This window comes from Pholcus phalangioides, unplaced genomic scaffold, assembly GCF_987345545.1.
Source record: "Pholcus phalangioides strain wild (caught in Gottingen) unplaced genomic scaffold, Ppha-v1.0 ptg000015l_1, whole genome shotgun sequence".
Taxonomy (NCBI): domain Eukaryota; kingdom Metazoa; phylum Arthropoda; class Arachnida; order Araneae; family Pholcidae; genus Pholcus; species Pholcus phalangioides.
This window is the reverse complement of record NW_028301608.1, coordinates 111,930,750-111,993,409: the sequence shown is the minus strand read 5'-3', so window position 1 is coordinate 111,993,409 and position 62,660 is coordinate 111,930,750. Positions and strand designations below refer to the sequence as shown.

The 62,660-nt window shown below is 33.0% G+C and overlaps 1 protein-coding gene and 2 long non-coding RNA genes across 3 annotated transcripts; all 3 read right to left on the bottom strand.

Moving 5' to 3' along the window:
• Positions 1-2,723: 2,723 nt before the first annotated feature.
• Positions 2,724-25,696, bottom strand: LOC149077605 (uncharacterized). Its single transcript, XM_089242380.1, has 13 exons — positions 25,688-25,696; positions 24,988-25,050; positions 23,297-23,398; positions 16,632-16,748; positions 15,517-15,522; positions 13,404-13,505; positions 10,963-11,043; positions 9,253-9,327; positions 8,274-8,360; positions 8,103-8,177; positions 5,006-5,077; positions 4,065-4,172; positions 2,724-2,795 (listed from the first exon to the last, which is right to left on the bottom strand). Exons 1-13 carry the CDS (start codon positions 25,694-25,696, stop codon positions 2,724-2,726), a joined length of 969 nt encoding a protein of 322 aa, XP_089098506.1.
• Positions 25,697-26,246: 550 nt separating this feature from the next.
• LOC149077604 (uncharacterized) lies at positions 26,247-26,721 on the bottom strand. Its single transcript, XR_016194173.1, has 2 exons — positions 26,639-26,721; positions 26,247-26,358 (listed from the first exon to the last, which is right to left on the bottom strand). It is a non-coding gene; the product is annotated as an uncharacterized LOC149077604 (long non-coding RNA).
• Positions 26,722-48,510: 21,789 nt separating this feature from the next.
• LOC149077603 (uncharacterized) lies at positions 48,511-55,032 on the bottom strand. The gene is made up of 6 exons (XR_016194172.1): positions 54,945-55,032; positions 53,460-53,519; positions 52,006-52,080; positions 51,813-51,896; positions 48,703-48,798; positions 48,511-48,585 (listed from the first exon to the last, which is right to left on the bottom strand). It is a non-coding gene; the product is annotated as an uncharacterized LOC149077603 (long non-coding RNA).
• Between the last annotated feature and the right edge of the window lie 7,628 nt (positions 55,033-62,660).

Here is a 62,660-nt window from a genome sequence, read left to right as displayed (position 1 = left end):
CTGAAGGAGAAATAAAAACTTATTGAAATCTATCCTATTCAGCCTATAAAATCCTGTCATTCAATCATTTTATGGCATAATGAATTTTAAGATGATTATAATAACGGATGTCGTAAAATATCAACTCTAAACTATTCGAACACAAAGCTTGTAAATTATGTTCTCAAAAAGCAATGAGACATACAAATACTTACTTTTTTCAAGACAATTCTAACGAATCTGTGAAGAACATCATCTGGAACTTCGGTTATTTTGCGAGCTTTCAGTTCTTCCTGGATAATATAAATCGATTTAATGATTAATTTAATGTAACATTTTGTTATTTTCTGCTTTTCTATTAACAGTTGACGAGTAAAGCGTAATACTGTATTGTGTATTCGATTAAGCGGAAACTTCAACATTGTCTCTAAGGGAGAAACTTTGGTGCCGGAGGAATTTATCCATTTAAGCGGGATATTCGTTTATCCGTTACGCACTTCAGCAGGGCAGACTATATATTAATAACATAGAAATCATCAATTTGAAGAAATCTCAATATTAAATATAATCAATGAAATTAAAAGTTAATAAATACTTACTCTGATCTGTGAGATGAATAAAGAGATAATTTTGTTAGTTCTCATTCGAATTATATGCAGCATATGATATTTTTCTAATCGTTCCAGCATTCATTCAGAGGAATTGTATTGTATATCTATTCGCATAGTAATTTTAAAATATTAAAACAAATTCATATTCAATACTACATTTAAAATATTTGTAAAACCAATGAAGTGTATATTCGAATTGTTTTCTAATTATGAGATCTTTCTTACAAAAAAGAAATAAACTTTTTCTTTTTAAAAACGTTTAACGAAATTAAATTTAAAAAAATAATTCTGTCATTGTTTATTATGTTCCATATAATATTATCAAATTCAAAAAAAATATATATTGATATCTTTTATACAGATTGTAACGCTTACATTTTCTTTGATTTTATCGACAAAATCTTTGGCACCTGAAGTTACGGTTTCTGAATTCACTTTTCCACTATCATCGATGATTTCAACAGATTTTTTGACAACCTAAGAAATGTGTAGTAAACGATATTCAAATGTAAACGTAAAAAAAATGTCATTTAAATGTAAATTACACTGTTTTTTATATTTACAGGCGAAACGGATACTTACGAATATCTAAAAAAAATCCAAATTTTTGATCAAAAGTTTGTTCAATTGTGATGAAATAAAACAAAAAGATATTATTGAATAGTGTTTTTTGGCGCTAGTTATCTATTACTAGTCATTATGAAACAGCAAATTAACAAAACAGACAGCTCCGAGATTAGAAATATAAATCTGAGAAATTCTATCAAAACAGAACATACTCGCGCGTTTATCAAACTCACATATTTAAAACTCTCTGATATTAATATCGAGTTATGAAATAGAAATATACTCACGAATTTAACGATAGTTTTGATGATTTTTTCACCATCGTCATCAATCTCAAATGTCTTGATCACTTCCTATTAATAAATAAGAGAATAAACAATATTTAAATTTAATATGTTGTCTTTTCTCAATTACTGTATTACATTGCATTAAGGGGTCTTATACTTTCAACATAGTGAAAGGCTATGCTCTAACAGAAATATCACTGAAAATAGTACTTAACCATTGATTTATTTGAAATTTTTACACACGTTCTTGATTGTATGTACTATCCTATACCAGTATAAAATTTTACATGACTCTAAAACTTATTTTTTTGTGAATTCTCAAAAAATTCATTAAAACAGCTTGGGTCATAAAATGGCATTATATCAACGTAGTTGAATTAAAATTGATTCAAAGTATATATATCTGAATTAAACTGTTCAGTTCATGAAATGAAGCAAAAAAAGTTGAGATTTCTTTGATTCAATCTTATTCAAAATTGAATTAAATTTTTTTAAAATTTAAAATGTATTTTCAAATAAGATTGAGTCAGTTGTTTCTTTTATACACAGTTTGAATCAATTTTTATTCAACTACATCGATTTCATGGTATTGTATCGTGTGCTCAAGTTGCTTTTAATACATTTATTTGAAAATTTACAAAAAACTTAAATATCAGAGATATCTAAAACTTTATACTGGCTTATAGGATAGCACATACAATCAAGAACATGTGTAAAAAATTTCAAATAAACCAATCGTTAAATAGCACTTTTAATGATATTTCTATTAGAGCATAGTTTTTGACCATGTTCAAATATATGAGACCCTGTTAATCCCATCATTCAATTGTTGTTGAACAGTTTTGAATATGGTAATTTAATTGTTTCCCAAGTTTTAATCCTAATAATATTTTCTGGTTTTCATATCAAAGTACGGATATATGGTGTATTTTCACATTTAATTAGAAAAATAAAATATCACTTACTTTAATCTGGGAAAAATAATCAAATGATTTTTTTTTGTGAAAAAATAGAAAAAGAAATATTTTGATGGCAGAGAGGAAGTGGCGATATAAAGATTATATTATTAGGTGAAACTATAAAACTTCATACTGCACATTTTTTTACATAGTCGGATTCGCTTATAACGAATACGGATATTAAAAATTTTTACATATATATATAATTGTTTTTCTGCGTCCCGTGATTTCGTATTGTTCATCTATGCTATTTTCATTGTTTATAACAAGATTTCTTAACCTATGAGCCGCTACCCAAACTTTGTTGTTTTCGAGATGAGTCATACCAATCCACTTACAGACATGGATTCTTGAATAATGGACGCGACCCAAGCTTGATTCGCAGTGGCTTCCTAGATGAGTAATACAACTATACTAACAGCCAGGAAATCTTGAGCTGTGGGTCATGACCCTAACTTCATTCACAGGACCTTCCGAGATGAGTCATAATCCACGTAGAGATGATATGGGTGACGAACCCCCCCCCCTCCCGTCCCACTTCCGATTTGCATGGGTTTCCGAAATAGGTCGTGCAAATCTACTTACAGACAGGGATTCATGAGCTATGGTCACGCCCTTAGCTTAATTCGCAGCGGCTTTTTAGATGGAGCGTACAACTCTATCAACAGCCAGGAAACCTTTTGTTATATATTGTAAAAATCTTATTTTCCTTCCATTTTTTCAACCTTAATTCATTAAATCTCATTTTGTTTGCAGAAAAACTCATTAGGAAGAAAAGATTACGGTTTTTCATTTCCAAGAATCTAAGCTCCAAAATATGTTTTGTGCACATTCTGAAGCTAAATTCGGATGTTAGTTGTAGTGGTTCCATCGTTGAAAATGAATTTTCAGAACGCCCAAGTGCACGCTACTCATTGATGATTAAATCTGAATTTTTTCCCGATAATTCTGAAATTATTTTTTTCATTTAATTTTTCAATTTTCATTAATTATGAAATAATTTCTTTAAAATTTCTTAATTTTTTCAGGAATTATACTTTTAACAATTTTGAAATAAACTACTCTTGACAATTCCGAAATTAGTCTCAATAATTCTGACCTCTATTATTTCTTTCAGTATCTGCGAATATTTCTTTCAGTAATTCTGTATTTATTTTTTCCATTAATAATAAATTTCCATCAATTATGAAACTGTTTTTTTTTCAATAATTCAAAAATTATTTCTTTCATTAAGGTATTTTTTTTAACATTTCTGTGAATTATATAATTATGTATATCTTTTGAATGCCGAATTTCGCGTCTCGAAATACGTAGCCTATATGAAATCGTAGGCTTGAAAGATTGTTTTGGCTCAGTGTTCCCGAATTTCTATTATTTCTCAAATGCACAGCATTACTATTAAATCTGGAAAGTATCGACCAGTTCTAAACTACAGCAGTACAGATTTCTGTGGACCCCTTATTTGGCCCGCGAGCCGTGGTTTGAAGACCCCTGGCGTACAAAGAATACTTTCGCTGTTTCTCCGACTTCGTTATAAGCGGGCCCGATTTTTTAGATTCAATGAATAAATTAAAATTTCTTTGCGAAAGGGAAGATTGAAAAAAAAAAGTCACAAATATTTTTGGTACTTCTCAGACCATGGGAAAACGCTGCATACTTACAATTTTCTCTATTTCGTTAATAATTTCTTTCACAGTGTTTTTCACTACCTCTTTGTCGACATTGCCTTTGCTATCGACGACTTTCTTTTTATCAGATGATTTATCGACCTTCGGAAAGAAAAAGAAATGAGTTTGTGTACAAATTATTACACCATAACAGTACAGAATTTTTAGGCGCATTTCAACAATTTTTTGATAGAATAACTCTCTGAAAACGGGGGAAATTTATTGTGAGATAGGAAATCTCGTTTTAAAAACAATGAATATGTATGTTACGGTAAATGTGATAAATCTGGTTATTATACAATATTGCCGAGAATTTCGGTAAGTTTGATTAATTTCCCGAAATTTATCACTTTTACCAGAGATTATGCATAGTACCCAAGCGTCGTGATATGATATGCGATAACATGGCAATTCATATATGTATTGTATTATTGTATCGGGGTAAGACTATGTTCATTGCACATGCTAGACTCATTAGGATTTATTCATATTTAGAAAATTAAATACTGATATTATGCACAATACACCAGGTTATTATGCACAATCGTAGATGAAGACGATAAATTTCAAGTAATAATTAAATTTACTAACGACACCTGTTTATTACGCAAAATCGCCGGTGAAAGGGGTGATTTTTCACTATCTATCAAATTTACTAACGACACTTGGTTATTATGCGCATGTAAAAGTGATACAACTATAAAACTTACCAAGACGATTCGTAAGCATGCATAATTATCATACAGAATAACCTATTTATCACATTTACCGTAACACATGTAATTCTGGATTTCTTTTTTCAGAAACGTCTATTCAGCTTCGGACTTTTCTAAATCACTTTGAATAAGTGTTACTTATATTTATTTTCCTGATGATAAGGATTCATTGATAATTTGTGAATTAATTTCTTTACCACAATAATTTTCAATACTGACCTTCCTAAATATGATTCGAACCACCTTTGAAATAGTTTTGTCGTCTTTCACGTCGTAAGGCTTCAGTTCATCCTGAAAAATAATAATTGCGCAAGAAAAAAAGAAAAATCGCAGTTCATAAATAAAGTATTTAACACAATGACACATCCAATACTGCATTTTCACTTGAACAATAACTGAAAAACACTTTAAATTAAACTTCATTGGTATCGTAATATAGGTCGTTCCTGAAGTTGTGAACAACTTTTTGTAGGCCCGCAAAAAATTTATCTCTCGCCATGTGTTTTTTTTCTTATAAAAGTAAAAGATTTACTGAAAGATAGCGAAGTTTAAAGGAAAAGAGCGTTTTCCGTTAGTTTTAGCTGTTTGTTTCCAACTAACGTGGAGGTGTGTTTGGTTTTTATGTATGTTTCAAACTTTATCATTTGAAAAGTGACTTAGCATCGGTTCCTAAGTCTGAAGACTCTTCGTTATCTCATATAACATCTCCATCTGCGGTTTTTGTCAGTTTTTTCTTTTCTTTTTCTCTATCCCATTTCTCTATTTTTTAGCATTGTTGTTATTCTTTTCTACCTTTGTTAAGGAAAGAAGATGAGAGAGTGAATCTCTGCTTTCCTCTTGCATATGTTTGCTTCCGGTAACTATCACTTTCCATAAGAGACGTACTCTATGCCTTCGACGTATTTTTTTCTCTCAAACAGGGAATGGCCCTCTGGCATAAAGCCCTGTATAACTGAAGAAGAAGAAGGCATTTTTTTTTCTGTTCTTTCAGAACTTTTCTCTAATTTTTTAATTAAAATATCTCAGCGAATATCTCACTTTGAAACATGGAATTTCTTCTGTTGGCCTCGGGAAACACAGGAAAACAACTTCCTTATTGAGAGTTAGAGGACAAGGGAACACTACAAAAATTCAGATTTCTTATTTTGTGACACGCTCGCAAAACTGTTACAGGGTTATCCACATTCACACTTACAGTACACCCTGTATAACCATTAAGTAAAAATTTCGTGAAGTCAAGAATATGAGATCAACCTGTTTACGTAAACAGTTTGACGGTTTTCCAAGGTTCAAAGTCCAAGAACTTCAGTCTGAAAGACGATGAAAAGAAAATAATCGAGCTGATTGATAATATCATACAGCGAAAGTTGAAGAAAATTCGTTGTGTTGAATTCTCACATTTCTTTTGCCATCCAAAACCTCATCCATGATACAGGCTGGTTTCATCACACAGATAATACTGATCAGGAATCGAACCATCCAATTTTTGTTTACCTGTCTAGAAATTATTCATTCGGAAGATATCGGCGGATTTCGATACCATTTAGCATAGAGATATTGCCGTGTTGCTATCAATCAAGATCGGGGCTTCCTTATATTTTTCAAGTAATGGCATTGGGAATACGTTTAGCTCGTTTCGGCATTTATGTGTCTACTCTATGGTTCTTTTTTCTATCGCCAAACCCGGGAAATTACAAAAGAAAAACATTTTCAAGTATCCGATGAAGAATTAATAGTTGGAAAAAAATGAATTATACTCTCCGCGGAATGAAATTACTGAAACTTTTCCACTAAAAAACTTACAAAAACACCCTCATATATCTCAAAACGACCCGATAATTGCTTTTAGGAGACGATTTTCATGTATGCCAACAATGAGAGCGAAATTTATTGGGGTTTTTTTTTTTTTTTTTTTGGCTCATAGCGATATCATGAGTGTCATCTTTCTTCGTGATGGTCAATGTTCATAAAGTATAAAATAGAACGCACACAGAGGAAACATTTTAATACTTACTTTGACCTAGTGAAAGAGGAAAAAGTGTGATCGATATTATATTGGATGCACGATAGAAAAAAAAAATGATACATACAATGGAACTTCGGTTAATGAGCGTTTTTCCAGCAGAGCCCAGGTTTTTGACTGCCTGCCCATATTTGTTCAGGGAGAGCGGCGGGCCACGTTCTGGTTAGGAGAAAGAGGTTAACGAGCTTAATTCGTTCCATCAACGTGCGCGTTATCCGAATCCCTGGTGTATCGAATCAAACTTTGCCGATAGGAAATAATGGAAACACGGATAATTCGTTCCACAATTGCGCTTGCTTTCTTTTTAGCATCTCTCGGACATGGAACATTGCATTTTTATTGGACAAATTCATTGTTCAATTTACTACAGCAGTATTTGATTGGTTCTTTTCCACAAAATTTTGCAGATTCCCACGTTCTACACAACTCTCCAATCTCATTTAAAAAGTTTGGCACTTCTTCTTCACTTGTCTCTTCCTCAGACGAGATACCGTCCATAAACTCTTGCTGTTGTGTGCAAAGAAGATCCATCAGTTTATCTACGGTCAACTCCAATTCTGAAGTGTCATCCTCATGCACCTCCAGTCCCATAGTCTTCCTGAAGGAACGCAATCACTTCGACAAATGCCCTCTCCTGTTCGTAAGCGTGGCCCTCAGAGACACCTTCAATAATGCAATCAACCCACAGTTTTCTCCAAGCAGAATTAAATAAATTCAAGCGCACATACGCATGGTTATAATGCTACATCTAGTTTCGTATTGTGGGCAGTTACACTCGCACGTGTACTTGTTTTTCGAGTGAGGCACGCTGAGTGGAGACTAGGGGAGAAATTTATATACAATTCCACAGCACGTGAGTGGATGAAAGCGAAAAACCATAAGCTCAGTTTTTATGACGTGAAAATAAATCAACAAAGCGCAAAATTTTTCGAGTCATCGCTCGTCAGCCGAGTAAAATTCGCTTAAAATTTTTTGCTCGTTAACCGAAGTTCCACTGTATTACTGTTTCGAAGAAAATCTTGAAAGTCCACGAAATTTGAATAAAAAGTAATTCAAGTTCGCGTAGATAAGCAGTTGTTTTAGAAGCAATTTAATTAGCATATATCTCTACACTTCTTCGATAAAGTTAACCTTCCGTGATATTAAGGATTTTTTAAAGTAAAATCAGAACTCGTGAAATAAATTTTGGTGCAAATAAATTCTATGAGAATTTTATTTATGAATTTTCGAAAAAACTTCTTCTACTCTATCTTGCGCATAATAGTTAATGCATGGTAACAAAAAAAAACTTACAATTTTCTTTATCTCATCGATATTCTTCTCAGTTACTTGGTCTTCTTCAATTACATCAGTGAGATCAGATTCGTCCTGCAATAAACAGGAAAAAAATTCATACACAATTGTAAGCAAAATCCTTATTATCCGTAATCCCCCCCCCCCAAAAAAAAAAAAACTCATACTTACGTCCATCCAATTTCCCTTTACTGTATGTTTCGTAACTACTTTTTCTCCAGATGACGTATAAATAGTCGTCGTCACGGTTCTGGTACGCTGTTGAAAAAAGAAAATAAACAGCAATCATGACTACAAGCTGGATATATATTATGGTTAATATGATAAAACGGTTATTACCCATAAAACTTGTCTGTTAGTATGCATAATCACGAATCGTCTTGGTAAGTTTGATTCATTAATTAGGCCTAACGGTATTCGTTGAAACGGGATTCGACTGTATTCTAGATTCTCGTACGCAACTAGGAAAGGTATACAACACTTATTCGATAAAGTTGACGTAAATTTGCATGAAAATATTCATGTAATTATACATTTTAAGTCAGATCTAATTTTTTGAAACAAAGTAGAAATGTAATTTAACATTTTACCACGCATTCAATCTACTTCATGCAAATTTTTACCACCGATATGCTAAAGAAGGACCTCTTAGAAGATGAAAATGCAAATTGCAACCGTACCCTTAATTTGGGCTTTTCAACTTGAGCATTTCATGAACTGCGCTCGTAAATTTCTGGGGTGTTCCAATTTTTTTGAAGAGTGCATACAACCGGCAACAGTGATAAATTTAAGGAGATTCATCAAACTTACTAAAATGGTTGGCGATTATGCATAATAAACGAGTTTATCGCATTTACCGCGTGTAACAAATACAATATACATGAATACCGTACATACAAAATGATTCCAGGGGACGTTTAATACATGGTAAAAAGATGTAAATTATGATGAAAGATAAATTTAAATCAAGAATAGGAGAGATGTGATGTTTTCTCCCGTGAGCGTCAAGATTAGGAATGAACGATATGGTTCGTAATTATAGTTCACATCAGCTAGTTCCCATCAGCAGAACATTATGCTATATCTTAGCATCGTTTAATTGTGCTATGCAGTATGGTAAAAATATATTAAGAAAATAAAAAAAACTTACAGTGGTTCTTTTGTTTCCCGGTTGTTTCTTAGTGCCTTTTGGGTCTTCATCATCGGGTTGATCTGGTTTTTCGTTCTATTTGGAGGAAAAGAGAGATTATTTTCATAATTTCATGTTGCTGCAAAGATCTTTCAATAAATAATAATTGGTTGTTTCACCAAAACTATTTTTCGAGATTGAGAAAGAGCAAAAGCATCGCAATGACTCACTTTGAAGCAACGAAACGAAAGTACCTTAATTAAAAAAATTCTGAAATTTGATTTAAACCCTTCAACCCCCCCCCCCCTCCGCAACTCATAAATATAAATAAGACTATGGGAACCTCAAGCCTCTTCGGATATTCGAAGATATTACCTTTTTTCTCGCGAGCAAAGGAAAAATTTTGTTCTCTTCCGATTGTACTTTTGAAAGAAGTAGATGTTGCTCATATGAAATCAGAGGTTGTTGCGGCTTCGGCCTGCCAGCGAACCATTTTTTTTCTGCGCTTGCAAGATAACTAAAGACAAATTGGGGTGAGTACGTGTCATAGACACGGCCGCAAGTTTTGACGTGAATATGTTCTCAAGAGCGTTTGTGTGTAGGTACTGACATAATGGAACCTGTATCATTGAATTTGTCCCTGGAATAGCTAATAGACGATACCGATTACGTCTATGTATGTCAATACTTCTTGAGGTTATAGGTATATACATGAGTGTTTAAATTATTTCGTCATGTAACTTTTTGCGAATGCACCCAGTATCGCCAGATGATTTAACCCTCAGCGTTCTCCCATCATCCAGGGATGAACTAGATTTCCTCCCCCCCCCCCCAATTTTTTTTAACATAAGTTCTTAAAATGACGTATAGATGTCGTACGCATATATATTCTAGTAGTTTTTTTATTATTTCCTCTATTTTCTAACAGGTTAACTTGTACTATATAGAGCGATTGTACATTGTTGAGTAGTGGTAGAGTGCCAGCCTGCCCTCAATCACCATTTTGTTGGTGATTTTGGATTCGCGCGCGAACCCAGATTCTCTGTTTGTATCACACCTTTCTTTTCTTCTATTGTATTACACAATTAAACCTGTACGAAACGAAACGTCAAAAGACTGAAATGATATTCCCTTGTGGACAGCTTCCCATTTTATGGAGGTGCACAGATAAACACATACATACATAAAAGCATTAATCCAGGAAGGGACTATATTTTCGTTCCGTAGAAGACAGGTTTCCGTCTTTTAGGTAGGTTTAACTGCACAGTGATACTTCTGCCAACGAACGCCTCGGCTTACGAAGTTTTCAGCTACCGAAACGAATAATTCGTTAGATAATTATTGTTTTCGTTAGCCGAGGTATCACTGTATTTGAAACGAATGAGTTTGTGTTGTCATCTATCTTTCACATAAGACAACTGGAAAAAAAAAGGAAATTTTTTTACACATCCAGTTTTGACAGCAGTTTTTCTCTGACTATTCTCACAGAGTAAGGGTAAAAAGATGACAAGTCAAAAAAATGACAAGAACACATTTATACGCCATCTGTACGTCCTTTCAAAAGCGTCGATATTGAGTGCAATCGTCAAAAGTGTTATATTCGACATGTCAAAGCAGTAACTACGATGAATGAGAAATTTTGAACTTAGAATAAAAGGTTCATATATAACATCAACATATCTTTAACATTATACGAATTTTTTTTAAGTATACGTGTCTAAAATAACTCACGGGGTCATCACCATCTTTACCAGTGGTATCACCATCTTCATTTGTGACTGTTACTGTACGTATATTCTGCTTTTGACGATTCTGTAAGCGATATTTCAAAGATCGAATCAAAATGAAATGTATCTCAAATGAAAGAGATTAAATGTTACTAACAAGAAAAGGGTCGCAAAGTAGTGTCTACAAAAAGTTTGAAAAAATTACTTATTAATTCTATTCATTTGAATACACACAAAAATATAAAAAATCCAGCGGAATTTTTATAGGGCACTCAAAAGAAATATCAATAGCAATATTTTGAAAGCCAATAGAGGCCAAGAATGAATTTAAAAAAATCCCGCAACCCTAAAACGCTAGTGGTGTTATTCAAGCATTACATGATCAAGTACAGCACTAACAAAGAAAGAGAGAGAAAAAAAGAACTAGTTTCTCTTGACAGAGAAGCTGAAGGAAAAAAAGGAAAAGAAAGTAGAAAGAAGTTTTTATAGAAATTGCCACGAAGTGAGAGAGGCGATGAGTAGCCAAGCGTTTATATTTCTTAATAATTTTTTGCCGCTATTTTTTTTTTTTTTTTGGTTTTGTTCTTATGCGTTTAAATTCATAATATTTCTGCCGCTATTTTTTTTTTTTTTTTTGGTTTTGTTCTTATGCGTTTAAATTCATAATATTTCTGCCGCTATTTTTTTTTTTTTTTTTGGTTTTGTTCTTATGCGTTTCTGGATAAATGAATGTACTTGAAATTTTCATATTTTTTTTTATGACAACACTTTGAGACCCCTCTCATTGTAAGTATAAAGGTATAAAGCAACTAATTAGTAATTTATGATACTATTTGATGCTGAGAAGATTTTGCATGAATGTTATTCATGCAAAATGAAGAAATTATCGATGATATGGTCTTAAGATTATTAGTCTGAGACTGGCGAAATAGTATTTTCGATAATAATCAAGTTCATCAGTACGATTTGATTAACTTGATTTTGGTAATTGCGGTATACCATTTCACGTTGAAATTGTTCAAAAAATATTCTATTGCATTTTATTGTATTTTCACCACAGAGATAAGACAAATAGAGAGCGTGCTTGCTCTTTCATCAAACTAAATTCACTGAATGACGCCTCATAGAATTGTACAGAATATACAAAATAAATCGGAAACATGAGATTGCCTGTATAATTCGAGTGCCATTTTGAAGAGATTAATTTTAAAATATTATGTGCTTCAATTTTGGCTCAAATGAAATTAGTTTTTGCCGTTAAAAATATCAGCAATATTTTAGAAGCGTTGTATATGGTAATTATACAAATAATTCGATAAATTTTCCAATACTTACTTCCAACTGTAAAATGGCGTAAATTTCTATTTAATTGTTCTTAGTTGTAAAAAGAGCAAACACTTACACGCAATTACAACACTCAAGAATTTATAAACAAAATATTAATTACTATTACATGAAAACACTAATGTAATGCAAATATGTGATAAAATACAAATATCTGACCCCGAAAACGGAAACAATACTGCTATGATATTATAGTCCACGCCGCTTAATGTGATCGAATTGGGATTGGGGTTACTGATATCAATAACCGAATGATAAAAATATCAGAAATATCCCGTTTACAAGAACTGGTGCCCATACATCCCGTTTTGTTGAACGGGACGTATGATAAACGGGTATTTGTAAAAATGGACACTATCTTTCCTTCCCAAATAATTGGTTGCAAAATTTTCAAATCATTCCATTTTTATTCTATTCTAAAACGGTTTTTTTTTCTTTTCTTTGAGCAAAATATTTTTTATTCAGCCATTGTAAGGCTGACAGTTACAATGGAACTGTCTAATTTATATCACGAATTATGAGATTTTTTAATGCACACAATAAGTTTCATAGATCTCTTGGGAAAATAAGTCGGAAAAAGAATTCTTTCTTTTTGAATTAATCTTCGCATCAGCCAGATATTAAAAACCCTTCGTGCTTGGCATTTTGGCTACAAGATATAGAAGATAGGTGGCGGTTCCAGTGGAATACGAAACACGCATCCTTCTCACAACATAAATGCCTTAGGGACGCGCATATACACAGAACGCACTTTCCGGCATTTGCCAATTTGAAATTCTGCAGAGGAATGTGTACGGAGTGCATGTGTTAACAGCAGTAACTTCTGCCTCGGAAATACGGTACAAATTAAAAGTGTGCATAGCTTTATAGTGCACCGATAATATCAACACCATAACTACCCAACAAACCAAACTTGAAAAAGACATCGCCAGTGTGGTTTTAGTGTACAGTGCTACAGAAGGATATCAAAAGTATGAATATGTCTAGTAAATATTTATCTACGGTAATGTGATAAATGTTTTATTATGCATAGTTACTAATCGCTTTGGCAAGTGAGAAAGTGAAATTCTATCTAAATCAGGAGAAATTTTTTCTACTTACATAATCTGGATTTTTCTTGACAAAATCATCAGCATCTTTAGTAATTTTTGACGGTTTCGGTTTTCCTTTGTCATCGAACAATTCCTTTGGATCATCTGATGTCTAATTGAATTTAAAAAAAGAAATATCTTATCATAATGAATCGTTAAAAATGATCTCAGAATTCATGTGGGAAGTGAGAGACTAACGAAATGAATTTGAATTTCGAATACAATAATTTGCATAATGCATTGCTAACTCATGACAGTGTCTGCTCCTCTTTTTCGATTCGACAATACCTCAGATTGATGGTCTCTCAAATTATTTTTAGTAACATCTCTAGTTTAGAATTGATAATTTCAATTATGCGTTTTTAACGTTTGCATATTAGTCAGGAGACTTTATTACGAATACTGTAAGTACATATAGTCGAGTATATAAAATTTGTTTATTTGATTGTTACTTGATACTCACTATTATCTGGAAAAAATAATGCAATTAAAATCCAATTAGATAGGTAAACATAAAAATTTGCGTATTATACGTTTTAAAATGTAAAATATGTTCATTGGAGAGATAATCTATTATCACACAGAGAGACAATTGGAGAATATATTTTGTTTTTCACCAATATTGAGGATTTTGAATCAATACCGAAAACTTTGACCATTTTTCCATTCGTTAAAATTTATTTAATACTATTACAAATCATTAAACTCATACGTTGGAATTAGTAGAGTATATTATAATTGTATACGCACGTATTTTCACTAAAATCGGACATATAATTAGGATTTTTGCAAACTTTTTATGTCCAAATCATCTCGATCTGTGTTCTCTCAAATTTTTCTTTGTTAAAAGAAATTAACAACTTTACAAAAATTTGATTTTAACTTCAAATCGATACGACACCAAACGAGAAATGTAACATTATAAGTTTCGGTCGCACTTAAACGTAAAAAATAACTTTCAAACGATCATTATTATCATTATTTAGCACTTACGTATTTGATAATAGTTTCAATAGTCTCGTCGTCTTCGTCCAAGTGTTGTTTATTTAGAGCATCCTTAAAATTGGATCGATATAATTAGAAAAATTCATTCAAAACAAAAGAACTTTCCTTTTAAAATGCATTCTATTATTACTCGAAATAATTAGAGAATTAGCGAATACACTTCTAATCAAGACGTTTTACTGCATTGCAGTGATTCTAAGAGCGGAGTATGACACTTTTTTTAGAATTTCATAGATATTTCGGTAAAAATATATCGATAGAAGCCATATGACAGTGATGCCTTAATACATAGTCGTTGGACTTCCAAAAGCAACTATAATACTTCAAAATCGGATATTGCGTGCAACGAGATAGTAAACTTTTGAATGGTTGTTGAAATTTCCGTGGTCCACATTATAACCGCTACAATCGGCTAATCCAATAATCCAATCTCGGCTCCTGTTTCCAAGAATATTTTTTTCCGATGTTGCAAAGCTGATTAACACCTTCCCCAACAATGAGAATAATAGTTATATGAAACAGCAACGAAGAGAAAAATCCGATAAATCTCTCTATAACGATATTTTTTTGAAATATTATTTGGAATTGTCTATAGCCCAATGTAAAACTCCTCTCGATACAACGATATCCTTTATTACGATAAAAATGCATCCCTATAACGGTATTTTTCCACGAGTTATACTGTACGAATATTCTTATCCTATCCTGAAGGAAAGGATGAAATACCGTCTTTCTCTTTCTATCATCAAACTTTGAACGAACGCTGTCTCCGCCCACTGGCAGTTGATCTGACAGAGGGATGATTAGGGAGGGATGGAAAACATTAGGCAAAGACCGCCGTACGGAACTAGCTGAGCTCGGCATAGCCGAACGAGATAACTCGGAATTGCCGAAATATAAGGCATTTCAAGTGAGGGGAGATCGTCATTGACATTGTAATGGTTAAAATATTTTCATTCATAATACTCTCATACAAAGTTGTGGATACTTGTTATACAAAATGAATACCTTTAGAATGATTAACTGTTTGTTGTAAATGCACGTCATTGCCAATTTATGTCCGATTTATAAACCAATATGCAAAAATTATACATAGAAATTTTTGAATCGCAACTCACCTTAACCTATAAAAAATGTAAATAAAAGAACAAACGTAAAGAAAAAACCCAAATAATTTCAAATTTCAGACTTTATGCATACAACGAAATCATCACATGATTTTTTTCTTTTGAATTCAATACAAATATCGATCATCACCATTTTATTTATGTGTTGTTAGAATGCCAGAAAAATTTTGAAATAAATCATTAAAAATCTGTTTCAGTTATTGTGATAGACTCGCTAATCCGGCACATATCAGACCAGAGTATGCCGGATTACTAGAAATAAAATGAAAATGCCCATCCAAATACAGTGAAACCTTGCTACAACTCGATATAATGAGAAATCCTTCAGCAACAATAGTTTTTCAAATCTTGTTTGAAATTGCCTATAGGCCATTGTTAAACTCATCTCAAAATACAACTATATCCTTTACTACTCTCCTCCATAACAATATTTTTAGGCGATTTTTGAAAAATCACCACAACGATATTTTTTAATATTTTTCTCAAATTCGTTTTTGAATTTCATTTCAACTTCGTCACTTGTGTTCGTTCTTCTGAAGCCGTCTAATAGCATCGTTATTTTGCAATAAAAGGTCACCGAAAACACTCAGGAAAGTACTGCTATCACTTTTTTCTGTGCAAAACACAATGCGATTAACAACTTCAGGGGGTAATGCGTCTAACTGATTTTCTTTTGAGAAACCAATCAATTACAATTTTTCGCGGCGAATAAATGCATAAAAGCTCAATTTCTGGTGGTACCAACAACGCCGATTTAGAAAAAATGCCAACAGCCGCATGAATATGATGGCACGTGATGATAATGACGCTTCTCAATACAACGATAATCCAACCCTCTAAAACGATATTTTTCTTTGCTCGCAGATTATCGTTATATCGAAGTTTCACTGTAATATAAACTTCTGCGCTCAAACATACAGTGACATGTTTTTTTCTTCTATGCTTCGTCGAAGAATACACGCCTAAAAACACGCAATAACTGGATGGGAAGGATTACAGCACTGCCGGATTATCTCCAGAGATTCTACTGTGTTTTTATTAATCTTTAATGAATGGAGCAATTTAGGATCTTAGAAACGGAGAGAATGGCTTTTTTTGTTACTTACGGGCTTTTTGATATCGTCAACGACTGTGTCTGTAGCTTCTTGTGGTTGTTTGGGATTGACGATACCTTCTTTTTCATCGACTAATGGTTCAGATCCAGGAGTCTTTTTGTTTTTTTCCTGCAAAACATTTACAAAATAAATTCGGTATTTATCCAAGATGGTGAGAATGCTGCTCATTTAGGTGTATTGCATGCACAAAATATGTCTGTTACGGTAAATATGATAAATCTGTTTCATAAATTGACAATTGACAATTTTATTTGTTACCGTTGGCATCAATGATTGGCGATTTCCCATTATTTCTTCTAGGAAATATGGTCAGTCTATTTATAAACGCATATTTCTAGCATTTACGGCATATCTTAAGTTTTTTTTAGGACATAAATGCATCTTTTATGGAACATATTCTGTCGGCTTTTAAATAAAAATAAACATTCTAGCCCTATCCATCACATTTTTCTGTTATTATGCGTAATCGTCGTTTCATATTCATAAATATGATAAATTGGTCCAATTTCCGCAATCAGATTTATTATTTAGATCATAGTACCCCAAACTTTTTGTTCCATGTTCTTCATAATTTTTCCCCTCTCATCGCCTCGAACTCAAGTGAACTCATAGGATCCTGTTATACCCATAGCTTCTATCGCCCCCCCCCCACTCCCGGACTATTCCATCATCCACCAGGTAGTGATATTGCGCACTTTGGGAAACACTGATTTTGATGACTGCACTTGCTGGCCAGCCTAGTGTCAGCCAATGAACTCTGATTTGATGAATTTTTTTGAACATCCCAGAAATGACTGTGATTCGACTAATTCCGAAATCAGACATCGATATAATGAACTTCTATCAAATTTTAGGATTGTACCCTGATATTACGTATATCAAATTGTGATTACGTATAATTTAGTTAACATTTATCAAATTCTCCAACCACACTTGGGTATTCTGCATAATCCCCGGTAAAAATTATATTTTTTTAGTGGTTATCAAATTCAGCAACGACGCTTGGGTGTTATGCATAATCACCGGTAAAAGTAATATTTTTCTATTATTTATCAAATTTACCAACGACACTTGGGTATTATGAATAATCATCGGTAAAAGTGAGACATTTATCAAGCTTACCATTACGATTGGCGATTATACATAGTTACCGATTTATCACATTAACCGTAATATATCGATAGCGATGACCTCTTTCGTGCTTATTATCCAGAGAGTTTTTTTAAAATAAATTACGTCAGAACATAATGTTTAAGCAAAAATATTGAATCCATCAAAAATACCAGTGCGATAAAATCTCGGCAAGATTATAAATGCAATAGCCATTCTGAGCCGACTACAATGCGTAGTAAAATCGCTTTTGAAATGATCACATAATACTAAATATTTCTATTTAAATGATTCGTTTCTCGGAAATTTTATTGTTAAACTAGACTTTTTGAATAAAATTGCACAGGAATACCTTGAAATTCAAAATTTTTTTCAAAGCATTGATACGGCTGTTTTTCACAATTACGAAATAAATAAAACTACTTCTTAAGACATGTTTATGTTCACAAATACACCATAAAATGGTAGTACAGTTCACGCCACTTAATATGATCACGTCGGGACTGGTGTTTCTGATAATAATAACCAATTGATAACTATATTCGAAAAAGTCGATTTGGTATAATGATTATTTATGTGATTAGAATTTACATTTTCTTCCATTAAAAGTTTGTATCAGTTTTTAATTTTCTCATGATTATTACGCCAGTATCGGAAGCCATTTGCCTCTTTCGTAATGTTATTCTATTTTGTAACTGTTATTTAATAAAATAAATTGAAAATTCAAAATCCCTTTTGCAAGTATGATGGACATACATCATATTAGTGTGTTTGGTCGAACGGGACGTATGGTAAACGAGTATTGGTAAAACGGGAGCACACTGTTTTTCCTTTCCCACATGGAAAGGAATTGGTGGAAAAATGTTCAATCACTCCATTTTTTCCCATAAAACGGGACTTCTTTCTTTTCCTTTAAGATAAAATCATGCAATTTTGATATTCAGCCATTGTGAGGCATTAGAATGGAACAGTATAATTTATACAAGGTTTACAGAAGACTGGATGTTGTGAAGATATTTGTTATTTGAGATGTTAATTTTTTTTAAGGAAGGAAAAAACTCATCTCTGCCTCCGGGTTCGACTCCCGGTAGAGGCAGAGATGAGTTTTTTCCTTCCTTAAAAAAAAATTAACATCTCAAATAACAAATATCTTCACAACATCCAGTCTTCTGTAAACCTTGTATTAACAAGTGGAGAGCGACATTCATGTCACAAGTATAATTTATATCATGAAGTACGATATTTTTTTAATGTACACACAATACGTTTTATTGATTCCTTATGAAAGTATCCTGTGGAAAAGTAAAATTTGTATCTGGTCAACAGAAATAAACTGATCAAGAACTTAAAGAAAGGACTTTTTCTCCGTTATACATTTGCACGCAGAATAAAAGCACCTCCATGGGCGCGTAGATCACAACGAATAATACGGACCGATAATGGCATTTAAGTACAAAAATGTTTGTCGACCGGGGAAGGGGACGCGGGAGAACACTTTCTGGCCTCCCACAGTCTTGATGATAACACAGAGTAAGAATAATATCTTTATATCTTTAGTCAATGGATGATAACGACAATGTGAAGGAAAAGGTTTGTTAAACCTTAGCTCCAGAATATGCGCAAAAAAAAAACTTTCGACGGAAAAAAAGTTGATAACATAATCCGAAGTCCCGAAATCAAAAAACGAATTTTTCCCTCATGTTATAATATTGGTACGTTCTGTTCTTTACAAAGGTGATACCAATATCCGAATGATAACATTATCTGTGATTCTAATAAGTTGCGTCAATTGTATTTGGAGAAATTCTTTGATTTGAAAGTAACTCAATAATATCGTGGGGGGAAAATGTTTGATACTTACTATAACCTAAAAAACATTAGACAGATTCTTCATTTAATATATATTTAAACAACAATAATCAAATCAAATTAATCAATTTTATTTCGTTCATGAAGTTCATCGCCGTTCATTAACGAACGGCCCATTCAAACATTGAACATGGCTTATGATTTTGAAGAACCGTTAGTTAGAATAGTTTTGCTACTCACTTTTCTCAGAATAATTCGAATGATTTTGTGAAGAGCGTCATCCGAAACTTCAGTTATTTTGTGGATTTTCAACTCATCCTAAACAAAGTAATAATGATAATAATAATCAAAAACTATTATACGCTGACATTTGTTCATTTAGTAAAAAAAAAATATCTGGATTTCTCTGATAATTGATTTTTTGTTCAAAGAGTTGACGGGGAAAAAAAAAACTGTTAAACGGTGATTCAAGATTCTATTGATTTTTAAGGTTTTGATTTTAATTATGTTGTTATATTATTGTTACTTGATTAATTTAATTGGCATTTTTTGATTTAAGCCTTTATCTTCCGACGTTACGTTAAATTATCCGGTTAGGTAATATATGTCCTAAATGAATTTTTTTCTTTAATTAGAACTAAAATGACCTACCAAGTGATTTGCATAATAATTTTTTATGATAATCATTATATTTGTATTTGAAATTTTAATTTATCATTTTCTTCTTATTTTAGTTTTCATAATGTGGCGGTAAATGGGTTAAAAATGATCTGATACTTATTCAAAAGTACTAGATGTTTTACTTCTCTTCACGAAAAAAAGAACAATATTGAACTCATACAACATGCAATATACAGGATGGATCAGTGTTATCCGAAAATATAATTTTGAAGAGTAATTTCACCTCCTCTCCAGAATTATTCGGGGTTTTTCCGTAAAAAGAGGGGTATTTTGTATTTATCAGTGAAAACTCCTCAACAAAATTTGGGGGAAAAATTGAATTTCGATTTGTTTATTATGCATCTAGACGTGTATTGACAAACACTGGGATGGATAAGATCGACCGCTCAATACTTGCACACGTGATTCCTTGTAAAAATATGAAAGAATCTTTTCACTTTTGTTTGATTTGACCAATAATTATGTAGTTATGTAACGCATTAAAAATTGATGATGTCACTTTTGAATCCTGCCAAATTCACCGAATCTGCACCGAAAGTATAACTTGGAGTTTTCAAGCTGATAGCAATGCTAGAACCCTGAGAGCAATCAAGAAAGCTAAAGCCGTGCAAACAAGTTTCTTTTCCTCTTACCCCTTTTCCTCAAAAAACTTAATTTAACAGTGAGGGTGGGGGGAAACTCAATTTTTGCAAAAAAGTGTTGATTTTGGGAACAAAAATTTTTCCAATATATTTCGTTTGCCTAACGCTTCACAAATCTGGGGATAAATTTCCAATATAGTAGGGTGAAGGTAACACGTAATAACAAGGTTAACATCATTCTACACGAAGAGGGAAAAACGCCAAGCGTGAAAGAAAACAACTGAACTTGGCTTATAACGGGGCTGAATATTTAGTTCATTTCAGTTAACGGCAACCAGCTGTATGGGGATTTTTTTTCCGTTGGGTGTTTGATGCGCTACTGACCGTTAGCAAAATGACAAGTTACGAAATTTTCAAAACGTTATAACTCGCTTAATATTCGTCCGATCCTAGAATGGAAAACAATTTTCGATACTAGCTTTTCACAAGGAATCACGTGTGTAATTATTGGGCGGTCGATAGTATCCATCATATTATGCAATGAATAAAAAATAATAATTTGATTACTTACTCTCACCTGCATTATGAAATAGAGTAAAATAATTTATTTTACGCTCGTAATATTATTTATGTCATAATGATGATATCATTCAAAAATGAGCCATAAATATGACAATTTCTTATGTATGTTGCGGTAAATGTGATAAATCCGGTTGTTATGCCGAGCATTTTGGTAAGTTTGATATATTTACCAAATTTTAACACATTTACCGGCGATTATGGGTAGTACCCAAGTGTCGTTGGTAAATTTTTATCGATTTCCCTAAATTAATCACTTTTACCTGCTGTTATGCATAATACTCAAGCGTCCCGCCGTTGTTAAACATGATAAATCGTACTGGATGACAAACAATACGTGATAATTCACACATGTATTGTATAATTATGTCGGGGTACGATCGCGAAATCTGTTACCATTATATCTGGGTACGATCGTAAAATGTATCATTATTTCGGGATCCCGACTATATTCATCAAACACATACTAGACTCATTCGGAATGTTTTTCATATTCATCAAATTCACCAATTACACTTGGGTATTATGCATAATTACAAATAAAGGCGATGAATTTCAACTATTTATCAAATTTACCTATAACAGGCTGATATGCATAATTTCCGGTAAAAGTGATGTTTTGAGTATTTATAAAATTTGCCAGTGGCACTTGGTAATTATACATAATCGCCGATAAAAGTTTTAATGTTTTTAGCATTTATCAAATGTGTCAACGACGACTGTGTCCTATGCATATATTTGTTAAAAGTAATAATTTTATCAAACTTATCAAAACGATTGATAATTTTGCATAATAACCGATTTATCACATTTATCGTAGCATATGCATTTATATATATATTTTTGTGCATGCGTATTCGTATTAGTATTTTGTTCATGTATATTTGTGTTTATATTTTATGCGTGCATCTTTGCACTTTCTGTATGGTATTATTTTATTTATGTGAATAAAGCCCCGACCCCAACTATTACGCTATTTAGTGGTAAGACAATGTTAGGTTCGATTTTCAAAGTCGAAGGTCAAGAGGACTTGGCATCTCAGATGTCTACTGAGGTACAATTCATACAGCAAAGGGGTCTTTACTATAAATTAAGAGCATTACTAAGAATTAATATATTACTGCAAACTTTTTGACTCATCCTAATGATTGATTCGAAACATCTAATACACCACAGCCGCTGTGGTGGTCGAGTGGTTATAGTGCCGGACTCGTGATGCGAGGATCCGGGTTCGAACCCCACAGTGGTGGTCGGCTGAAGTTGGTTTTCTGTGGTTCCCAACTTCAAGGCGCAAATGCGAGCCGATCTCCCCGTTAAAAAGTCTCGCCACAGAGAGCAACAGTCCTACAACGGTAAATCATTCAACCATAACACTTCACTCATAGTTAGTAAAACTGGGGGCAGATGACAGCATTACACAGAAACAAACTTTACGTCAGGTTGCACTACACGTACACGCACATTCCCGCATGTACCGATTCGTTGGGGGGTTCCGCGGGGGGGGGGGGTGCATGTGTGGTGTAGCAGTAGTAGGTAGGGGCTCGGGGATCCATGATGTTCTTAAGTCAGCCACCTCGTTGGGCAATTTGCCTGTTGTGGCGTTGTATTTGTATTTGTATTTGTATTTTAATCCAACACTGTATTGTACAGCAAAAGGATGAATTCACATCTACAGACCAGGCCTTTAACCTAAACATGACTGTCTGCGCCTGCGCAGCCACGATACGATACAAAAGATATGAACACGGTCATTGGTTTTGTGTTAAAGAATATTTGACGTCGTGTCTGACACGACACGGTGAGTGTCTGTAGATGTGTGTGAATCCACCCTTAATCATTAAATAATCCCTGTGCCATAAAAGCCCAAAAACGTCAATACCACAAAATGATACTCACATCTTCCTGAATATCATCGACGAAATCATCGGTACCAGAAGTCACTGCTGATTTATCAACTTTTCCAGACTTATCGATTATATCGTTAGACTTTTTGACAACCTGAAAATTTTGTTTAAAGTATTATAAATGTGTAAATTAAACGATCATTATGATAGACCAAAATATAAATCAATTTTTTTACGAATACTCACATGGAAAATCGATACTTACCAATATCTGAATGGAAAACGACAAAAATTTACGGTAAAATTTTCGATGAAAAAAAAAATTATATCATTGATACAAGAATCATTGAAAACAATCTCCAACAAATAATTAATAATCTCATTGCAGCTTCAAAAAAATAATAAATCTGAAAGCTTGAAGAGCAATCTATTTTTACATGAAAATGGGATTTATTTTGCAAATATATAGAGTATTTGGTACTCAGTGTGTACATTAATAATTAAATTTTTAGACCTTCCATATATAAATATGTAGCAATCTACACTCATATCCATAAATTAAGGATGATTCAGAATCACACGGAAATCGAAATCTAAAGTAAAAATTTCACCTGTAGAATTATCACACACATCTGCAAGAATGATATGCAAATTACAGGAAGCCACCAGATGATGCCGATAGTACGTCACAATGACGAGAGTGTAAGACGGGGGTATATAAGGAATGGTGGCAAAGAAGTAAAATTGTTCACAAGAGTTCTGTAAGGCGCTCAGTGCCATAAGCGAATAGTTATGACACAGAGGACGCAGCATGTGGATGATTTTTTACGTGGTAGAATTATCGGCCGCCTGGAATGTGGGCGTACTCAGATGGAAGTATCCGAGGAACTTGGAATTGCCCAAAGTGTCATCTCTAGGCTTTGGCAACGATTCCAAGATAACGGAAATGTCAGTAGACGTTATAGTACAGGTCGCCCCCGAGTTACAACGGCGATTGAAGACCGGTATTTGGCAATAACTGCCAAAAGAAGCAGACGGAATTATACTGGGTTCCAGAACAGATCTGCATATTTAAACCGGAACCATGAAAACCCAAATTTATCGGGACATCATTCTGGAACAACGTGTACGTTTGTTTAGGGGTGCCATAGGCGCAGAATTTGTGTTTATGGATGACAACGCCCGTCCTCACCGAGCAAACATCGTAAACGAATGCCTTGAATCTGAGGATATAACCCGCATGGAATGGCCAGCATTCTCACCTCACTTGAATTCGATAGAGCATGTGTGGGACATGCTTGGCCGACGAGTTGCAGCCCGTTAACCTCCTACATGTGTACCGGAACTTCGGAGAGCATTGCTTGCTGAGTGGAGTGATCTTCCCCAAGATCAGATCGATAATTTGATACTCAGCATGCCTAGGCGTTGTACGGACTGTATTTCATCGCATGGGAGACATACAATGTATTAACCATCATACCAACCATGTAATAGTAAGTTTTTGTAAAGGAGATATTTTTTACAATTGCTCCAGGGAGCAGAAATCGTAGTTTTTATGAATGGTATCATACATACAGCATCGTTTTTGTTCTTTATCTTTTGTTTAATAAATGGGCTTTATGAATAAGTGACGTTTGTTTTGTTTCTGAACCTTTATTTGCCGGAGCTGGCATTATCCTTAATTTGTGGACATGAGTGTATATTTGAATGCCGAATACCTATTGAAATCTCGCAGATACTTACGAATTTGACGATAGTTTTAATGATGTCATCGTCGTCGTCAATGTTGAATGTCTTGATCACTTCCTATTGATAAATAAGATAGTTTTAAAGAGAAGTACAATTTTCTCTTATGCATAAGAAACGCGAAATTAGCAAAATTCATTCAGAATGTATAAAAATACTTGAAAACAAAATAAATTAAAATAATATCTGATTTTGGATATTTGCTTTTCGAAGTACGTAAATTTTGAGAGAAAAATGATTTGGTTTACGAAAAACAAATTGTTTTCAATATCATAAAAAAGGAGTTTCACTTTTATTTAGTGAATCGTTTTAACCCCCTTAGCGGCATTGACGAAATATCTCGCCTCATTTAAAGCTTTCTATTTCAGCATTGGTGAACGCAGATATTTTGTAAAGTTGATTTTTAAATGATAAACTTTTTCCTACACTTCTTCGTTTACACCATCTGAATATCGAAAGAAAGCCTACTTCATCGAAAAAGATATGACATTTTAAAGGGGCTTTAGTGATTTCTGCTGTGCCGCTTAAAGTATTAAATGTCGTGATTAGCTAAAATATTTGAGATAATCAATTAAAACTCATTGGATATTGTAATCCTTGATGTTTAGAAGCTTTAGTAGCCAATTTTAACACGAGCCGATCATTAGCCAATACATTATATACGCCAAAATTGACAGATTTTTATATTAGTAATAACTTTGTTCATGGTAACATAAATGCCAATCATGCCTTTAATGTTCAGAAACTTGAAATGATGCGCACATTCATTTTGTTGATCATAAAAGTAAAAAAAATATTGTTTGGTATCTTTCATGTGTATTTGTAAGTGGCTTTCGGCTGTATTATTAGACAATTAATGTAGTATTATTTAATAAATTTATTGCATAAATGAATTTATATTATTAAACAAATAAATAGAAAAAATATAAACAACGAGTATAATTTCACTTACTTTTACCTAGAAATAAAGATCATTTTTCCTGATAAGAAAATAAAACTCAAAATATAAAATAATAGTACATAAAACAATTTTTTGTAATAATAAATACAATATACATAGATAAAATATAATCTACACAGAACGCTATACATAAAAAGAGAGAGAGAGAGGCGTTATATATAGAGATGGCATTGCAATGAAATATACTTGATTATAAAATAAGTTTTTTACAGGAATTAATTTGGAAAAGTGAAGTGAAAATTCTTATTCATTATGTTTTAGATGAGTTTCATGCAATGAAAAATATTTCTTGTACTTACAAATTTCTCTATTTCTGTTACAACTTCCTTGATAACATTTTTCACGACATCTTTCTCGACATTACCTTTGTCATCGACCACGTTCTTTTTGTCGGATGAGTTTTTAACCTACAAAAAGCAATCAGGAAAGAATTATTACACGTACAATCAGTAACAAAAAAACTTCAAGAGTAAGAATGTTTTATTGTAAGCAATATATCTAATAACACAGTAGCAATGTTTGTTCTTGAAAAGCAATAAGAACTTGGAATAAATAATTTTCACGGTCTATGTTGAGTGCTTTACGTTAATATTCAAATTGTATTATGACGATGATATTGATTTTTTGATACAACAACTAATTAAGTAGCTTACACACGTAGTTTTGTTTATTATAAATAATACTTACTTTTCTGAAGATGATTCGAACAATTTTGGATATCGTTTTGTCATCTTTCACGTCGTATGGCTTGAGTTCATCCTTATTAATAAAAATATTGAAAGAGAATATAAATATGAGACTCATGAGTAGACTATTCAATAAAATTCATATTAACACGTTTAGTGAAATATGTTTTATTCCAAATATTAACCCACTTCAATAAAATTCATTGGATATTGTAATGCTCGAAGAGATTCGATGCTTAAATGGCCCATTTTAATGTGGACCGAACATAGAGCGAATGCAATTTCTGAGATGCAGTGAATGATTTTGTTTCGATGTAAGACTGGCAAATTCGATTCTGACTCATTATCCGATTTGGATATACAGTCAACACTCGATTTTACAAACCTCCAATTTACGAACTGCATATTTCTACAAACTAATTTTTTGGTCCCAAACACAAATATACTATTCCTTAAAACATCTTTCTCATTTACGGACTATTTTTCCCGTCCCTACGGGCTTGAAAAACTAGAGTTGACTCCAAGTTGTGATAAAGTATTATTACACTAATAAAAATATTATTATATAAGTTATATCATGATTGCGATTATATGCTTCTGAAGTTCCACAATTAAGAAACTCTCTTGTTCGATTTTGCATTTACAGCATTACGTAGAAGGTTAATCGAAACACGTAAAAAATTGTATTACTTACTTTGACCTATTGAAAGAAATGAATTTGGATCGATAATTACACATAATGCATAAAACAAAAGTTTTAATTCAGATAAATTGAACGTTTTTAAAATGTATCCCTTTTTTGAAGTGATTGCAGAGTCGGTATTAATTGGTGCAATTAATATAGCGATCGACCACGAGTCTATCGACGGTGGAGGAATTTATTAATGGAGCAATTAAAATTAAACATCAATAATACATAAATTATAAAATAAATTATTTCTTTTTCTTGGGCGTGGTCCAATTCTTTAGAAATTCTTCTAGGAAATATTTATGAAGTTCATGTGTGATTGAGTAACTGTCGTTGTTAGCTTTTGAAAAAAAAAAATACAGCTCTTGAAAATTTCTTAAAACAATCAAACTTAAAACTTGTCAAACAATATTATGGCCATTACTATTTTATTCAGTGGTGTTTTTTTCCTTGTTTTTTACATAGAAGTAAAACATAGAAGAGGCAAAACAAACGTGGTTAAACACTTGACATACACTGATGTTTCTTTAGAATTTCAAATTTTAGAAGAATTTTTAATTTTAGAATTTGAATTCCTCATCATTTGGCCTTCATCATTTCTGGAAAGACATTTTGCAGTTGGTAAAAGTTACAGTAGAGAATCGATTATCCAAAACAATTAGGGACTGGGAGTGTTCGGATAACCGATCATTCGCGGAAAAAAATGTGCCAGTGTCATAGGAGCAATATGAAACAAAGAAACAGTGATATTAAACACAAAACTGTATACATTTTGTATCACACATCATAACTGACTAGCCTAGTTTGATAAGTTAAAAATGGCCATTAAAGTAGTTCAGGAAAAGAAGTACAAAATTTTCTTTTGCGTCAGAGCTGACACTCGTTTTTTTTTTGCCACTAAATCTCGCAAACGTTTTAAAGACAGAAATTGGACAGCTCATATTCTTGTTGTTCTAACTACATCATATGGCCGTCTCAAAGCAGTGAAAAGTTTCTTCATTGGATGGTCCTTTTTCAGCACTTTTGTCGTCGCTAGGCTAGTTCTCGCCGTCACATGGGTCTTGGTCATCGATGACACTGGCAATGCTTAATAGCCCCCTAGGGCCATCGACATTACATTCGAGCGAGTCTTGAATGTTTTCCTGGTCGCATTCTTCAAATCCTGAAGTTTTGACACAAATTGGCTGTTTGGTGGCTCTTCAGATGCAGCGACAGATTTATCCGAGGAAAGAGTTTATATCAAGCTTTTGCTAGTGTAGTGCCCTTGACAGTAGCCCTAGCTTCTGCTGCCATGTACACAACATCCTTCAATTCATTTGCACAGTTGCTGAATTGTTGTTTTTCTTTCCATATTCTTCCCTGATCAGAAACATATGCAGCAATGACTTTCCGTAATAATGTTTGAAGCTTTTAATGGGCGGGGGGTGGGGCGCTATCTACCTTGAGCGGAACTTCTACATTGCACGCAAATTTGAATTTGTCGATTGGAACGCTTTCGGTTAACCGATGTTCCGATTGATCGTCATTCGGATAATCGATGCTCTATTGTACATTCATTTCTGCCTCTTAATACGGGATGTCCGTTTCAGTTTTTAAAAATGTGATTTGCGATATTTTGAAATCTACTACTTTTTACGTAGTGTCATTTTGTGGTATCAGATTTTTTTTTAAATTTAAAAGCTTTTATACACACAAATCTAATAATATTCAAACCAAATATGTGCGAATTTTAACATTTCAAGAGAAGAGAAAAATTTTTACTATAATTTTACTATACTAATTTTTTTACGATTGGAAAGGAATTTACAGAGTAATAAGAAAAAAAGTGTTCTGACATATTTTTAGCATTAAGTACTTCATTACTTGTCGAAAATTTGTTTTTCTCAAAGCATATGTTTTCACACAGTAACACTCGGATGCTACATATATACTGTATATAACAGCAGGAAAATATGAACATAGGAAACTTACAATATCCTTGATCTCATCGACATTTTTCTGAGTTATTTTGTTTTCTTTAATAACATCACTAAGATCGGATTCATCCTGCAATAAATAATAAAAATGTCTGATTGATGGTGTTGATATCGGTAAAATAACAAAAATTCTATTGGATGTTTCCTTGTAGAGTCGAATATTTATTCTGGAATCTTATACTTACCACTGGTTTGTCTCTCTTTCCTTTCGTTTTGGTGATTATTTTCTGTCCAGATGTTGTGTAAATTGTCGTCGTCACGGTTCTTGTTCGCTGTTGAAAAATATTTCAAAATAAATATCGTAACAACCGTAAAGAATCAGAAGCAAAAAAAAAAACCCGCTATTAAATATCATTGATAACGTGAAAAATTGAAAAATTAAAAAATTTAGAGAAAATGCAAATAAAAACCCCCGTTGATATTTGAACGCAGCTAGTTCTGCTGTGATCTTTTGCTATAGATACCTGCGAAGATGGATCGAAACAATTGAAATATTTGCACACGAACATCGTTAGTGGTGTGCATGGCATTTGACCAAAGCTAATCCCCAACAGAAAGTCAAACCACCACATGATGTAAGGCAGGGGTCTTCAACGCATGTCCCGTAGGCTACATTTGGCCCTCGGAGATTTTTTGTCGTGGCCCGCCGATCATTTTCAGGAAAAGGTTGCAAACATTGAAAACAATTAATTTCGAATTTAAAAAATAAATTGTTTCCAAACTAAAAAAATAATAATTTCGGAATTAATGGAAGAAATAATTCTAGAATAAATGGAAGTAATAATTCTAGAATAAATGGAAGAAGTAATTCTAGAATAAATGGAAGAAATAATTCTAGAATAAATGGAAGAAATAATTCTAGAAAAAATGGAAGAAATAATTCCAGAATATTCATGAGAATTCAGAGTTACTGAAAGAAATAGTTTTAGAACATTTGAAAGAAATAACTTCAGAATTAGTGCAAACCATAATTTATAGATCAATGAGTGAAATAATTCCGAAATTTCTGCTAGAAATTATTTCACAATCATTAAAAGAATAATTAGCATAATTATTAAAAGAAATGATTTTAAGATGTATTGAGTAGGAAAATTATTTCGGAATCACCAACGTATATAACTGCAGAATCATTTAAAATGATTTCAAATTGTCAATCAAAAACGTTTTAGAGAAAAATTAAAAAGTTATTTCAGAACTAATAACTCGGAATAAATAAAAGTCTTCAATTATTTTTATTCGAACATATTTATTTTTGCTGAACAACATTTGTCCCAAAAAAATCAGGGGAAAATGTTTCAATTGATGAGTAAATGAAAGAAATATAATCAATCAGCAATGGTGTCCCTCCATTCAGAAATATCACCAAACAGCTCTTCAATTTGGATGCAAATGCTTCTGCCTGATTTTCTTTTGGGAGAGAGTGGAATCGAAAATTTAGAAAATTAAAATCATGACAATTTGGAATAAATGCAAGAAATACCTTTGGAATAAATGCAAGAAATACCTTTGGAATAAATGCAAGAAATACCTTTGGAATAAATGCAAGAAATACCTTTGGAATAAATGCAAAAAATACCTTTGGAATAAATGCAAGAAATACCTTTGGAATAAATGCAAGAAATACCTTTGGAATAAATGCAAGAAATACCTTTGGAATAAATGCAAGAAATACCTTTGGAATTGACGAAAATCCAGAATAAGTGAAAGAAATAACTCCAAAAATTCATGAAAATGAAGAAAAAAAAAATTTATGAAAGGAATTACTATTACTGTAAGTGCGGGGCCTCTCAAAACCCTAGCCTAGTGCGACCACACCTACCGTACACCCCTAAGGATGGCTTTGCATCACACCAAACAAATTGTTCAACAGATTTATTTCACTTGGGTCGCCGTTAACCGGTGAGTGGTGGAGTTTTTTTTCGATTCCTATTTGAAAAAATGTATCAGGTTCTACGAGCAAATTCTCCTAAAGTGATCCTTCCACTTCTCCAGGACTTATAGTTCGTCCTGGATTGGTGTATGCTGCAAGGTTTTGGAGACCATACTTACAGGGAGCAATGGCTTGGTCGAGTTGGATGCAGAGAAGAGACACGCGTGCTCTTGATGGCACACGGGACTTAAGCTACGAAGAGACTTGATTTTTTGAAAATATTTCAAAAAAGTATTCAAATACAATAACACACACTCACAGTTTTTTTCCCAGGTTGCTTACTAGTGCCTGTATCGTCTTCAGGGTTCTCTTCTTTCTTCTATATTTGAGGAAAAAACAGAATATTTTGTCATATTGTATATGATATGGGAATTTAAATTTTGCTTGTATTAATTTCACCTTGGAAATTTAGTTGCGCGTTAACAAACTTTTAATGCTATAAAAACAAAATCTTTGGAAAAATATTTTTTTTTAGTTTCATTGATTGAAACATTATTGCAGTGAATATTCGTTTCTTTTCATTATACCATTAAATATGTTTACAAAATAGTTTTTAAGTGGATAAATTTGATTACCGTGTCGTTGTTAGGGTCTTCTTCATCTGTATCATCGCCTGTGATTGTTACTGTTCGCACATCGTCCTTACGATCCTTACGAAGCTACAAAAAAACACAAAATACACCGTTGACTAAAAAAATACCAAAATCTAACACTTTAACTTGATTTTATTGAATAAAATTCAATACGCAATTGGACGGTTTTTATATAAAAGGAACCAAGCGTCATTTTTAAAACATATACCGACATCTGAACTATTGAAAGAGAGATGGAGTTTTTTATTTAAATAGAACCAAGTGACATATAGGCCCTGATGTCGTCTTTCTTCTCTTTCTTTCAAACCGAGCGCAACTCAGGTCTATCGCCATGAGCAATTTACGACCTTGTGAGTTATGCCGGAAGTGTAAATGTGTGTACCTAAAAGTCTGAGTGTATATCTAGTGCTGTGCATGGTTTTTCAGTGCTGCCATCTATATATATTTCGGAAGTGGAGTGAAATTTAATGACTGAATATTTGTACTGTTTGTTGGCCTGTTGCGAAACTTTTTAAAGGGGAGATCAGCTCACATTTGCGTCTCGAAGTTGGGAACTTCAGTCGACCACCACTGTGGCGACAGTGGGGCTCCATGAGTCCGTGACTGTGACCACTTAACCACCACAGGCTGTGATGTCGTCTTTTCTTTTTTCAAACCGAGCACCACTCAGGTCTATCACCATCTACGGGCGATTTACTACTTAGTGAGTTGTGCCGGAAGTGTAACTGTGTGTATACCTAACAGTCTGAGTGCGTATGTAGTGTTGTGTTTGATTTTTCAGTGCTTCCATCTACATTTCGGAAGTGAAGTGAGTGATGAGTTATGATTGAATTACATTTGCACTGTTTGTAGGTCTGTTGATCTCTGTGGCGAGACTTTTTAAAGGGGAGGTCGGCTCGCATTCGCGCCTTGTAGTTGGGAACCACAGAAAACCAACTTCAGCCGACCACCACAGTGGCGACGGTGGGGGTTCGAACCCTAGACCTCGCGATGCGAGTCCGTCATTATGACCACTCGACCACCACAGCGGATGTGATGTCGTCTGTGTGTACTTGAACCAACTACCAGCTGAAGAGATAACTGAATCGAAGATAACTCTAAATAGCTTTTTTTCTCAGTTTTGATTTAATGGCGCTTGGCTCCTTTTGTATAAAAGCCGTCAAATTGCAGTGACATTAATTTCATTAGGTCATGTAACATCTCAACACTTATTTCCAGATAAATTTTCATTAAAGTTTCACCAAGATCCAGGAAGAATCGAATAGCTTCTGTTTACTTCTTCTTACTTACTTCTTCAATGCTCTGGATTGGATCTAGTATCATAATTTCTTCCGTATATAATCCACGACAGCATATAGAATATAACTCCGTAAATGAAATAATATTTACGATACGAATATCTTTTTTTGTGCTTCAGTACGAGTTTTTATTCATATCAATTTCTTTTATTTAACATAAATGTTCTAGCAACACCTATAACATGTTCTAATTAGAAATGCAATTGTATACTCTTACATCTGTTTCGAAGACATTCGTAACCTACATTTTTTGTGTGTGGAATGTTGGTCTTCTTTCAGGAATTTTAATTAGGTCTGTGCATGGTGGTTTTAGTGCGAAATGCCGAAATAGGGGAAGTGAATAGAAATAATAAATTGATATTTTTCTTTCAGATGGAGGCATCCAGTGTGATAAATAGACTTGTCTTGTGGGGTTTCTGGAACAATATATCAAAAACATTCTTGATTGGCTCAAGGTATGCAATGGTGAGGTTACTTTTCTTATTGTTCATTGCAAAAATTGTTATAATTTAGTGCATTTTTATGACTTTTCTTACATCACATTATAATTCGGGATTATTTTTTTTTACTGATCACTCATCATATATTTTCATTTTGATCGTATTCAATTGGAAATAAATTAAAAAAGGGTTTGTGAACGACACAATTTTAAAAATTCGTATTTTCAAAACTATTACACATAATATATAATCTGTGGTACATAAAAGTAAAGAAAAATATTCGAAGTTTTTCCGAACATCTCTTAATAGATGGCAGCACTTCGTAGAGTACAGTGTCTGAAATTAAACATAGTAATCCTGATAATGGTTGGAAATTATAAATTGGTAAATGCAATGAGAGGAAATGTTTTTGCGTATTATAACGAGTTTTGCTTACTAACTAATATACAAGAGTTGTTTCCGCTACTTATGTGCAGCGCGCATTTAGAAATCTGTAGCGGAAAAAAAAGAATGATTTAGTCAATTTTCACTCACTGCATTCTAATGAAGTTGAATGTTCTTCTTTATTTTTGTACATCACATTATATTATGCACAATAGTTTTGAAAATATAAATTTTTAAAATTCATTTGTGAACACCCTGTATTTCATTTGAAAAAAATTATTTTTTCTCAACTCACAGTATCTGGATTTTTCTCGATGAAATCCTGAGTATCCTTGGTTATTTTCGAAGTATCAGGATTGCCTTTGTCGTCGAACAATTCCTTCGGATCGTTGGATTTCTAGTTGGATTATTTTGAAAATACAGTTATTTCAAATTCATTTTCAGAAAACAAGATCATAGCAGAAATAATCAGATGTATGTTTGCTTTAACTTAATTAATATATAATTTTGAATAAAATACATAAAAAAAATATATGCGTAGTTGTGCTAATCTGAGTTGATATTATCATGAGGTGTCGAAGCTCAGAAAATGGCCCAACATCGTATTTAATATAGGATTCATTAAGTTTGATGTAACTTTGTATTAAAATACATTATGTAGACATTATTTTTCATTTGAGTATTCTAACGAGAACCAGAAGTGATAAGATGATTTTTTAAAATAATTTTCATACCGTTAAATCAGTACTTATGTTATAATAGAGCATTAAATTTGATACAAACGTTTAACCTAAGTATATAAGAAAATATAGAAAATTTTGATACTCACTATTATCTGTAAAAATGATATCATTAGAATTAGAGACGGATAGAGTAAATATCTCATTGTATGCAGCTGTTTCGAACATGATTCTTCCTCTCGAATAGTTGAATACGCAAATTTATTTTAAACAAACGTGAAAATACGATAAAACTTTTTTTTTCTTTTCATCATGAACATGATTAATTAGAAAAAAAATAATATCTGAGATCAATGTTAGATAGATTGAATTCACTACCACAAATTCTTGGTATATTTCATTAGAAATAAAATTTTCAAAAATTTTATAACGATTTCTGAAAAAAAAATCTTTTAAAAAATTCCTGAAAAAATTATTAAAACAATTTTTAAAAAAATTTGAACAATTCCAAAAAATTTTAAACAATAAAAAAACTATTTCTCAAAAAATTATTAAAAAACAATTTCCAAAATTTGAAATTACACGAATTAAAAAAACTCTGAAATAAAGTATTATTTCATAGACTTCCCGAGGAATTAAAACTATTTTATCACATTCAATTCACCTTAGTAGTGGTGTATTAGCCCGTTCTGGCTGCACCCTCACAAAAACGGTTCCGTTCTTTTATATATTTTTTCTCATTTCTTTTTTATAAAAAAAAATTTTCATCAATGCGAAAATCCACTGACCAGGAAAACCTTTTTAAGAGGATTGTCTTTGAGATTTCAAAGGCTATATTTGGAAGACAATTTCTCTGTGAGCGGACACATGTCCTGATCGCATTTGATTATAGGAATGCTTATGCTATATCGATATTTCTACATGGCCTCTCTGCAAATTTGTGAAAAAGTTTCTTTGCATCTTTCTGTAACTTTGTCTGTGCGGTCACGTGGGTATCGCGCTCGACTCTTCCTGCGAGGATCCATGTTCGAATTCCGTTTGTAGCACAATGTTAGTCGGTTGAAATTGGTTTATGCAGTTTTTCCCCTTCAAGGCACGAATACGGGCAGGTCTTCCCCCCATTTGTTAAATTCTCCCCGCAATTCAACACAATGCTTACGCTCCTTTCATACGCTACGGATTCGTCCTTACGGAGGATCGTAACGATGAAAGGAGCGTAATAGGAGGATATTCGATACGGAATATCCTCCGCACGGAGATAATTGCTTTTTGTTTCGTCACAGAGCAGTGTCGTCTTAACGCGTGGGCCCAACAAAAGTGAGATCTAGTTGAAGTTTTCTATAATTTTCCATGTAGGGCCTCAGAAAAATCGCTTGGCCCGGGTGCCCATGATGCTCTTAAAAGGTCCCTTTTTATAGAGTCGCTCCATACCGCCGAACGTCCGTAGTGTGTGAAGGCAGAAAGAATGAGGATTAACATGTACCAACAAGAGCTCCTTTTACGGGAATTGCAACGGTCATGAAAACTGTTATCAGATATATATCTTACGGTAAATGTGATAAATGCGGTTGTTATACATAATAACCGGTTATTGTGGATAATTACCGAGCATATTGGTAGGTTTGATAAATTTCCCTAAATTAATCACTTTTACCGATGATTATGCATAGTACCCAAATGTTGCGTCATTGGTAAGCATGATAAATCGTACTATATGATGCATTATACATGATAATTCATAAATGTATTGTATCATTATATCGGGGTACGTTCGAAAAATTTGCTATCATTATATTGGGGGTCCCGACTATATTCATCAAACGTACAAGACTCATTTAGAATTTCTTTCATATTTGTCAAATTTACACTGGGGTATTATGCATAATCACAGATAAGAGCGAATAATTTAAAGCATTTATCAAATTTACCGATGGAACTTGGCTATTATGCATAATTTTTAGTAAAATTAATAATGATTTATTGACTATCATATTTGCCAACGACGATGGTTATTATGCGGATTCAGCGGTAAAAGTAATACATTTATCAAACTTACCGAGTCGATTGGTAAGTATGCATAATAACCAGTTACTATGCATAATAATCGATATACCACATTTACTGCACTATATAGACATAATTAGTTTCACTTCATAAATGTCAATAGAAGATGTCCAATACTTACTTGTTTGACGATAATTTCAATGATGTCGTCGTCATCTTGCAAGTTGTATTTCTTCAGTATATCCTTAAAAGATTGAATCGATATTATTAGAGAAATGCTATAAGGAGATTTTTTTAACATGCAATAATTTCCAACCAAATGTACCGCATAATAACGAGAAACACTAATAACTTATTCGTTCTTTATTGTCAGTCTTTATAAAGCAACGTGGAGGGAAAAACCACGATGATTACCGAAACGGTGTCTCTGCACCAAAAGTATACTTTAATACATGAAATTATTATATTCTACCTACCTTTACCTAAAAACAGAAAAAAAAGGGAAAAAATCAAAATATTTCAGGTACATACACTATCAAGACAACAAATTCAAGTCTATAATTTATTCTCTACGTATCCATATAATAGGATATGATCACATTCCATCATCTTTATTTAATTAATATGTAATACAGAAGTGATTTCCTGAAAGATACTGTAATCATTCACTTTACCGAGAATTAATTTTTATTGATTTTGCCATTCATATCATAAAAAACTACGAGGCAGAAACAAATTTACGAGTTCATTCAACTGTTTTCGTCTCTATTTAGTGTATCATTAATCTGCTTGATGAGTAAAACGTTGAATTTCTGAAAAAGAAAAAAAACAGATATTCTCTTAATTTCTATGATAGAGTACTTACAGGTTTTTCAGTTTCTTTAACGAAGTCATCTGTAGCCTCTTTTGGTTGCTTAGGATTAACAGTACCGTCTTTTTCATCGATCAATGGCTCAGATCCAGGAGATTTTTTGTTCTTCTCCTACACAAAATTATAAGTGATAAAGTTAAGATTTTCCATGTAAGTTATCTCGGTAGCTCATTTTGTTATACAGTCAGGACTCGATTTTACGAACCGACATGCTTTTACGAACTAGTCTTTTCTGGACCTAAAGTTTATAATACTTCTTTAAGAAATTCACAAACCTTCGACTTTAAGAATCGATCAGTTTTTCGAGTTCGTAAAAACAAGCGTTGACTGTATTACATGAATACAAATATTGATAGTGATGACTTAGGCTATGATTTCTATGGCCATGCACGTATTTTTTTATGATTTTACATTTTTCGCTACTATTATGCGATAGAAATAAATCATTTTCCCATGATTTTCAGTAATTCTAAGGCATTTTTTTCATTATTTTCACTATTTCTCCATGATCCCCCCCCCACTGAGACAGTACTATAACAGGATTTAGCGACCCCCCCACTCCAAGAATTCATGAATATATCATGTAATCAATTCTATTATACAATGCACGTCCCACATGTGGACGATCCTGAATCTCTTACCCATGGGACGTTCAGCAACTATGCCATAAGAGGAATAACCGGACAGGAACGCATTGAATAGGAAGTCGTCACATAATTATTATTTTCAGAGTGCCTACCATACTAAATAAAGCTTTGGCAGCCTAATTACAACACAATTAGTCATAAGAAAAAAAGTGTTTAAAATTTTCAGATAATTTCTTTGATTGAAAAATAGAATGGAATTTCTCTCTTTAATGTTTTAAAAACGTTGCCATTCCTGATACCATGCCGCGGGTTGGCCACTCCTGAACTTGGGTTTTTAAGAAATTATGAAGGAAAGTATGCATTTCGTTTTATATTCAAATGAATCTCATCAATATTGAATGAAGAATACGCTATACTTACTATAACCTAAAAAATCATTAAATGGTTTCATTATTTCTCATTCATATTTAAAATATCTAACTATAGTAGACCAACTAATTACGCTCAGAAATCTATACTGACGAGCTCAAAGACTAACAAATTCAACTGCTACAAATTAGAACAATTAAATTTGTTTTTTTTTTCATTAACGTTCGATAATCACTCCGATACTCACTTTTTTCAAGATTACTCGCACAATTCTGTACAGAATGTCATCAGGAACATCGGTTATTTTGCGTTTTTTTAGCTCATCCTTGAAAAAAAAGAAAAAAAAAGAAATCCCCATCAATCTCTTTAAATGAATTTGTTTTTCATATTTTGATTTATATCAGCAAGAAAATTATAAAAGATTAAAATGAATTAAATTCGTTTATAAATTTGCGAAAGTTTGATAATAATTTATCATATAGAAAGTTCAACTGATTATATACAGTATATCCTGATGTTTCATCGAGTTAAATTTGGAAGAGAAATTACTAGTAATATGGAGAGTATTTGAAAAACTAACACACTAAAACCCTTCTTGACGGATACCCCTCTTTTACGGACGAATTTTTTTATCCCACCGGTGTCCGTAAAAGAGAGGTTTTACTTTACGTATAATTTTAAATTCGTGGTTTAAATTAACATACATTATTGTCATCAATTTAACAATTTATAATTTATGATTTATTTGTTTTAAAAAATGTATAAGAATTGTCAGCACATATCATTCACTTCATTACAGAAAATAGAAATATGAAAATGTATAAAACGACAATTATATATATAATGCACTTGATGAAAAAAATATTTCATTACTTACTTTCACCTGCATGATAAATTAAAAAATCCATTTATTTTACACTGGTACTACTATATGGAAATATGATTTAAAATAGTCATACACAATTAAATTATGTATTGAATTTCAGAAAAAAAATCTTCACGCTAAAATGAGTATGAAGTGCTCTTGATACTTTCTAATTTTGTTTATCACTGAAACCTCCAATTAGATAACAATACAATTGCAACAAAATTGTCACATTTTGTGGAACGGGAACACTGAAAATGATCTGTAAGTCGAGACGATTAGCTCTGCTAGTACAGGGCTCGCCTTGGGGGCCCTAGACGGAAAAGAAAACCATTAAGAAGGGCACCTGGTGATCGCAGACACCAAAGACCCATTGGCGGGCACTTGAACCAGCCATCAAGGCCACCCAAAAATCCATTGACTACTACTCGTGGGAGGACATAGCAGTCGTGAGGCAGCTCCCTGAAATCCACGCTAATTACAAGATACAAGATGAAAGATTTCTGGCGGGGCCTATCTGTTTGCAGACATCAGCCGCCTTCAAAACCGGCCCGCGGGGGACCACTGTGAAGAGAAAGGCAAGGGCGCAAATGTTCGTGTAAGTGTGGAGTGCATGTATGTCGGTCAGAATTGGGAGTACTGTCTGGTGGGGAACCCACAGTCAATTAAAGAACTTCTTTAATTAACTAGGAATTTTTAAATTGAACATGTCTGGACGAGCATGTTAGTAATATTAATTATTAATATTTTCGGCAGGAAAAGTAAACTGCTTGGTGACGTTGACATCTCGTCGTCATGGTCGCACCTGATTCGTCGGTTGCGTGCCTCGCTCTGGTAGGCTGAAAATAGTCACATGATATACAATTATTAAAGTAAAGTTAGATTCAAGGGGAAGAGAAAAGGGGAATAGTATTAGTATTATTAAAAAGTAAGGAAATTAGAGGGAGAGAAAGAAAATCATTTTTTTTTTTTTTTTTTTTTTTTTTTTTTTTTTTTTTGTTTATTTCCAGAGTAATTCCTAAAAATATTAGGAATACTACTGCAGTTTTAAAAAAAATTTTTTGGGTTTTGGAGAAAATATTTTTGGAAAGATGGGTAAAGGAAATGAAGAAAAAGATAGATAGAGAAAAAAAAGAAAATTTTCGGAATTTAAGTTTCCGGCTATTGCTAGGCTGAGTTTCGCTCAGAATACGTTTGCTAGCTCTGCAAGTTGTTCAAAATTTTCAGTGCGCTAGAATTAGCCCGGCTTCCTTTTGGAACTCTTGTAAAAGTTCGCGTTTCACTTTCCTGGAAGTGGCTTTGCTGATGTTTGTCATGTATACCTTTGCGATCGCGTAAAGTTCTGATGTTGAATCGGAGCATTCGACAGATCCATCTGATCCTGTTTCTTCAACCGTTAAATCGCTCGGTTTCGATTCAGGTTTTCTAGTGGTTTTTGCCGATGTCCGGGCAGTCTGCTCTACGGCAGTTCCTACGGTATGTTCGGGGATCGGTGCGTGCCGTGGCTGGCCCTTGGTCGCTCGGGTTTGATTGCTGGCTTCGTTACGCTTTTGCCCCGGATGTCCCTTCGGTTCGGCCGAAAGCTTGAGGTCCGTAGACTTGGTTCCTCTCAGTAGCTCTGGTTGTATCGTAGGGAGCTCCGTAGATGCAGGCTGACCAATCGCGTTCGACTTGGTTGCTTTCCTATCCTCGAGAGAAATTCGCTTTTTCCGCTCGTAGAACTGTTTCCAGACACTTCTCGGGATAAACGAAAAATTGGAATATTTTTTCGGGGATCTCCTGTATTCTGATGGTTTAATTTTTTCCTGAATTACTTCGGGCGTTGGCAGAATAGATCTAGGATTTCTAAGTTTTGCAAGTTCTTTTTTATAAGTTTCACAGCCGCGATAGATGCTGATATGGTCTTTTCCACAGTTACAGCATGTCGGGGTGTCAACACCTTTGACGTTGCCGCATTGCTTGACTTCGTGCGGGCCCGTACAAACCATACATTTAAGGGGGCGCTCGCACGTTTCTCCGTTGTGGCCCCATGTCTGGCATCGATTGCAGATGCTTAAAACAGGTCGACCGGGGTTTCTCCGGTATCTTTCGATCGATATGTCGATTAAGAAAAGATTTTTAAGATCGAAGATTCGCTTCGACTCGTTAGAGGCCGGCAGGTCAATTTTCCAGAGGGGTAGGAATTTTCCTCTTATTCTTTTCCTGCGGGAGCGTATTTGGGTGACTGAAATCGGCGTGAACCCTTCGTCAATGAGCTCGGTTTGGATATCATCGACGGGCGTTGATGCGTCAAGCCCTCGTAAGACAACGCTGAGGGCTGGGGCGTCCGGCGTGGATCGCTACACGCTAATTAGCTAACTGCTCTCGAGGTGACTAAACGAGGCTGGCTTAAGGCTGGGCCACGACTGGTCAAATGACGAGAAGCAGCTGTGCGTGCTACGTGTTTATTTGTATATTTTGTGTATATGTTACTGCCAAACACCGAAGTGTGGGAAAAGTCCGATCTTCAGAAATGATTAGGGGTTTGGCCCGCCAGTTCGCGAAGTGGCCGAATATCTCTAGCCAAAGTTTGATGTTCTGATGCAAGACTGTCCGGTAGGAAGCAAACCCATTTTTTTAATGTAATAGATGTCTACATATATAACAGCTGTATTGGGTAAACTCTACTTGACGAGAGAAACGAAAGTGAAATTTGATGTAGAAAAAAAATAAAAATAATTATATACACAAACACACACACACCCATGTAGTTCTTTCTACCAAATTTTGGAGGGAAAAAATGATTACCACATCGTGATTGTGGTTTGAGGGGGGGTCTCATAACTAACCTGGATATAATTATCACGAAAAAATCCGCCAACTTGACGACGATCCCGAATCAGGTCTTTTGTTATCGAACTTTGGCCAAGTATCTCCGGCGACTTCACGAACAGGCTTGCCATTGCCCTAAATTCGGACACTGGCTTCACAATTCTGGGCAATTTACAACGAAATTGGCGAATTCGCGGGGCCACTTCGCGAATTGGAAAATTTCTGAGTTTTGCAGGCCCCGCCCAGTGGTTTCGGGCTAAAGTAGATCGGGGGAAGCACACACACACTTCCAGCACAAATTAATCGGTAGTAAATTGCCTATGGTGATAAATCGGTGTTGTGCTCGGCTTGAATGAATTTCATATTTTGTAAAAAACTATATAGATTGCACTTATTTTTATGTGTATTTATTTCATTGTAAGATGCCAAACTGTTCAATAACGAACGATTAGCTTCAGTAAAATAATGCAAGTTTTACTCATATTTTCATATGATACGGTGTTGCACAGAATGACTTCGAGAATTTCTTACGTCATAATAGCATTTTCTTTCTTCTAAAATTCAATTTTTTAGACAGTATGAAAAAATACTCACGTTCTGTTTGACATCATCGATGAAATCATTGGTACCAGAAGTCACTACTGGTTCGTTCACTTTTCCGGTTTCATCGACTATTTCAGTGGATTTTTTGACAACCTGAAAATTTTGTTCAAAGCAAAATTCACATTTAAGTAAAACGACTAGCATCATTTTTAATGAGTTATCAATAAAAATGTTTTTGAACTTCAATGAGAAAAGTCTGTACTTACTATTATCTGGAAAAACGATGAAAATTTATTATAAAATTTTCAATCGACATTTTGGCTGAAAACCAAAGAAATATCATCGGATAGATAAAACGATTTTCGATTATTACATAATTAATTTATATTGTTATCGTAAATTAAAGTGTTTATTACCATTAATTAAAGACAAACTTTACATAAAAATCGATGGCTAATTATGTTTGGCTGGTACTTAATTTCACTTAATTTGATACTAATTAGATTTGCAATTACAGTACAAGATTACTGCATTAACTTTATTTTACTTATGAATTATCTATATAAGCATTCGATGATCGATATTAAATAATTAATACTCATAAAGGTTTTCTAAATACTCACGTATTTAACGATAGTTTTGATGATATCATCGCCATCAATGTCGAACGTCTTGATCACTTCCTGTTTTTAGTGAGGTAATTTTTAGAATACAAAATTCACATATAACTAAAATAACATTTCAGCTGTAATAACGATTTGATATTCTTAGAAAAGAAATTTTATTCATGATTATTATATATATGTATTATATATGTTAGAGTAAATGCGACATGGTTATGCATAATTACCAATCATCTTGGTTAAGTTTGATAAATTTATCACTTTTACCACTGAATATGCACAATACCGGAACGTTTTTGGTAAGTTTGAGAAGTTCTAAAATAATTATCTCCTGTACTGGAGATTATGCATAATAGCCTATCATCGTTAGTAAATTTGATAAATACTGAAAACATTATCGCTTTTACCTTCGATTATGCGTAATAACAAAGTGTCATTGGTAAATTTGATAAATACATGAAATTTACCTCCTTTATCTATGATTATGCATAATATCCAGATGTAATTGGTGAATTTAATAATATTAAAAAAAAAATCCAAATGTGTGATGAATACAGTGGGACCCGATATAATGATAACAGATATTACGATCATACCCCGATATAATGATGCAAATACATGTGTGAATACATAACATATATATATCATATAGTGTGATTAATTATGCTCAATAACGATGCGACACCTGGGCATTTTGCATAATCACCGAATCTTAAAATTTAGGGAAATTTATCAAATTTACCAATGCCGCTTGGGTACTATGCAGAATTGCCTATAAAAGTGATAAATTGGGAGAAGTATATTAAACTTACTAAAATGCTTCATATAAGCATGTATAATAATCGCATTTATAACATTTACCGTAGCATATGCATTTATGATATAGTCCTTTATCAATTATTACTTTAAATTTATTTCTTCAGTAACTTTGAGTTCATTACTCGATTTCTACTTGATATAATTACTTTGATTTTAGAATACATATTCGAGATTATAATAAAAACTACGCAGATAAATATGAATTAAAATTATCGTATTATAGTAAATTTATGCCGCATTATATTTGCGGCACTAAATTTGCAAATTACTACTTACTTTCACCTTAAAAGAAAAACAAACAATATTTTAGAAAAATCCTGATGAAGAGGTAAAATGTAAAGATAGATATGTGTTTGCTTAAACAATAATTAATTAAATAAAAATACCATTATTGCGGTAAAATAAAAAAAATAAAAAAACTTCGAATGAAAATTACATGAACCTTTTGTGCAAATTTATTCAAAACAAGGCAATCACTTTTTTAAAAAATTATACATTTTGAAATAAATTCCGCACAATAAGTAATATTCAATCCTCCATACTTACAATTTTCTCAATTTCTTTCACAACGTCTTTGATAACATTCTTTACTGTATCTTTGTCGACATTACCTTTGTCATCGACCACTTTCTTCTTGTCAGTCGATTTTTCGACCTTTTGAAAATAAACAGAAATGAATTATAAGCACAAATAATCATTGTGAAAACTTTGGAGAATATAATTAGTGCAACAAATACTAATATAATACTGAAAAGATCTCCATCAGCAGTTCGTGATTTCTAAATGGCAGTAAATAAATCTCAAGCCTTTTCTGTCAATTTTCGCTTGTATTCCACTGGTAATACTAATACAACAGGCAAATTGCCCAACGAGGTGGCTGAAAAAATTATGCCCGTGAAAAATATGGATGTCAAATACAACGGAACTAAAGTAACCCAATATAAAAGCGAATATGCAGAAAGACATCCCTCTTCCCCTGTTAATACAACAGATACTGAAAACTGACTCAATGAAGAGATATTGGTGTTTCATAAAAATAAAATTCATCGCTGCCCTCACGGGGACTCGAACCCGTCTCTCGTTTTCCGGATGAGTACTCTACCAACTAAACCATGAAGACAGATAAAACTCTGCTACGTTAGAGCGTATATATGGGGTGAATGGCTCCGTGCAATACACTGTTCATAAAAAAGATTATGGCTTTCTAACGTAAGTATGAATACGATTTATCCCACTACGTCTATCATACTTCTTTCGAACTATATTTGTACAGAAGTAGCATGATTGGTCATTATGGGATTCGAACCCGGGTCGTCAGGTATCTTAACCACTCGACTACACAGCACGTCTTAAAACTCTGTTTAGGAATACTGTAAGGGTATATGGAATATCGGAAACTAGTTTGAGTTCCGTATTTGTACAGAAGTAGCCCCCATGACCCCCCACAGGTAAGCTGTATTCCATTTATCAACAACTCTATTAGAAAAAAACTCTCTGTGGCACTACAACCTGTGATTGTCCCTTATTAATTCATACTGGTGTCCCATTGTCGAAGCAGTTGAGTTACGGTGTATTAATAACTCGTGTTTCATCCTATCCAACCCGTTGAAAATTTTAAACACTTCAGTCATATCCCCCGGCACCTGCTTTCCTCCAATGTGTAAACATATTAAGCCTAGTGTGCCAACAAGAGCACGCGTAACTCTTCTCTGCACCTCGTCAACCAAGTCTATGTCCCTCTGTAGGTATGGTGTCCAAATCTTCAGCCTACTCCAGTCCAGGGCAAACTAAGCCTCGGAAAAGCGGAAGAATCACTTTAGAAGAACGTGACACCTTTTTTTTAAGAATGAAACCGAACATTCTATTCGATATTTTGACCACCGCCGAACAACGTTCAGAAAACCTAAGCCGCTCGTTAATGAAAATTCTCAGATCGCGGTGACCCTAGTTGCATCCGGGATAGAGACACCATTTAACTTGCTAGAGAACCGTGGATTGTTTGCACCAAAATGAGCGACCATGCCCTTTTCAACGCTAAACGTCATGCTCCCTTCATTTGCGCACGCTGCAATCATATTCAAGTTTGTGTAGAAAAACTCCCTATCGCTTTGATGCCCGGCTACCCCCATTGTCTTCGAGTCATCTGTGAATTTGCTAACAATCCCATCAATACCCTGATGGAGTTTATCGATAAAAAATGAAAAAGTTTGGGGCCAAGAGGAGGGACTCCTCTTTTGAAACCTGTCCAATCAGAGAATTCCCCGCTGACCGTATCCCGTTGGGCCTATCTCTCAACCACGTATGATTATTTAACCACGTAATTACGATTTATAGATGAAATTTAGAAAATTCTCATCCAGTAACTGCTCATGAATTTCTTCACTTAATCGATACTCACTATTCTGAAGATGATTCGAACAACTTTAGAAATCGTTTTATCGTCTTTAATGTCGTAAGGCTTCAGTTCATCCTTGATAATAGAAAAAAAATTGGAGGAAATCAAATTTAAAAAAAAAAAACCATGCAACAATTTTATATAATTTTGTAATAAAAATGTTATTTGCCTCCCCAGAAAACAGAAAATAACTAAAAAGGATTCTTTAGAGAAAATTTTGATCGTAATCGCAAGAAATTCAAAATTAAGTGATGAATATGGCATTGACTTCTTGATTAAACCCTGTGACTGCGCTAAATTGTGGAGGTTTTTTTCACTGGTGAAGATAAACATTTCTACCACTCCAGTACTTGTCATATTCCTTTAAATGAATTTCTAATTTGCGCTCGAAAATTTTGTATGGACATTTTTCCACTTATTACAGTTTCAAGTGGGATACAGTGAAACCTCGTTAAAGCGATACCAAATGTAACGATAAATCCCTCTACAACGATGTTTTGTCAAATATTCTTTGGAATTGTCCATAGTTTAATGTTGAACTCTTCTCTATACAACGATATCCTCTACTACAATGAATCCCGTTATAATGATATTTTCTGTAGAGATTTGGAAAACCGCTACACACAATGATATTTTTTATATATCGATCAAAATTGTCTTGAATATAATTTTAACTTCATCACTTCAATAGCATTGGGGTTTTGCTCAACATGATCACCGTAAGTGTTGTTGAAGTTGTTGATATTGCTACCTTCTGTGTAACACACGATAGTACAATACGATAAATATTCTGCAGGGGCAATACATCTAAATGAGTTTTATTAATCAACTGATAAATTAGTTTTTTCGAGGCACGTAAATACTTCAAAGGACGTTTTACTGATAGCTACTAATAACGCAGATTTAGAAAATATGATTTAGAAAACAGCCTAAATTTAGTGGCGTGGCACGTTGGGATAATGTTGCCCCTCGATATACGATAATCCTTCTATTACGATAGTTTTTATTGTTCCACACAGAGTATCCTTGCATCGAGGCTTCACTGCATATACATTATTTTAAGAGTTTGAAAGTTTGGTATTAATATGTCTTTTCAAACATGTTGATCAACCTGCTATTCCTCCTCTTCTATAAAACACGGAAGCAGTTCATAAGTTAAGTAACTAATTCTAAAATAAAACGATTATAAAGCCAATGTAATACTAATCTGCTAAAATATTTTGCATTTATTACTGTCCGATCTTGATTGGTTACAAATTAAAAATCTTCCATTATAGGGAAATGCTCGAGCCCTTTCTCGCTGAAACGGGGTTTTTCAAGTGATAAACGGGATTAGCATGGAATATTTTAGAAAATCCTGCACGCATATAGATACAAACAGTACAATACTCACTTTTGTCTATTGAAAGAAAGAAATCGAGAAAGATATTACATATATATATACCAATAATATTATAAAAATACAAATACCACAACAGACAAAATGCCCAACGAAGCGGCTGAAAAAAGGATGCCCATAAAAATATGGTTGTTGAATATATTATATATAAACCATTTCTAAAGTATATAATACATAATATATATATAATTAAAAATATATTATATATAAAAATATTATTTCAAAGATATTATACTCTATACCGAGGCGATACCGATTTTGTATCAACTGTATAGGAATTATTATTTTTAAAATTACATTATCATTTTTCCAATGATCGTAATATTAATTAAGTGATATTGGTTTATTATTAATTTCATTTATTAAATCACAATCGTGTATAAAGCATCAAATTTATTCAGTAAATCATTTTTTTAAATATATATTTATATAAGAAAGATTTCCTGATAGAAATTAAATTATTTAGTTATAGAGAATCTTAGAGAAATAATTGCTCTGCAAAATACCTCTACGTTTCATGATTTGAAAATCTGCAATTCTAAAAATTACGATGTACAGTATGATGTACAAACAACACATTATGAAGGTAAAAACTTACAATGTCCTTGATCTCATCGATATTTTTCTTAGATACTTTGTCTTCTTCAACTACATCTGTGAGATCGGATTCATCCTGTAATAAAAGGGGAAAAAACGCGAAAAGGTTGATCGTGTTAAAATCGAAAACAAAACGACAATTCAATTACAGGGTTTGCAGAATCGAATAATTTGTTCTGAAACTTATACTTACGACTGGTTTATTATCATTATTTGTGTTTTTTGTATTTTTAGTGACTATTTTCCTTCCATCTGATGTGTATATAGTCGTTGTCACGGTTCTTGTACGCTATTGAAAAGAATGCCGAAATTAGTATCTTAATTGCCGTAAAACGATAAAAATACAGAAAATATGTTTTTGAATGTGATATTTATTTATAATCGGAAACCAAACACACAATTTGATCCACTCCGACAGAAAAATGTGGTGGCTAGATATTTCCTGAAATATCGAAAATCACTCCAAGGATATCGCTGCGTGATGAATATTGGCGGTAGGATTTGAACTACACACACACGCAGTGTGTCCTTTAACTCATGGGTCAAACTTTAAGGGAAGGTAAAATACACATAAAGAATCATTTCTTGTATAGCAATGTGGGGTCGGAAATGAAAAGTTTTGGCAGAAAAAACACGGAATACTGAGGAAATGAAAAAAGTTTTCCATGCACGCCAATCGTTGCATTGATACTTCCAGGGCTTTATCACTCACTGTTAATGGTCGGATGTTTCATCATTTAATTGTATCAAATCATTCTCAGCAAGACTTTCCCATAATGATGTAAATAAAAAACTTTTTTTTTTTCATTTCCTTAGCATTTCGTGTTTTTCCACCAACACTTTTCATTTCTGAACTCACAATGCTACACAAAAAATTCTTCTTTATGTGTATTTTACCTGCCCCTTAAAATTTGGCCCTTGCTTTACAAAATATGTTTTATCAAATAGGTTTGATAAATAAATATGACAATGTAAGGTCAACTTTGATAGCGACGAAGCTAAATTCAAAGTGAAAATGAACTATTTATTATTCATTTCTACGTAGAAAAAAATAAATTTAAATTCAAGTTTTAAAAAAGATTTTTGACAAATATCTTTTATAAAACTTCTATAGTGTAATATGGGCAGTAGACATACCTCTGGCGAATTTCTGACCGATTGGGGCGTATCTCTCACGTATTTATGAGTGTCTGAGATGCGCGAGTTTGAAATGGTCCTGGACTATAAATTATGGTCATATAGGACCAAACCTTAAATTACGAGATATCAAACCAGGTCATGGAAACAAATTCATACGAGTGCCACTAAGTAGTCATGTGGCATCAAAATGTCCAAGTTCTGTAATTTCGTAACCAGCATGACTTCAACAAAACGGCTACAGAACTATTTATTTGAGTTTTTAAGGCAGGGATCACAATATAAAAGTTCATTTATAAAACTTAAAAAATTCAACCAATAAGGTTATCGGTTACATTCGAGCAACTTCAACCAATGCTCTTATGGGTTGTATTTTTCAAGTTTTATTAATGAACTTTTATGAAACTTCTATAGTTCAATTCCATCCTAAGAAAATTTTAATCCAAGTTGAAGGGAGATTTTAGCCAAATTCACATCAGCTGCCAAACAAGTATAACGTTGATTTGTGAAATTTTGTTACTTGAGTTAACATCAACCTTTCTTACGATACCTTCATATAAATTTAATATTTTTGGTTATTAGCTGTTGAGATTAATAATTTGGAAGAAAATTGTTAGAGATGATAAAACTCACTAAAAATTGTTTAACCTTTTCAGACCCAGAGTCCATCTCAATGGACATAACCTTCAAATATCCACAGCAAATTGGTTTCTCGTGCGATAAGGTTCATTATTGGCTTTTTGGTATTGACAACAATCCCTTTACTGAATCAGATTTATATTTCACGTTGGTAACACTACGGTGGTAACGTTGCCACAATTTATGTCAGTCATCGGTGCTTCTTGGCTTATACACAATAAAGTTCTTTTTTATTTTTTTCCTCAAAAAATTATTTTACTGTGGAGTTTTCTCAACTACAGTATTTTTTAAAGTATCTCTATACCTTATACTTCTTATACCATATAATTTTTTTTTAAATTTGCACTCCTATTTAAGCATTTACATAATGATTTCCATTGAGATGGACACTGGGTCTTAAAGGTAGGAAAACTTCCTTCTTCTAGCAATTTGTTGTTACGTTCTTATTCTCTTGAAATTTTAATTATACCTTCATTGGAAACTGATTCTATGACAAAGAGTTTTCAAAAAAGTATGATTGGAAAGATCAGCAAGTCATTTTAGCGGTTAAGCGTAATATACAGAGCGCCATGACCAAAGTCCTGACTTATTTTAAAAAACCAATATAAAATCAACACACTGACATCTTATAGTGATATTTTGCAATGCCATGGTCGAGCATTACTTCTGGGATATCAAAAGAAGTACAAAACTTCATGCATTGCTTGTATTGTACCTTAAAACATGTACACAACAAAAGCAAAATTTTGTCAAACAGTAACAGTGCACATTTCAGTTTTGAGCTGTTTTTCATGAAGCACCTTATGATGGTTTCGCACCTTTTGCTTTGATGGATATATCGTTTTAGGCCAAGCAAGTCGTATCTTAAATTTACATTATCCAAATTCATGCATTTGCTAACACGATCTGCAGTATCGATTGTTCGCAATAAAGTATCGATTATTTGCATGATTCGTATCAAAGTGCTTAATTTTAATCAATTATAAACGGTAAAGTAATGTAATAATATAAATGTGTAATAATGTAAAAATAATGTAATGTAAACGGTAGAGTAATGTAATGTAAACGGTAGAGTAATGTAATGTAAACGGTAGAGTAATGTAATGTAAACGGTAGAGTAATGTAATGTAAACGGTAGAGTAATGTAATGTAAACGGTAGAGTAATGTAATGTAAACGGTAGAGTAATGTAATGTAAACGGTAGAGTAATGTAATGTAAACGGTAGAGTAATGTAATAACTGTAATCTATGCATGGAATTTTGAACTTCTTTCATTTTCCAGAAAAAACATCTGGAGCAATATGTTTATTTCACTACCACTTCTCTCTCATAAGCTTGATTTTATATAAATTATGAAATGTGTCTCTGACCTTTGGCCCACCCCGTTTAACCGAATCGGATACATCAGATATTGACATGTTAGAAAGTAATTACACCGAGCAGAAAAAATAATGTCTGTTACGATAAATAGTTTGGAAAAAAGTTATTAGAGATGATAAAAATCTTTAAATCTTGTTTAACACTTACAGTGGTTGTTCTTTTCCCGGGTTTCTTCTTGGTATCTCCTTCATCATCATCATCATCATCATCAGGTTGATCTGGTTCTCTTTTCTGTTTAAAGATAAATTAAAATATTTTTTTAAAGTTTAAAATATTTTAGTTTTGAAGAAAATTGAGAGATGGAAAAAAAATCACTAAAATATATTTGTTCAACACTTACAATGATTGTTTCTTTCCCTGGTTGTTTCTTGGTATCATCTTTATCTCCATCATCAGGTTGTTCTGGTTCATTCTTCTATTTGAAGATAAATTAAAAAATTTCTTAAAGGTCTTCCTTTCGTCTCTTACTTTATTCTACATATGAAATATTTATTTATACCAATCGATTAGACAATGAAATACAAGAGTTCGTTATTTGCTGGTGATCATGTCATAAATGTACAAGGTGAAGGAAATATTTCATACTTCACTGAGGAAGATGCATTTTGTTAGATTGTTCCGAGCCTTAAAAAGCTCTCTGCTCCTCTCTCTATTTAATTTTTTCAAAGAAAATTGATTTGTGTTTTATAATCACTGCTTGTGATAGGTAAAGTGAGTGGAAAAAAACAATAGAGGATTTTCTCGGTCGAACAAAACTTCAGATAAAGAGAATTTGCTCGAAAAAGATTACATAATACAGTCGATCCCGCTCAAGGCGTTGTCTCGTTTAAAACGTTTTTTTTTCCCGCGATTTCACTATAACGCGATTTTGAAAAGTTGACTTTTTAAACTGCAACCTGTAAAATTTTTTTTGTAGTTTGATTTTAAGCATAAAAATGGGCTTGCAAATTAGATATAATAAAAGTACGATATAATTAAAATGACAAAATCCGTCGGATTTATTGATGTACATGAGACAAATGTGAATGAAACGCTCAAATTCATCTCAACAGATCTTACTAATCAGCAACTTCTGATAACACCTCAACAATGCCATCAGGATTTTAATCAAAGAACACGATTCTAATGAATCTAAAATCGCCATATTTGAGAGTAATATTCATATTTGTATTGCTTTGCTACTAAAATTTGTATAAAGAGACGAAGAATGCTGCTTGTGTAATTGCATTTTTAATTGGGTAATAATATTGTTTGTAATTGCATTTTTAATTGGGTAATAATGTTGTTTGTAATTGAATTTTTAATTGTGTTGCTGTATTTTTGAAATATATGGCATCCATATTTGTATGGGCATCTTTTTCTCAGCCACCTCGTCGGGCATTTTGCCTATTGTGGCGTTGTATTTGTATTAGAAATGTTATCAGCCTTATCATACCAGACTCTTCAGAAAAAAAAACATTCACATTCACTAGAATCAATCAGAAGTAGTGAAGACAGAGAAATAAAGAGAGTATTAATTAACTATTCATGAGTCCTTAAGCAACTTTTACCGAGTTTTCATCCAAGCTGGTGAGAAATTTTAAGCAAATTTACATCAGTTGCCAAGCAATTATACCGTTAATTTGCGAAATTTTACTTTGAGTTGACGTTAATCCACTTGCGATGCTTTCATATTTTTTTAGTAGTTATTGCTATTGGCTGTTGAGAGGGGAAAAAAACGGTTGTTACGATAAATTGTTTAGAGGAAAAACTATTAGAGATGGTAAAAATCATTAAAACTTGTTTAACACTTACAGTGGGTGTATCTTTTCCGGGCTGTTTCTTATCTCCATCATCGGGTTTTCCTGGTTTCTTCTATTTAAAGATAAATTGGAATTTTTTTTTAAAGGTATTTCTTTCGTTTCTTACTTTATTCTAAACGTAAAATATTTATTTCTGCCAATTGATTGTACAATGAAATACAAGAGTTCGGTATTTGCCGATGATCATGCAATAAATGCGCAAGATGAAAATATTCGATACTTGACTGAAGAAGTTGCATTTTACTTGGTTGTTCCGAGCATTAGAAAGCTCTTTGCTCCTCTCTCTATTCAAATTTTTCACAGATAATTTGTTTGTGGTTAATAATCACTGCTTGTGATAGATAAAAGAAGTGGGTAAAAGAATAAAGGCATTTTACGGTTGAACAAAACTTCAGATAAAGAGAATTTCTCTGAAAAATGTTTCCTAATATAGTCGATCCCGCTCAAGAAATTCTCTCGCTTAAGACTTCTTTTTTTCCCCCAGATTACAGTTTCTTTCAAGTTAAAGTATCCGACCATGTTGAAAACGTCATTTTGAAATGAAATATCCATTTGCTATTTTGATCTTCAATGCAAGACCCCATTTCCTGTGATTTCAAAACAGGCCTTGCTTTATTTCTTTAATGCTTAAAACTTATCTTATGCCCACTTTTGTGTTGCGTTTTTCATAAAGCTGTAATAAAAACTTGAAAATTGTTTTACAAAAAATGCCAATTTTAGACATTTTACTTGAGTTTGAAACATAATTTATAAAACATCAGCTGTTGGTATCATTACAAAATTTTAATATGGTATTTTGCCATATACTGTTAACATTTTGAACCAAAATCTAAGGTCCATTACATGTATTTGTGTGTTTTGTACACGATGTGTTAAATTAAATTTCAAAAAATTCGCACGTGCATCAACAAATTTGAGTATAAATTATGAGCATACCACGCAATCTTTTATTGTGCACAGCAATACCACTTTTCAATTTTAGTTCGTAACTGCATCATCACTAGCTAAAAATCTACCATGAAAATAACAAATCCTTTCATTCATAGATTTTTTTGCAATCGAATTTTCGAATATTAGTTGAATTTTTCTTGAAATTTTGCATAAAAATGGGGCTTTTTCATAGAAAATGACATAAGTAAAGTAATTCAAAATGTGTATGACATCGTTTTCATTAATCTGAGACACTCTCTATCAAAACATGTTATTAATCATATTATTATGAAAACTTTTATTATCAGGGCTCGGATGTTGATGATATTTGCATTTTTCTGGGAATTTTTTATTCTCATTTTATGGGATTTTTCAAGTCAACAATATCCTGGCTTTGGTTATTATCGATACCATTTTATAAAAAATGCTCAGAAATGAATTCTCAAAAAGATGTCTCGTCTAGTAAGATTCCTTTATGATGCATTTTTTTTTTAAACACGATAAACTGTTTTATCCTAATAGAATATAGCCTAAAATTCTCATTCACCGAGTCATCTTTAGGACTGCCATCGTCGTCATCAGTCGTATCATCATCACGGTGGAATCTAATTGTGATTCTATATCTCTTGCGATCCTAATATGGCGGTGTGAAATATAAATAAATCGAATAAATTTAAGAAATCAATAGATTGTAATCAATATGATCGCAATGAAAAAAACCGAAACGAAATGTCTCACGTAAGGTTGATTTATACAAGGTTGGTTGTATTTTTCAATATTATAGATATTGTTTGGAAAATGTCTTCAACACTCACTTTTACCTGTAAAAAAATTGAATTCGATTTATTGCCTTGTTTGCTCAAATATTGCACTATACCATATAAACACCAAAATAAAATGCACGGTCAATATACTGACGCAAAGGAAAAACTTGATTGTAGTACTTTGATTAGATATATCGAAAAAATACTCTTAATTCGAGGACAAAAATCAATGACGAAACCTGCATTAGTATAAATTTCACTGCCGTGTAAATAACGAGCATCTGTTCTTGTGAATTAAAAAGAACTGTATTACCCCGCATTAAACGGCATGCCGGGAAATTCGCGTCACGGATTCTGGAAAATTATTAAAAATGTCTGGACTCTCAAAGATATCTATTGAATTGGTTAATTTGAAGCTTGTCGGATACACTAAGCATTTTCATTTTCTTAAATAATTAGATGTGCTTAACGGGGGAAAACAAGCAGACTTTGAATTATTTTTGTATTCTTTGATCATTGTTTAAGATTTCAATAATCAGAGCAAAAATTTAATGAATATCGCACTGCAAAATATGATACTGTTATACAAAAACAACAGCATGTTTCTTCAATCTCTAACATGCAAAAAAGTGCAAAACATACTAGCTGTATTTTCGTATTAGGTTGGTGATAATTAGGTAGGAGCTATAAATAAATGCATAATTTTCACCATTGCTATCAAATTCCAGACAAAAAAGACGTTTAATAAAATGAAAAAGGGTTTTATTCCTATTCGCGTTTTTTTCAGCATTTAATATAGATTGAAACCGTTCTTCTCAATGTGTATCGTGATTCTCTTACAGAACCAGTATGCTGGGGATGGACTTCAATATTAAAAAAAGCTGATGTTCCTCGATTTTTATGGCATGACGGATAATGCAGGTGAATACGGTATAACTGAATTCCCCTACTTACATATTCAGGATTTTCCTTGATGAAATCTTTAGCATTTTCAGTTATTTTAGATAGATCTGGCTTTCCATTGTTATCAAACAATTTCTCCGGATCATTAGATTCCTAATTGAATAATTCAAAATATGTCACATTGAAATATATACTCGTACTCAATAAAACTACAATGATTAAATTTGTTTAAGACCGGGACTACACTATAAAGGTTTGATAAAAGATCGTTTACAAAACATGAAAAAAAACTACCAAAAAGCCTATCCGTTACATTCAGTAATAAATGTCTGACTTAATGACCGAATTTTTAAAGTTTTATGAAATAACTTTTATAATGTAATCCTTAAATAAGTAGTATCATTATTTTAATTTCATAAAATAATAATCAGTGTAGGAGTGCATATTGTATATAATTACAGTATGAGGGTGCCTGGTACATTCTAATAATTTTTGTACTCATGAACGAATAAAGCTGAGATTACTTCATAAAAGTTTAAAAAAAGACATTATGAAAAAGCAATCAATAAGCCTTTTGGTTATATTTACTCGAATGTAATCAATACGCTTATTGATTGCATTTTTTTCAAGTTTTATAAAAGAACTTTTATCAAACGTTATAGGGAAATCCCGGCCTAGGCATTATATGTTTCGAAATTATTCAGAAAAAATAAGTATAATTACAATAAGTGGGAGATAAATACATTTGGTTAAGAATATGAGAGAAACTCAAAAAATAAGTAAATTACTCACTATTATCTGCAAGAAAAAATTTTTACGAGAATTCAGTTAGAATTATAAATTTAATAATGTACAGGTTTCATCAAATTGAATTGTTTAAAATTGAAAAATGCGTAAATATAACTCAAATAATTGAAATATTTTGGAAACGACTTTTCTCTATCAATCGTAAAAAGCAAAACTTATTGTTCTAATATAATTTTTTTTAAATATGCGTGATTTAAAATTTGTACACGTGTTATTAGCTATTATTTGACCAAGCTTTGAAGAAATAAAATTTTTTCATAAAATTCTCATTTTATGAAAAATTACCAATTTCAGTTAAATTTACTTCAAACTATGCAATAGTTTTTTAATCTTAAGTTTAAAATATTAAAGTAAGCGAAATAGGTGCCTAGTAGATATCTTATAAGTTAAAATAAATTGTAAATACTTTTGAGACGATTTTTCCCCATTTCAATTACCTTTCAAGACAAAATTAAAAAATATATATATCTCGCATCCTAATATTTTTTACTAAAATTTCAAGTTTTTAAATATTGTCATCAGTATTTATTTATCTTTTCATCCCGAAACCTTCAAACCCGATGTAAAGAATATTTTCTCTCTGAGTGAGAATTTAACCCCTTTACTCTGATAGTAAAGGGATTAAATTCTCACTCGGACGTAATATTACGTCCGAACACCAGTGGAATAAATTCAAACAAATTTCCTGTGTTTTCTTTCCTCTATTTTTAACATCGCGAAGCTTTATAGTAACCCTATCTACGTATAAGTTGCTTTTTCCTTCCCTCTTTTTTTCTATACTCGCGTTAATGAATTTTTTCCGCACATATAACGTATCTTCTTACAATATACATGTAAGAACGAAAAGAGAACACGTAGGGTGAGGGTGAAAAGAGGACCCGAACAAAACTCTCTTATCTACCTTGTCTATTTTTTTTTCATTACTCGTCTCCCTTTTTCCAACGCGCTGTTGGTTAAATGGTTAGAATATATATATATACAACTTATATATTTATTTATTTATTTATGGTCAGTTTCTTTATTTCATAAATTTCTCGTTGAAAACAATAATAATAATAATAATAATAAATATTCAGTGCTTACGTATTTTACTATGTCTTCCGTGGTCTTGTCATCATTTTCCAAGTTTTGTTTCTTGAGCACATCCTTTTATATTGAAATAAGATTATTAGTAAAATCAAATTAAGAAAAACTAATTTCTGTCTCAAAACTGGAAATCGAATGTGGTAACCATGATAACGGAAAAACTGGCAATGGTTGGTATGAAATTATATAAAAATACAAAGGCTACAACAGACAAAATGTCCAATGGGCGGAAAGGATGCCCATAAAAAATATGGATGTTGAATATATGGGGTAACTATATCAAAACTACAACCGAAAAGAGCGATAAAAAACCCAATAATTAGGATAAAATATAAATATGTTGCCCTTAAAAAATTATGGTTGTCTCATCTAAGTATGAATAGCGTCTCGAGAAATTTATCACAATATGTTTACCGTATTTCTCTTTAAACGTGTCAAGCCCCCTCATCAATAAGAATAGCCACATCGGTTATCCTAGTTGCATCGCGGAATAATAACACCATTTAATTTAAATATATACCATTATAATTTACAAAGTTTCATAAAATACGAAATACAACCTTGAAATATACTGATTTATATCATCGTTTTACGATCAAAATAATGTGCTGTATATAAAAAATGTAGTTGCTACTTACTTTTATCTTGGAAGAAAAATTGAAACAAATGAGAATAATCCGATCACACATTGCTATTACATCCATAAAGTATTCAGGAACAATTATGATATCAAAATATCTTCTTTTAGTAATGAATACAACGAATTATTGTTATCATTTCAATTATAATTTATGATACTTACTGGCTTTTCAATTTCTTCGATAATGTCATCCGTAACCTCATCTGGTTGTTTAGGGTTGATGGTGCCTTCTTCTTCGTCGATCAATGGCTTGGAGTCAGGGGACTTTTTGTTTTTGTCCTAAAGAAAATAAACATGCGTGAATACGCAACACAGATATCACACAATACAGTGATGAACAAAAGTTTAGGCACACAGTTATATTATTTAATAAAATAAAAACTCATCGATTTTGCCAATAATTTTATCCATGATCCGAAACAACGTTTATTGGATTTTCCTGTATTGCTACTGGAGTCAAAAGCTCTGAGTATTGAGAGCGCACGAGCGCGTGGAAATTATTAGAACTCACCAGAGATGACGTCATATATATTTTTTCTCTGTATATACATCTAGCTTTTCCCGAAGACCGCGGGATGATGGAATGATTGTATGATGATACGATGTGATGATGATCTGTTACACAGGGATGTGTTTTTTGATCGAATAAATATTCGTGAATTTTAATCATTGATGAAAGCTTGCTTCAACCACGACCTCAAAAGCAGCATTTGTTTCGTTTTCCTGTATTGCTACTGGGTTGGAAATTTTGTTTACAGGTAACATTCCATTTTTTTCCGGATATTAACAATATTTTTCCTCCGAAAAAATTACATTTAAGATGTATTTCATTCTTTTAAGTCTATTGTTCCGGATAATTTTCCTCAAGACTTCAAGATTGCAAAACAAGAAGCGGTTCGACGGACAAACACAGATTTATTTACAGAACAGCAATTTACACGTATTTTGCTACGTAATCAGAGAGCTAACATTTCTCGCAAAGTTTAAACGCAACTGACTAAATCTCCTTGTGTCTCTCTGAGCCTCTCTCGTGTCTGTCTAGCCTGCCATCTTGTGAGTGCCACACTATCAACCTGTAACCCTGGAGAAACTTCTAGAAAAAGAACATTCCACAAAATTCTATTTTACAGTTTCCTAGTCGGCGGGGCCACCATACGGACTACCTGGAGGGGCAGGACTTCCTAGATTTTTCTCTACACGCCCTGCCAGTTCTCCACCAATCACAGTCATTTCCGCCAAACCGAAACCGGTATCAACCGATTTCGATATTTCTGAGAGCCATCGAACGAATCGCGCCATCTATCGTCGATAGTTCGTAACATTGCCCCTCTCCTAGAATTTTTCGTCCCGACAATTCAGTCGTTAATTCGGCGGGTTGTCCTTGCGGTAAGAGGCCAGTCTGTTGAAGTGGACCACCTTGTACTTCGAGGATGGCGTCTTCTGGATCCGAGCTACGACGTCGTTCAGCCTCTTCACGACTCTGTAGGGTACTTCCCATGACATCTGAAGTTTCGGGCACAGTCCTTTACGGCGCTTAGGGTTCCACAGCCAGACGAGGTCCCCTTCCTTGAAGTCATGACCATGACATGTGACCTTCGTATCTTTTCGGAGCCGATGTTGATCCTGTCTCTGGCGATTCGATGCATGTCCTCGAGGCGCTCCTGGAGTCCCTGGACGTGTTCTTCCGGTGGAAGAAAAACATCTGGCGGTCGGCCAAACAGCAGGTCAGCAGGCAGCCGAAGATCTCGTCGGCGCCACCATACGGACTGCCTGGAGGGGCAGGACTTTCTAGATTTTTCTCTACACGCCCTGCCAGTTCTCCACCAATCACAGTCATTTCCGCCAAACCGAAACCGGAATCAACCGATTTCGATATTTCTGAGAGCCATCGAACGAATCGCGCCATCTATCATCGATAGTTCGTAACATTATATAACTTGTCAAAAAAATGGCTGTGCACATTTCAATGTTTGTCAATTAAAGGGTTCTACATAAATCAGTTAAAATATAATTTTTTTAGATGGAAAATCCTCGATACTTACCACAACCTAAAAAGAACGATGTACGAATTTGTCATTCATTAAGTATTCAAACAAAAAAATTATATGTCAGGGCTATAATAAAATTGTAGTGCCTCTCTTGAATAACGTAAACATTAAAATGATTAGACCATCCGATATGGTCATCTATATGCACTTTTCTACATTCGATTGTACATGTATAAATATATATACAATATAGTTTAATGCTTTTACTTTTATCTATAATTATATCAATTCTATAATGCTCAGCAAATTTTTTTCGTGTACAGGAATTAAATTCGAATTGAAAAATTGATTTTCATTGTTTTTCATACAAAATACTCAGCGTTTCACGTTATTAAAAAATATACGTTTAATTAATTTAAACTGTATATTAATGAACATAATTTTGTTTTAAATTATGTGGTGGTCGAGTGGTTATAGTGACGGACTCGCGATGCGAGGATCCGGGTTCGAACCCCACAGTGGTGGTCGGCTGAAGTTGGTTTTCTGTGGTTTCCAACTTCAAGGCGCAAATGCGAGCCGATCTCCCCGTTAAAAAGTCTCGCCACAGAGAGCAACAGTCCTACAACGATAAATCATTCAATCATAACACTTCACTCATAGTTAGAAAAAAACTGGTGGCAGATGGCAGCACGACACATAACAAGCATTACACAGGAACAAACTTCACGTCAGGTTTCACTACACGTACACACACATTCCCGCATGTACCGATTCGTTGGGGGGTTCCGCGGGGGGGTTGTGGGCGGGGTGCATGTGTGGTGTAGCAGTAGTAGGTAGGGCTCGTAGGTAGGGTGAAAAAGGGCTCGGGGATCCATGATGTTCTTAAGTCAGCCACCTCGTTGGGCAATTTGCCTGTTGTGGCGTTGTATTTGTATTGTATTGATACTAAAAATAATGTTTAATATCATGAGTCAATTTTAATAATATAATAGAATGTATTTAAGAATTACTTAAGGGAAAAAAAATTCTAAGAAAAAGTTTAAATTCACTAATACTTACTTTTTTTAATACAACTCGAATGATTTTACTAATAATGTCATCGGGAACTTTAGTTATTTTTTTAACTTTCAATTCATCCTTGATAAAAAAGAAGAAATAATTTGATTATTGAAAAATAATTTCATGAATTATTAAAAAATAATTTCATGAATTATTAAAAAATAAATTCGTTGATTATTTAAAAAAAAATCATTGATTATTGTAATACGTGAAAAATGATTTCTTATACATTTTTATAACATTTATTTACACATGAAAAAATTAAATAAATAAATATTTTATAAAACATGAGCAATACAGTATGCTACATTATATTTAGAACCCAAATGTAACAAGTCTTATCTAATGAACATTCAAGAAATTGATTTCTGGAATTTCTTGATAGCACTTTCAATAACTAAACTATACTAAATATGACTTCTTCGCTTCCCATATAAAGTATTTTTACTTGCATCATTGCGCATATATAGCATAGTGAATTTACTGTATATGATATTTCCTCGTTATGCAGACTGATAATATAACTGTCATACATAAAATATCATAATACCACAAGTACGAACGTTGTATGGAAACCATTGTATAATAGCCAGATCAATCGAATCGAACTCGTTCAATATCTATTTATACGATATTTATTTTATAGGTACTTATCGTAGACACATGTCAGTCGCAAACCTTAGATATCTCTTTAAGGTCAATAGTTTAGAGCAAAGGCATGATTTCTTTCTCACATGGCATTTATTTTCATAAATTTTTTATCAATAGAATTGACTGTACTACTTGTTACTATCAAAAATTAATTTTCTTGCACCTCAATATAGAACACGCTCATCAGGTATTTTTGCATTAAGGTATTTGTCTATCAATATCTAACGCAATCCTGCGTTATTGAAAGATACAACAGTTTATCTGAAACCATTGATTCATTTTTAGCCTATATTTCGATAAAGAATATTAGAGACCTGATTTTAAAATTTTAATTTTTATAATTAATATGTTTGGTTTGTTTTTAT

Excerpts from the sequence above, each read along its gene's own strand:
- LOC149077605 (XM_089242380.1), bottom strand. Across the intron at positions 16,749-23,296 it reads TCGATGATATTCAGGAAGAT|GAAAAAAACAAAAAGACTCC; the intron begins GTGAGTATCATT and ends AATGTTTTGCAG. Across the intron at positions 4,173-5,005 it reads TTCGAATCATATTTAGGAAG|GTCGATAAATCATCTGATAA; the intron begins GTCAGTATTGAA and ends TTCTTTCCGAAG.